Source organism: Heterodontus francisci, chromosome 15 (genome assembly GCF_036365525.1).
Source record: "Heterodontus francisci isolate sHetFra1 chromosome 15, sHetFra1.hap1, whole genome shotgun sequence".
NCBI lineage: Eukaryota > Metazoa > Chordata > Chondrichthyes > Heterodontiformes > Heterodontidae > Heterodontus > Heterodontus francisci.
This window is the reverse complement of record NC_090385.1, coordinates 63,238,882-63,310,970: the sequence shown is the minus strand read 5'-3', so window position 1 is coordinate 63,310,970 and position 72,089 is coordinate 63,238,882. Positions and strand designations below refer to the sequence as shown.

Here is a 72,089-nt window from a genome sequence, read left to right as displayed (position 1 = left end):
TTTGTGGCTCTGAGTTTGGACGTGGTGTCTTTGCTGAGTCCAGCCTGGGTCACTGCTGAGCGCTCCTCGCTCTCTCTCTGGGATGACTGCAAACAAACCACGGCTGGATGGTATTGTGAGTCCGTTCTCCAGACAGGTAAGGGTTAGCATATAAAAACATAAAACTAATCGCAGGAGGATTTTTTAAAAGTCTAACGGTTGCCACAATTACACGTTAAAAATTGAGCTCGGCATTTAGAATTTAGAAAACAGTGCCTTTTTACTTGTATTTGATTTAAGATTGGAACGAGTTTTGTTTTTAGAGAAATTGGCTTCTTCACCCCCATCCTGTTTTTGTTACAGAAACTTTCAGGGACAAACATTTCTTACAGTAATTGCTCCGCGTCAGTGCGTTATTCTCATTGCTTTGAGACAAGTTTTCAAGCTGAAGTGTAATAATCTCTTTAAGAAGTTTTTTTGTTTTTGTGAAGCAAACAGAAGGTGAGGTTGGAGGATAGTTGACTGACTGAGGGTGAAGTTTTTTCTTTGTTGGGTAGAACTCAAGCAGCAATGGGGAGGGGGAGGGGAGCAGAGACAGAACTTCGAAAACATGGAAACGGGTAAACCAGGTCGGTATGGAAGGAAACAAAAACGTAAGTCCTTTTAAGGGATAAAAGTTTTCAGTTGAGTGGGAAACATAAAAAAAAGGTCATTGGCTAACTTCATTGTGTTTTACTGTGTGGCACGTTCGTGAAGCTGACTTAAAAACATTCTTTTGAAAGAAAAGTTGATAAATTTTGGATATAATCCCCTTGAAGGAGAAAGGCTGAAACCCCAAAACAAAATTGTCTGTTTGAGGGGAGTGCAAGATTATTGTTCAAAATATGCATTTCTAAGACAGAGTGAACTGACAGCTGCTAGTAACTAATTAATATCAACTTTCAGCTAACTGAAATAATATGGTATGAGGTAATGATTCTAAAAACTACTCTGCCTTGAAGTGACTTTTTTTAGTGCTCATTAAATTCTGTCACCAGGCATATTTGGCATGTTAGTAGCAATCCACTATACTCAAGCTAATATGCTTTAACATTATGTGACATGATACTTGTGTGATACTCTGAAAAAGCATCACAATTAACCTTTTTCCACATGAACCTCCTGTGACAAACATATGACTAAGTACTTCACCCTAACGTTCTATGAAAATCCAGTAGACACTGCCTAAATTTAATTGTTGGATGTTTTTCACAGTTCAAGGAAACTGCATACAAAAAATTCACTCACCACTGTTATCCTGGTGATAACTGGGTTTTGTTTTACATTTACTCAATAGCCAATATATGTTGTGGCTGTTTTTTTCTTACTACTTTTTGACGTTCTGTTCCTCTCTTTGGTGAGATATGGTTTAATCACTTCCAGTTGTTGCTTAGTATCTTCATCCAACTTCCAATATTTATGCATGTGCTTTGACATCAAATATTGGCAGGCCATAAGAATCATAAGTAGGGGCAGGAGTAGACCATTCGGCCCGTCGAACCTGCTCCACCATTCAATAAGATCATGGCTGCTCTGATTGTGGCCTTAACTCCAGTTTCCTTCCTGCCCCCCTGCAATAACCCTTAACTCCCTTATAGATCAAAAATCTGTCTATAACTCCGCTTAGGACCTTGGGAGTCAAACACAATTCTGTCCTTACGCAAGGTTTACACATTTCTAGCAGGGGTCATTGTATAGCAGTAAGAACTTGGAACCCTGGTATATTTTATAATACCCCTCCCTCCTTAACCCAGGGACACTGATGTCAATTAGAACTCCCTTGCCAAGGTCCCACCTGCTGGCTGAAATCTGTTAACACAGATCTGAGATCAAGTATGGGACCTTCCTGATCTGCATGGCTCAGCTACTCACTGTATCGCCCCACTGGGCAATATGAGGATCTGTCTTGAATTGATTTAAAGGAGAGGCTGGCGAGGGGAAGCTCCTATGACAGAATGATATGACACACAAATGATGCAAGGAAAAGCTGTTGTCAAATATTGCAACTGGTCTGACTCTGTCTGTTTACTGTGCCTCAGATATTCTTTGGGAGATAGTAGTGGCATTACTTACTGGCCCGGATGAGAAAAGAGGAGAATCAGCATGAGTTCCCAACAATGTAACTTTAAAGAAGTTGCGATTGACTTTTTCATTCTAGCTGTGGACCTTTCCATTCTCAGGGAAAGTCCATACAGGACATCAATATGAAAATCTGATGGTAACGAACGACATTTGTGGCCAGCAGGTCCTTCTACAAGTAGTCAACAACCAGCCTCCAAAGGAACGCAGGCCAGTTATTTTTCCAAATGGAGCTCAAATATGAAGGGGCCTTATAACACCATGTAGAAACGCATCATAAAGAATGGATGGGAGCAATATATCTGTTCTGATTACAAAATAAAGCTTAAGGTGTGAAAGTGGACCTTACCAGATCCATTTTTTTTTTAAATCTTGAAGACCATTGTTGGACTGCATGTCCCTTAAGTTTGTGCAAAGTTGTGACTTAAGGAGCAACCTTCAAACTTTTGCCTCCTTTACAGTTTCTTTTGATGGCAAGACTGCTTGAGAGGCAACCCTTCAGCATAAATGGCACTAATGCTGTCAAAAGCAGCAGCACCCAATTGCTCACTTATGCTGTATTCCACCTTACAATATAAATATGATTAAGCTAGCCAGAAACACTTTTTCATGTAACGGATAGTGGAAAGCTGGAACTTGCTCTCCAAAAGTCTGTGGCTGTTGGGTCAATTGAAATTTTCAAGTCTAAGATTGATAGATGTTTTAGTTAAGGGTACCAATGGATATGGAATAGAAGGTGGGCAAATAGCGTTGAGGTTCAAATTAGCCATGAACTAATTGAATGGCAGAACAGGCTCAAGAGGTTGAATGACCAACTCCTGTTCCTATGTTCCTAATGGGCCTGCCAGATAATAATGAACTGCTTCTGGTTGAAGAGGGACAAGCCATTTCCATGGTGCCCTACCCTTCAAGTCTGAACAGCTGCAAATTCCTCATACTCCAAAGCAGCAGCTGCTGTGAAAACCATAAAACCTATTAATGCTTCTGTTTCTGGGCTGTATGTGCTAATTTTGTCCTAGTTCTCAACTCCAAAACCATTATGAAACTTTGTATTCATAATTCTGTAAATTTATTTTTTTGCAAGCCCACACTTTGTATCCATGAACCCTGGCATTTTCTATGGATGTCATTTTAAAATGCTTCTAATCCTACACTTTTTAGGTGACACTGAGAAGAACATAGTCAAACGTCGCTTAGGACATGTGCTGGAAAAAATTCGAAAGTTGCACTCCTGAAATATGTTAATCCATCTTCTTTAATGATTTTGAATTAATCAGGCATTTTAATTGAAAGCTAGTGCATCTCTATGGATAGCAAGGCAGCTCATAAAAGTTAGTAATAATGTTAGGGTTGGACCTGAGAGAACGGAGTGCAGCAAGTTCAGAGGGAGATATGTTAGAGTGAGTGAGGGGAGCAGAGAAATTGAGACAGCCAATGTCCAGGTGGAGAGGGAATACTGGAGACAGGTAAAAGTGGGGCCAAAGAGGTGGGCGTGGAGGGAAAGGCAACAGAAGAGGTCAACATCATGCCAAGCTTGAAATTCATTGGGGTGGGGATGTAAGGGGATAAAGCTGAGTCCATTGCTGAGGACAGATCGTTCAGGGTCGGAGAGGGGAAGGTCGGAAGGTATCATGAATATATGGCAAGAGGTGAGGTTAGAAGAAGGGATGTGGTCAGAGGAAAGTGAAGGGGAAGATCGAACTGGAGGGTATTAGTACCCATGGGTTGATGGAGCTTGCGATCCTCAACACAGAGGAAGAGAAAAAGTTTTTTGTTAAGGCATCGGATAAGATGAAGGATGAAATGAAACTGCAGAGCAGGACAGTTTTGAGATAGAGTGAGTCAGTGCTGCTGGAGAGAGAGATCAAGAGTGTGTATGTGGTGACACATGGCACTGTGTGTGGATCTTAGGATGCGGCGAGAACAGTGGTTCAAGGAACGTTGAATGTCTCGGAGATACCTGTAATTGTGGGTAGATCTGAAACCTGAAGGGTAGAATTTTAGTTGGAATCCACATGGAATAAGTTGGAGCTAGAGTCAGTTACTGACGAAGGAGATGTGGCTGTGAAAGCAAGTTTTGGTGGATACCTGATCAAATACGAGAAGGGAAATAGAAAGCAATGAAGGTGGCAGTTAATTGGCCACTTAAGGGCCTTAATTGGCCTGGGGTAGACAGGCTGTTTGCTCATAAAATTGCAGCAGCGAACGGTATGCCCTGCCTCCTGCCTGCTCCTGCAGGGGGTATAAAATTCCAGCCATAACGTGCCAGTTTCAGGCTTCCTTAGTTATACAGATCTTAAACCTCTAGAACTTAATTTACATTTGATGCATCCAGTTATAGAACTGACTCTGCAAAAGAACTTTGAGAGATCTTAGTTACAGATCTGACTTAAGTGATAAATTTATTAACTGATCCTCAGGTGGGGAATCTGTGGGGTGGGTAGGGTGAGGGACGGGAGATAAGGTGGATGCCCAAGGCTAGGTTCCCTCTCCCCTGCCCCCCGCCCCACCATGTTACAATAGCCTGCTGACACTTACCATTTACATTTGGATGAAGGATGGCCATGCAAATGAGGTACTGGAATTGTAACTCAGTGTGAGATATCACTATCCAGAAAGGAAGGCAGGGGAATAGTCCAAGGCCAGATCTAAATGACAGCATATGTTTACTGACAGCTTTCTTAACAATATGACTCAATACTGCCAGCTCTGACAATCCTGAAATGGTTCTCCTGCTTGCATGATTTATAATCTATTAGTGCTGGTTAATTGCTGGATGATGTCATTTGTCACTCATGTGGGCTGGATGTTAGCCAGGAAGGAGGTTATTGTTACACATGTTCACTAAAGGGAGATGGATCTAAGGATGTACAATGGGGAGAATTTTTCAAAGAATGGAATGATCCATCTTTTCTGTTTGCTGCTTTCTCCTCTTCCCCCACCCGACAGTTAAAATTTAACCTAATATTGAATAGTTGAATTTGCAGTAGGGATTTGAACTGCAACTTAACTTCATTAAGTTCAGGTCTGTATGCCCTCAAAGATGACCCAGTTACTGCTGTACATTTTTAAAAATCCCTTCAATTTCTCTTCTCTTGAAAGCAGTGGTGTCCCATACTAGGTTTTGGTCCTATGATTACTGGCAGTCCGATAGAACCTTATCCATCTGTGCTCTTTAGGTGTGAACCTAGACAGTAAGTGTCAGGTTAGTTATTCAACTATGGAGATGTCACAACAGAGCCTGATTCTATTTCCATTGCTCACTCACTCACTATTCCAGCAGGGGTTACGAGATAGTGATTGAGAGCAGGTATTCCAATCCACCTGGGGAAACTGAACCTACAATGTGTTCTCCAAATAGATAAATGGGATCACAAAGGTTGGAAGAATACTTATATAATTTTCCAATCTGAGTGCCTTTTACACCCAGGGAAGAACAGGTAGAGCACTTGTAATCTTGTGGGGTTTAAGATACTATCACCTCCTTCTGACTGGGGAATAATTTCAGTAACTCCTTCAACTCCTTCAAGTTAATTACTCTGAGTCATCCACATTTGAGCTAGATCAATTGAAAAATGGCTCTAGTGCTCAGTATGTTCTACGAATAAGGTAAAATCATAGGAGATATTCCACTTAGATGCTCCCAGCACATCCCGGGAGCGCTGAAGCAGAAAATCCCCCTGCAGTGTTTCCCATTGCTGACTTCTGATTTTAAAAAATAAACTTGTTTGCAGCTGCTATGCCTTTTATTTTAACTGTCATTTCTTCCATTGCCTACAGACTGGCAGGTCGCTACACTAGTACTGCTGATTGCCGGAGGATCTATCACTCTAATTGCATTCCTTTTTGCTGTGGTCTCACTGTGCAAGGGTGCTGACAAACGCTGCTACAGGACAATTGCTGTTATGCTGTTCATTTCAGGTGAGTGGGTGTATGTGATCCCCTATGTAGTTTTGGCAGGGAGAGGGTAGGAGAAATTGCAGTGCATTTCAGTTGCTTTTCATACATTGTGGGAATAATGCTCGAAAATTACATATGGATTGTCAGTTAGGGTCTTTTTATTAAAAAAACTTCAGTTTTCTCCCACCTATCCAAAGGCAGCAACTAATTTCTAGGACATAGTTTCATGGCGATCAGCTGCACTTTGGCACCTTGCTGGAGGAGTCATTTTTCAGTTGCGAATCTAAATTATTTGAAGGTGGTGAGGCAGCACACCATGTCTGATCTTGTTCATACGTACTTTCCAACAGAAATCACTGCCGTGATTAACCCTGGCTCCATTTTTCTGTCCCCTCTTCTGCGCCACCACCTCCATCCTCAACTTTGTAATCGATAGGTGCTGGGATTTCCCTGATCTGTATGACTGAGTACCATATTTGGGCAGTGTATTTTACAACTAAACACCTCGAGTAACATTTGGATTGGCTCACAAGCAGATGTTTTCCACTAGTTAACACTGACACTAGTTCTGGAGACATATGTGATGCAGATGATTTCCAACCAAACATTCATACCTCCAATCTGGAGCAGATCAGCTCATAATGGGAATATAATGCAGCAAATCTCCCTACTTGGAATGGAATAGGAGTCTTTTGATTTTTTTTTAAAAGCAGGAAATGACGTTTCTGAATACTGCTGTACACAGCCACATTTGGTATCAACCACTTCACTGCTATTGGCCAGAATCCATACAATGATATGAGTATTAAGCAATGTGTATTCTTCAAAATTTTCAGCCTATTCTTAAAACTGAACACCTGAATAGTAAATGTTAGCAATCAAGAAATACCTATACTTATAGGGAATAACCCCCCCTCCCCCACCCATACACTATGGCAACGCCTCCCAGTGATTGGCAGATTACTGTAAAGAATGACCCCTATCCCATCCATGTTGTGTGGCACTACCACCGTGCTAGATTAGATTAGAAGATTAGAACATTACAGCGCAGTACAGGCCCTTCGGCCCTCGATGTTGCGCCGACCTGTGAAACCATCTGACCTACACTATTCCATTTTCATCCATATGTCTATCCAATGACCACTTAAATGCCCTTAAAGTTGGCAAGTCTACTACTGTTGCAGGCAGGGCGTTCCACGCCCCTACTACTCTCTGAGTAAAGAAACTACCTCTGACATCTGTCCTATATCTATCACCCCTCAACTTAAAGCTATGTCCCCTCGTGTTTGCCATCACCATCCGAGGAAAAAGACTCTCACTATCCACCCTATCTAACCCTCTGATTATCTTATATGTCTCTATTAAGTCACCTCTCCTCCTCCTTCTCTCCAACGAAAACAACCTCAAGTCCCTCAGCCTTTCCTCGTAAGACCTTCCCTTCATACCAGGCAACATCCTAGTAAATCTCCTCTGCACCCTTTCCAAAGCTTCCACATCCTTCCTATAATGCGGTGTCCAGAATTGCACGCAATACTCCAGGTGCGGTCTCACCAGAGTTTTGTACAGCTGCAGCATGACCTCGTGGCTCCGAAACTCGATCCCCCTACTAATAAAAGCTAACACACCATATGCCTTCTTAACAGCCCTATTAACCTGGGTAGCAACTTTCAGGGATTTATGTACCTGGACACCAAGATCTCTCTGTTCATCTACACTACCAAGAATCTTCCCATTAGCCCAGTACTCTGCATTCCTGTTACTCCTTCCAAAGTGAATCACCTCACACTTTTCCGCATTAAACTCCATTTGCCATCTCTCAGCCCAGCTCTGCAGCCTATCTATGTCCCTCTGTACCCTACAACATCCTTCGGCACTATCCACAACTCCACCGACCTTCGTGTCATCCGCAAATTTACTAACCCACCCTTCTACACCCTCTTCCAGGTCATTTATAAAAATGACAAACAGCAGTGGCCCCAAAACAGATCCTTGCGGTACACCACTAGTAACTAAACTCCAGGATGAACATTTGCCATCAACCACCACCCTCTGTCTTCTTTCAGCTAGCCAATTTCTGATCCAAAGCTCTAAATCACCTTCAACCCCATACTTCCGTATTTTCTGCAATAGCCTACCGTGGGGAACCTTATCAAACGCCTTACTGAAATCCACATACACCACATCCACTGCTTTACCCTCATCCACCTGTTTGGTCACCTTCTCGAAAAACTCAATAAGGTTTGTGAGGCACGACCTACCCTTCACAAAACCGTGCTGACTATCGCTAATGAACTTATTCTTTTCAAGATGATTATAAATCCTGTCTCTTATAACCTTTTCCAACATTTTACCCACAACCGAAGTAAGGCTCACAGGTCTATAATTACCAGGGCTGTCTCTACTCCCCTTCTTGAACAAGGGGACAACATTTGCTATCCTCCAGTCTTCCGGCACTATTCCTGTCGACAATGCCGACATAAAGATCAAGGACAAAGGCTCTGCAGTCTCCTCCCTGGCTTCCCAGAGAATCCTAGGATAAATCCCATCTGGCCCAGGGGACTTATCTATTTTCACACTTTCCAAAATTGCTAACACCTCCTCCTTGTGAACCTCAATCCCATCTAGCCTAGTAGTCTGAATCTCAGTATTCTCCTCGACAACATTTTCTTTCTCTACTGTAAATACGGACGAAAAATATTCATTTAACGCTTCCCCTATCTCCTCTGATTCCACACTCAACTTCCCACTACTATCCTTAATTGGCCCTAATCTAACTCTAGTCATTCTTTTATTCCTGATATACCTATAGAAAGCCTTAGGGTTTTCCTTGATCCTATCCGCCAATGACTTCTCGTGTCCTCTCCTTGCTCTTCTTAGCTCTCCCTTTAGATCCTTCCTGGCTAGCTTGTAACTCTCAAGCGCCCTAACTGAGCCTTCACGTCTCATCCTAACATAAGCCTTCTTCTTCCTCTTGACAAGCGCTTCAACTTCTTTAGTAAACCACGGCTCCCTCGCTCGACAACTTCCTCCCTGCCTCACAGGTACATACTTATCAAGGACACGCAGTAGCTGCTCCTTGAATAAGCTGCACATTTCGATTGTGCCCATCCCCTGCAGTTTCCTTCCCCACCCTACGCATCCTAAATCTTGCCTAATCGCATCATAATTTCCTTTCCCCCAGCTATAATTCTTGCCCTGCGGTATATACCTGTCCCTGCCCATCGCTAAGGTAAACCTAACCGAATTGTGATCACTGTTACCAAAGTGCTCACCTACATCTAAATCTAACACCTGGCCGGGTTCATTACCCAGTACCAAATCCAATGTGGCATCGCCCCTGGTTGGCCTGTCTACATACTGTGTCAGAAAACCCTCCTGCACACACTGGACAAAAACTGACCCATCTAAAGTACTCGAACTATCGTATTTCCAGTCAATATTTGGAAAGTTAAAGTCCCCCATAACAACTACCCTGTTACTCTCGCTCCTGTCGAGAATCATCTTCGCTATCCTTTCCTCTACATCTCTCGAACTATTCGGAGGTCTATAGAAGACTCCAAACAGGGTGACCTCTCCTCTCCTGTTTCTAACCTCGGCCCATACTACCTCAGTAGAAGAGTCCTCAAACGTCCTTTCTGCTGCTGTAATACTCTCCTTGATTAACAATGCCACACCCCCCCCCTCTTTTACCATCTTCTCTATTCTTACTGAAACATCTAAATCCCGGAACCTGCAACATCCATTCCTGCCCCTGCTCTACCCATGTCTCCGAAATGGCCACAACATCGAGATCCCAGGTACCAACCCATGCTGCAAGCTCACCCACCTTATTCCGGATGCTCCTGGCGTTGAAGTAGACACACTTTAAACCAAGTTCTTGCTTGCCAGTGCCCTCTTGCGTCCTTGTAACCTTATCCCTGACCTCACTACTCTCAACATCCTGTACACTGGAACTACAATTTAGGTTCCCATTCCCCAGCTGAATTAGTTTAAACCCCCCCGAAGAGCACTAGCAAATCTCCCTCCCAGGATATTGGTACCCCTCTGGTTCGGGTGAAGACCCACCTACCCCAGAAAGAGCCCCAATTATCCAGGAAACCAAAACCCTCCCTCCTACACCATCCCTGCAGCCACGTGTTCAACTCCTCTCTCTCCCTATTCCTTGCTTCGCTATCACGTGGCACGGGCAACAACCCAGAGATAACAACTCTGTTTGTTCTCGCTCTAAGCGTCCACCCTAGCTCCCTGAATTTCTGCCTTAAATCCCCATCTCTCTTCCTACCTATGTCGTTGGTGCCTATGTGGACCACGACTTGGGGCTGCTCCCCCTCCCCCTTAAGGATCCGAAAAACACTATCCGAGACATCACAAACCCTGGCACCTGGGAGGCAACACACCAACCGTGAGTCTCTCTCGTTCCCACAGAACCTCCTATCTGTTCCCCTAACTATGGAGTCCCCAATGACTAATGCTCTGCTCCTCTTCCCCCTTCCCTTCTGAGCAACAGGGACAGACTCTGTGCCAGAGACCTGTACCCCATTGCTTACCCCTGGTAAGTCGTCCCCCGCAACAGTATCCAAAACGGTATACCTGTTGTTGAGGGAAACGGCCACAGGGGATCCCTGCACTGCCTGCTGGTTCCCTCTCCTTCCCCTGACGGTAACCCATCTACCTACTTCTTTTACCTGAGGTGTGACTACCTCCCCATAACTCCTCTCAATAACCCTCTCCGCCTCCCGCATGATCCGAAGTTTATCCAGCTCCAGCTCCAGTTCCCTAACGTGGTTCTCGAGGAGCTGGGGTTGGGTGCACTTCCCGCAGATGCAGTCAGCAGGGACACTCTTGGCGACCCTTACCTCCCACATTCTGCAGGAGGAACATACAACTGCCTTAACCTCCATTCCCACTATTCTAAATTCCCAACAAATCTACCGAAAAATCAAAAAAAAAGTCAAAACTAGTTAGCTTAGCAATCCGACGGACAGAACTTTTTAAATAAAAAGCTTACCTTATCAACACACCAGAGTCCTTTTTTTTTTGGTAAGAGGAGGAGAGTGGGTGTCTCGGGTACAGCCACCGCCCAAATATATAGTTTTTACTTACCCAGCAGTCCCCTGGTCCTCTGAGAACAAAAGGGAATTAACTTTTAACTTACACTGAAACTGACCTCCCAGCTGCAAGTTCGCTCCGCACCTTCGCTTCTGTCAAAGCTGCTGCAACCAAAACTAAAAGAAAGTGATTTTAAACCGCCCAGATGTATAGTTTTTACTTACCCAGCAGTCCCCTGGTCCTCCGAAAACAAAAGGGAATTAACTTTTAACTTACACTGTAACTGACCTCCCAGCTGCAAGTTCGCTCCGCACCTCCGCTTCTGTCAAAGCTGCTGCAACCAAAACTAGTGCTAACTGGGATAGATTTCGAACAGATGTATCAATGCAAAACTGGGCATCTATGAGGCGCTGTGGACTATCAGCAGCAGCAGAACATAAGAACTAAGAGCAGGAGTAGGCAATTCAGCCCCTCGAGCCTGCTCCACCATTCAATACGATCATGGCTGACTTCATCTTGGCCACAATTCCACTCTCCTGCCCATTCTCCATAACCCTTCAACCCATTACTAATTAAAGATCTGTCTATCTCCTCAAATTTACTGAATGTCCCGGCATCCACTGCACTCTTGGGTAGTGAATTCCACAGACTCACGATCCTTTGAGAAAAGTAATTTCTCCTCATCTCTGTTTTAAATCTGCTACCCCTTATCCTAAAACTATGACCTCTCGTTCTAGATTGCCCCTCCAGAGGAAACATCCTCTCTACGTCTACTTTGTCGATCCCCTTAATCATCTTATATACCTCAATTAGATCTCATCTCATTCTTCTAAAATCTAGAGAGTAAAGGCCAAAACTCTCAATCGCTCTTCATAAGACAAATGCCTCATCTCTGGAATCAATCTAGTGAACCTTCTCTGAACTGCCTCCAATGCAACTACATCCCTCCTCAAGTAAGGGGACCAAAACTGTACGCAATACTTCAGGTGCGGTCTCACTAATGCCTTGGACAGTTGCAGCAACACTTTCCTACTTTTATACTCTATTCCTTTAGCAATAAATGCCAAAATTCCATTTGCCTTCCTTATTACCTGCTGCACCTGCATACTAGTTTTCTGCGATTCATGCATGAGGACACCCAGATAGCACTGAAGCACTCTGAAGTTTCTCTCCATTTAGATAATTTGCCTTTCTATTCTTCCGACCAAAATGGATAGCCTCACACTTATCCACATTAAACTCCATCTGCCAGATTTTGGCCCATTCACCTAACCTATCCATATCCATTTGTAAATTTCTTATTTCTTTATTGCAACTTACTATCCCACCTATTTTAGTGTCATCTGCACTCAACCGCAATCTGTAACCTCATAGCCCAGCATATCCCCCACTTTACTATTACCATCAAGCCGGGAGACCAACCCTGGTTCAATGAAGAGTGCAGGAGGGCATGCCAGGGGCAGCACCAGGCATACCTCAAAATGAGGTGTCAACCTGGTGATGCTACAACCCAGGACTACTTGTGTGCCAAACAGCGTAAGCAGCATGCAATAGACAGAGCTAAGCGATCCCATAACCAACGGATCAGATCTAATCTCTGCAGTTGTGCCACATCAGTCGTGAATGGTGGTGGACAATTAAACAACTAACTGGAGGAGATGGCTCCACAAGTATCCCCATCCTCAATGATGGGGCAGCCCAGCACATCAGTGCAAAAAATAAGACTGAAGCATTTGCAACAATATTCAGCCAGAAGTGCTGAGTTGATGATCCATCTCAACCTCCTCCTGAAGTCCCCAGCATCACAGATCCCAGTCTTCAGCCAATTCGATTAACTCCGTGTGATATGAAGAATTGACTGAAAGCACTGGATACTGCAAATGCAATGGGCCCTGACAACATTCCGGCAATAGTAGTGAAGACCTGTGCTCCAGAACTTGTCGCACCCCTAGTCAAGCTGTTCCAGTACAACTATGACACTGGCAATGTGGAAAATTGCCCAGTTATGTCCTGTACACAAAAAGCAGTACAAGTTTAACCCAGCCAATAACCGCCCCATCAATCTACTCTCAATTATCAGTTAAGTGGTGGAAGGTGTCGTCGACAGTGCTATCAAGCGGCACTTGCATAGCAATAACCTGCTCAGTGGTGCTCAGTTTGGGTTCCGCCAGGGCCACTCAGCTCCTGACCTCATTACAGCCTTGGGTCAAACATGGACAAAAGAGCTGAACTCAAGAGGTGAGATGAGAGTGACTGACCTTGACATCAAGGTAGCATTTGGCCGAGTATGACATCAAGGGGCCCTAGCAAAATTGGAGCCAATGGGAATCAGGAGGAAATCTCCACTGGTTGGAGTCGTACCTAGCACAAAGGTTGTGGTTGCTGGAGGTCAATCATCTCAGCTCCAGGACATCACTGCAGGAATTCCTCAGGGTAGTGTCCTAGGCCCAACCATCTACAACTGCTTCATCAATGACCTTCCTTCAGTCATAAGGTCAGAAATGGGGATGTTCGCTGATGATTGGGCAATGTTCAGCACCATTCGTGACTCCTCAGATACTGAAGCAGTTCATCTAGAAATGCAGCAAGACCTGGACAATATCAAAGCTTGGGCTGACAAATAATATTCATGCCTCACAAGTGCCTAGCAATAACCATCTCCAACAAGAGATAATCTAACCATCTCCCCTTGATAGGTGGGAAAATACTTGTGAAGAGGACATAAGGGGGCTACAAAGGGATATAGATAGGTTAAGTGAGCGGGCAAAGACCTGGCAAATGTTGTATAATGTGGGAAAGTGTGAAATTGTCCACTTTGACAGGAAGAATTAAAAAAAGCATATTTTCTAAATGGTGAGAGATTGGAGAGCTCTGAGATGCAGAGAGATCTGGGTGTCCTAGTGCATAAATCACAAAGGGTTAATATGCAGGTACAGCACATAATTAGGAAAGCTAATATAATATCGTTTATCGTGAGGGGATTTGAATACAAAAGTAGGGAGGTAATGCTTCAGCTATACAGGGCATTGGTGACTCCACATCTGGATTAATGTGTACAGTACTGGCCTCCTTATTTAAGGAAGGATCCAAATACTTTGGAGGCAGTACAGAGAAGGTTTACTAGAGTAATATGGACGAGCTGACTTATGAGGAAAGATTGGACAGGCTAGGCTTGTATCTGCTGGAATTTAGAAGAGTAAGAGGCGACTTGTTTGAAGCATATAAAATCCTGAGGGTTCTTGACCGGGTGGATGTGGAAAGGCTGTTTTCCCTTGTGGGAGAATCTAAAACTAGAGGTCACTGTTTAAAAATAAGGGGTTGCCCATTTCAGACAGAGATGAGGAGAATTTTTTTTCTCTGAGGGTTGCGAGACTTTGGAATTCTCTTCCTCAAAAGGCGGTGGAAGCAGAGTCTTTGAATATTTTTAAGGCAGAGGTAGATAGATTCTTGATAAGCAAGGGGGTAGAAGGTTATTGGGGGTAGGTGGAAATGTGGAGTGATCAGTTCAGCCACGAACTTATTGAATAGCGGAGCAGGCTCGACAGGCCAAGTGGCCTACTCCTGCTCCTAATTTGTATGTTCATATTCAATGGCATTACGATCGCTGAATCCCTCACGATAAACATCTTTGGGGTTACTATTGACTAGAAACTGAACTGGAGTAGCCATATAAATACCATGGCTACAAGAGCAGGTCAGAGACTAGGAATCCTGAGGCGAGTAACTCACCTCCTGACTCCCCAAAGCCTGTCCACCATCTACAAGGCACGAGCCAGAAGTGTGATGGAATACTCTCCACTTGCCTGGATGGGTGCAGCTCCAACAACACTCAAGAAGCTCGACACCATCCAGGACAAAGCAGCCCGCTTGATTGACACCCCATCCACAAACATTCACTCCCTCCACTACCACTGTACAGTGGCAGCAGTGTGCAGCAACTCACCAAGACTCCTTCGACAGCACCTTTGAAACCTGCAACCTCTACCACCGAGAAGGACAAGGGCAGCAGATGCATGGGAACACCACCACCTGCAAGCCACACACCATCCTGACTTGGAACTATATCGCCATTCCTTCACTGTCTCCGGGTCAAAATCCTGGAACTCCCTTCCTAACAGCGCTGTGGGTGTACCTACCCCACATGGACTGCAGCAGTTCAAGAGGGCAGCTCACCACCACCTTCTCGAGGGCAATTAGGGATGGACAATAAATGCTGACTAAGCCAGCAAAGCCCGCATCCCATAAATGAATAAAAAAGAATACTAACTGTTGGCTTACCTCATTTCCTTGCACCCAACCCTCCCCCATCACCGCCACCACCACTACCCCCCCTCCCCCCGCCCCGCCACCATGCCACAGCTCTGCACTCAGAAATGTTACTTTAGAGAATACATCCATCCTACATTCAGTCCTGCGCAGATCAACAGGTTGCTGTAGACAGTCTCTCTCTCAGACCCATACTATGCAACAGCCCCATAATGACTAGCATGCAAATATAGCCATTACTCCACTCCCTGACGGATTGGGAAATGTTACTTAAAGGGATGATGGTGGATAGGCAATGGCAAACATTTAAAGAACGCATGGATGAACTGCAACAATTGTTTATCCCTGTCTGGCGTAAAAGTAAAACGGGAAAGGTAGCCAAACCATGGCTTACAAGGGAAATTAGAGATAGCATTAGATCCAGGGAAGAGGCGTATAAATTCACCAGGAAAAACAACAGACCTGAGGATTGGGAGCAGTTCAGAATTCAGCAAAGGAGGACCAAGGGATTGATTAAGAAGGGGAAAATAGAGTACGAGAGCAAGCTTGCAGGGAACATAAAAACTGACTGTAAATGTTTCTATAGGAATGTGAAGAGAAAAAGATTGATGAAGACAAATGTAGGTCCCTTACGGTCAGAAACAGGGGAATTTATTATGGGGAATAAAGAAATGGCTGACCAACTAAATGCATACTTTGGTTCTATCTTCACAAAGGAGGACACAAATATCATACCCGAAATGTTGGGGAACACAGGGCTTAGTGAGAGAGAGGAACTGAAAGAAATCAATATTAGTAGAGAAATGGTGTTGGGGAAATTGATGGGATTGAAGGCCGATAAATCCCGAAGGCCTGATGGTATGCATCCCAGAGTAATTAAGGAAGTGGCCCTAGAAATAGTGGATGCATTGGTGGTCATCTTCCAAGATTCTATAGACTCTGGAACAGTTCCTACAGGGTAGCTAGTGTAACCCCACTATTTAAAAAGGGAGGTAGAGAGAAAGCAGGGAATTATAGACCAGTCAGCCTGATGTTGGGGAAAATTCTAGAGTCCGTTATCAAAGATTTTATAGCAGAGCACTTGGAGAACAGTGGTAGAATCGGACAGAGTCAGCATGGATTTACGAAAGGAAAATCATGCTTGACAAATTAGAATTAGAATCTACTCGAATTCTTCGAAGATGTAACTAGTAGAGTTGATGAGGGGGAGCCAGTGGATGTGGTTTATTTGGACTTTCAGAAGGCTTTCGACAAAGTCCCACATAAGAGATTAGCGTGTAAAATTAAAGCGCATGGGATTGGGGTGAGTGTATTGCGATGGATAGAAAATTGGTTGGCGGACAGGAAACAAAGAGTAGGGATAAATGGGTCTTTTCCGAATGGCAGGCAGTGACTAGTGGGGTACCGCAGGGAACGATGCTAGGACCCCAGCTATTCACAATATAGATTAATGATTTAGATGAGGGAACTAAATGTAATATCTCCAAATTTGCAGATGACACAAAATTGAGTGGGAGGGTGAGTTGTGAGGAGGATGCAGAGAGGCTTCAGGGTGATTTGGACAAGTTGAGTGAGTGGGCTAATGCATGGCAGATGCAGTATAATGTGGATAAATGTGAGGTTATCAACTTTGGTAGCAAAAACAGGAAGGCAGATTATTATCTGAACAGCTATAAACTGAGAGAGGGGAATCTACAGCGAGACCTGGGTGTTCTCGTACACCAGTCGCTGCAGGTAAGCATGCAGGTGCAACAGGCAGTAAAAAAGGCAAATGGTAAGTTGGCCTTCATAGCGAGCGGATTCGAGTACAGAAGCAGGGATGTCTTGCTGCAATTATACAGGGCCTTGGTGAGGCCACAACTGGAATATTGTGTGCAGTTTTGGTCTCCTTATCGGAGGAAGGATGTTCTTGCTATAGAGGGAGTGCAGTGAAGGTTTACCAGTCTGATTCCTGGGATGGCGGGACTGACGAATGAGGAGAGATTGAGTCGGTTAGGATTATATTCGCTGGAGTTCAGAAGAGTGAGGGGGGGATCTCCTAGAAACCTATAAAATTCTAACAGGACTTGACAGGGTAGATGCAGGAAGGATGTTCCCGATGGTGGGGGAGTCCAGAACCAAGGGTCTAAGGATACAGGGTAAACCTTTCAGCACTGAGATGAGGAGAAATTTCTTCACCCAGAGAGTGGTGAGCCTGTGGAATTTGCTACCACAGAAAGCAGTTGAGGCCAAAACATTGTATGTTTTCAAAAAGGAGTTAGATATAGCTCTTGGGTCTAAAGGGATCAAAGGCTCAAAGCCGGAACAGGCTACTGAGTTGGATGATCAGCAGCCATGATCATAATGAATGGCAGAGGAGGCTCGAAGGGCCAAATGGCCTACTCATGCTCCTATTTTCTATGTTTCCCCTGCTCTGCACTGCTTGGCGCATTACTGCAGAATGTTACCTTACTGTCAACCTTGTGTGAATCAATGTGTTTCTTTCAGTTGTCTTGCAGGTTTGTGCCCTGGTTTTGTACCCTATCAAATTCATTGATGCCAATAGACTGAGGACGTACCATGAGTTCAACTGGGGTTATGGCATTGCCTGGGGTGGCACTATCTTCATGCTTGGAGGAGCCATACTCTACTGCCTGAATACAGACACCTATGAGGGAGAGTATTATTAGTCCCCTTTTAATAATATTAAAGCTTAAGAAAACTATTAGATGTAATTGGTGGGGCGACGATTTGCTGCTCAAAGATCACTGTTAAAAAAAAATATATGAATTTGGGGAGAAAGATTCAACAGGAAGATAATGAAGTGCAGGCATTCCATGAGAGAACTCTGAGCACAGCTTTCTGGACTGACTTGAGATCCAAGTAAGAAAGGAAGGCTCCTGTTGTAAGGAATGGCTCATAACTGTTTTGTGCAATCTTTATGCATAGTTTGCTTTTCAGTTTTGTTATTTCGAAGAGAAATCACTGGCCTTTCCTGTGCGTACATTGCATCTCACTGAAGCACTGTACCAGCCAGGCAATGCTTGCTTATTGCTAGTGTATGCACTATTTTATTCTGGAAGGTGGGAGATAATTTTATATCACTTTTTTTTAAGCTATTTTTTTTACTTTATTGTCTATTTGGCTTATTTCTTTCTCATAATAAATGGTAGGCTTACTCCACATTGGACTTGTGTCTGGTAAGCTTATTAATGCCATTGGGCATGTTGATTCTGTACATTTTGAACTCCAGCAGCTGCAAATTCAGCACAAATATACGTGCTGTACATACATTTATTGTAACCTTTGTTGAGTACTGTAGAATGTTTTATTTTTCCAGGAACAGCATGAACTCCATTGTTCTGAACATTTCTGAGATTGACCCTTTCAGTTAAGTTTGACTGTTTTAAGGACGTGTGTGTGAATTTTGGGAGCAGCAAAACTCATTCAACATTCAAAAGGATTAATTGTAAAATCTGCCCAAGGGAAAACAGAAAATCTTTACTGGAATGGGGCCAGGGTGGGGGGAGGAATGATGGAATATCACCCTTTACAACTGAGCAACTGTCACTTCCCCAGTCTGAATTTTCCCACCTATTAAAACAAGGCTGCATTTGCTGACAACACAACCATTAGGTGGCACAGTACTGGCACATGTGCAAATGCAGCCTCATCCACTGAAACGTCACTGTCTGTGATGTCTCAGGCAGCTGCCAGTAATAAAGATGGTGCTGCTCAATTTGTCACAAACAACAAATTAAACCCAAACCCCTTCAATGGCTGTGATCGCCACCTCCATTCCACCCTCATCAGTATCCCGCCCACTCCTGCCATCGCGCTTCTCTTCACGGCTCCCTCCCATTCTTGTCTACTCAGCCACTCGCTCCTGCTCTCACCGCTTCCTCTTCCACCCCCCCCCCCCCCACCAAAACCTGGCCCTCGCTCACTGCCTTGCCACTCACTCCCTGCATCCCCCCCACACCCCCGGCCGCTTGCTCCAGGCCTTGCCACTTCCCAGCACCACCCCGCCCCCCCCCACTCCCCCCCTGGCTACTCGCTCCTGCGTCGCCCCGATACCCCTCAGTTGCTTGCTCCCCGCCTTGCCACTTCAGCGGCTTGTGCCCTGCTCCCCTCACCACCCCCCCAGCTTTTCTGGGCGGTGCAGTGGGGAGTGATCGATCAACGGGGGGGAAGTGGCGAGGGCAGGTACGAGCGGCTGGGGGAGAAGCGGCAAGACAGAAAGTGAGTGGCCCGGGGGGGTGGGGAGGGGAGGGGGGCAAGGCGAGAAGTGAGCGGCTGAGGGGAGAAGCGGCAAGGGCGGGAGCAAGTGGCTGAGGGGGGAGCGATGAGAGAGGGATGGATTGACTGAGGGAAGACAGCAGTGTGATGGGGAGTGAGCGGCCCGGGGGGGGGGGGAGAAGCTGCGAGACGGGATGGAGCGGCAAGTCGTCGGGAGCAGGAAATTGAAAGCAGCAATTGAAGCGAGGATGGAGGGAGGGAACGGGGTATTGTTGGGGGGAATGGAGGCAATGATCGCGACTTTTGAGGGGTAAGAACGTCATTGAGTGGTGACGTCAGCGCATGCATACGCACATTCATACTGGCAAGCTGGCAAATGTTCGCACGGACTGATGACATCCACGATCACTCTATGCATGCTCTGCGTTGTCAGGAATCGCTCAGTTAAAACAATTCACTGATAAAACTCTGGTACTGGAATTAACGAACAGACCTTGCTTTATTTCTATCTGACAGGTATTAACCATTGAACATTAATCCTGACCCCTGCCTGCTCCCTGTTAATTCCTAAAATATCTTATTTGTATTGTATTTAATTTGAGGAATTTTAAAAATACAGATTGAACTAAAGTTGTTTCGCACGTGCAAATTGAGATTGGCTCATCATGATTTTTATCCAGTCTTTGAACGTAAATATGCTCAAGAACAGTATGTACTTTTTAAAAAGAAAGATTTCATCTCACAATTTCGATCTGGGTTTGGGAGAATCTTGTATTTTCAAAAAGGTATGGGTCCATTATCAGTGTCTTGTTCCTGTTTCCCGATCGATATGGATTCCCATAAACAACTCCTTAGACATATCAGATAAAAATATTTCAGTAGTTATGAAACTGATATTTACAACCTTTCATGTTATTCCAAATGAATGAATCAGAGGTTCTTAATTTATAATAATAAAGCGAAAATTAAACTACCATTTTGTGTTCCATAATTATCAAGCCAAGTTGTGTATACATGTTTCAACCTACAATCTAGAAATATTTCCTCAACTTTCTCCCTTCCTCTCCTGGTGGTAACATGGCTGTGGTTCCAAGGGTGCAAATAGTTCTCCAAACCCTCTCACATGGCTGCTTTTTGTAAGTCTGGAAGGTGACTGTCAACAGGCTATTTGACATGGATTTTAACAACAATTTGCATTTATCTTGCTCTCATTCTCCATAAACTTTGGTTCATCCAAAACTCTGCTGTCAGTATCCTGCCCTTTACCAAGTCACATTCGCCCATGATCCCTGTCCATGGTAACTTATTTGGGACCCAGAACTCTGCTACCTCAGATTTAAAATTTTTCGCCTTGCATTTTAAATCCCTCTATGATCTCACTCCTCAACTTTGTCGTCTTCTCTAGCATACTTTCTGTGCTTTTCTACCACACTCCTTCACCTACCATTGGCAGCTGTGCCTTTAGGTGCCTCGGTTCCATGCTCTGGAATTCCCTCCCCAAATCTCTCCACCTCCCTCTTCTTTTAAAACACTTCTTAAAAACCCACTTCTTCTAACCAGTATTGGTCACTCCTCCTGGTCCCACCTCTCCATAATTTTAAACACCTCTATCAAATAATCCCATTATCTTTTCTCTTTCAGTGAACAGCCCCAGTATTACAAGGGGAAATGCTCTCTAGGTAATCAGCAATTTATTTTTGCTGCATTATAGTCTGATGGCATCCAAGATCGAAGAGTGGGGAAATATATCCTGATTGAATTTTGTTACAATCCTGGTGGAGATCAACAAACAAAAAGAACCGAATTTACCAACCAGCCCTAATAATAAAAAAAGGGACAAGATTTCACTTTTTATACCTTTTACTCCCAACAATCAAACCAAAAATAAACATAAACTGAACATGAAATAACATAAATCCCAGTCTATATATAGTTTACAGGTTACACGTTAATTATCAGATGCAACAAAGACAGATCTCATGGATTTACTGGTGGTCCTCTTGGCAAAGATGGCACCGAATATCCACAAAGTTCCTCAAAACTATGAACTATGATCTTCAGGTAGATTTCCAACTCCTGTCCTCTAAGATGCAGATACTGATATAATGTCTTCTTGTCGATAGTGAGCGCTGCAGTCTTCTCTTCAATGTTTCGGTCTTGTTGCCTCTTGAATGCCCTCAGCCCTGCTCATAACTGTCTTGATGGCATAGTTCCACCAATAACTCTTTAAGGCACCAAAAACAGCTGCTGCAACTCTTATTTGCCAATGGCCAGCTCCCAGAATCAGGTTTCTCTCTCTGCTGCTACCCTGCCAACTAGCCTGTAGCCTGCTTGAACTCGGCAGTCTTCAAATCTGAGCTTGGATAGCTCGAGTTGCATGCCTTTGATCAAATGACTCTGTCTTATCTGATTCCCACCTGTTTCAATTTCCCATGAAACTTGAAGTTTTTAGTTTCACTTTCAAGTTAGGGTCTGTCAAAAAAAAAACTTTGAATCCACAGTTAGTGCACTTAATGGAATGCAACAAGTCACCAGTTCAAAAACAGTAGGCACACGCTCTTCCACTGGTCTCACATAGCGGACTCCATCACAATATACAAATTTAATTAGTCTAATTTTTTGTATGGAACCATTGCAGTCTGTAGCAGTCACATTCCTCAGACATAGACATGTGCAGTTATTGGTTATTGTATGAATAGCAGCGAAACCAACCTCTCCACAGGAACCAACCAGAGGGACTCATTGCCTCTTAAAAGCTCAGACTAAGGGTACAGACAAATGATACAGAGGACTGTAAGCATGAATCTCGGTCTCATCATTCACCGGATAACCGGTCAGTAATATGATAAGCTGCCATGTGATTTGAGACTTGTATTTTCAGAATGTTCTTTGAATGACTCTATACACAATATGAAAGAACACAGAGAGAGAATCACTTGGAAGATCGGAACAATTTTGGAACTGCTAACTTTGGGCCTGATTTTTACCTAAGTGAAAGAGTTTTGAGTGAGTTAAATCGGGCCCTGTGCATATTTTTAATGTAGCCATAAAAATAATAAAGAATCAATAAATGTTAATGCCGCACTACAATTAGATGAAATTCCATAAAGGACAGAAACAGTACATATTATTCTTCTCAGTTTTTAAAAAGTTCAGCTTAGGTTGGAATATTGCAACTTTTAGCCTAGCTTCAAATGTCCAGAAACAAACATTGCAGAGCTTCTCAAAATAGCTTTAGATATCCAAGCTGGTTTTAATCATTACATATCTCAACCATGACACTAACTTTTGAAGCACATCCAAATAATAGCAGAGGATGGTAAAGAACAACACAGGCTATTCTAGGGTAACACTGGATCAGGCAAATGGCAGGCTCATGTCTAACGTCATGCATATAGGAAGTTAGCAATCTCAGACATTGCAATTTGGGTGATCCGGACAAAAGTCACAAAGAAGAATCAGAGGGTCTGTCATCATGCTAGCCAGACCGTGCAGATCTAGTAGCTGGTTTCAGGGAAGGTGGTAGGAGGCCACCAACTTGCCTGCTCTTTTCATTACAGATTGTGCTGGCAGACCTAAGAATAGGGAGGGGAAAAATACTGTGAAGATTCAGATCTTCAAAAAAAAGCTGTGACGTGCTGTTAAAAACAAAAACCATATGATACAGGTAGGCAACAGTTTAGAGTTTAGAGATACAGTACTGAAACAGGCCCTTCGGCCCACCAAGTCTGTGCCAACCATCAACCACACATTTTGTACTAATCCTACACTAATTCCATATTCCTACCACATCCCCACCTGTCCCTATATTTCCCCTCCCACCTCCCTCTACTAGGGGCAATTGCTAATGGCCAATTTACCTATCACCCTGCAAGTCTTTGGCATGTGGGAGGAAACCGGAGCACCCGGAGGAAACCCACGCAGACACAGGGAGAACTTGCAAACTCCACACAGGCAGTACCCAGAATTGAACCCGGGTTGCTGGAGCTGTGAGGCTGCGGTGCTAACCACTGCGCCACTGTGCCGGCCACAGTGTTGGTCTAAGAAGACAATAAAATGGAGAAAAATGAAGCTGCAGTGTTAATAATTTGTTCTCTTCTGGTTTCTCCCCTTTTATCATTTTGCAACTAATATGGTGATGTAGGTGACTTTCCCCCCTAAGTCTCTCAGCACGCTGCTGTTGAACTGGTTCCTTAAAGGTATGAAAGAACTACATTGGAGGTCTTGCTCTATTTCCTATCTCTTCATCTGAAGATGCACCTTGTCTTTGCACCCAACTGACTGACCCAAGATGGGAAACTTGTCATTTCAGGAACATAGGAACAGGAGTAGGCTATAAAGCCCCTTGAGTGTGTTCCACCATTCAATGAGATCATGATTGGTCTGTGATTTAACTCCATACGCTTGCCTTTGCCTCATACCACTTAATAACCCTGGCTAAGAGAAATCTATCAATCTCAAAATTAAAATTAACAATTGAAACCAGCATCAACTGCAGTTTTCAGAAGAGAATTTCAAACTTCGACCATGTTTTGCATTGTTATGACCGAGATGGGAGGAGTGTACTGTCTTCCTAGAATAAAATACACCAACCAGGTTTCTTTAATAAACAACAAAATTATCAGTTTATTATAAAACAAGAGCTAACCAATAACGAAGCAAAGCATTAACACACAGATTGAAATATGTAAGTTCCCTTTTTACCTTAGCCCCTCACGCACACACACACACCAGTTAACTGAAAAACAGAGATTTTCTCTTTAGAGTTCTGTTACAAAAAAAGATAAAAGAAGAATACTTTAGCTAAATACTTGCTAATTCTTGAAGGAAAAAGAGAAGATATGGAAATATGTCCATTGTCCTTTTTTGGTTTGGCATCCCAGCTATGGGGATCTTTCTAGAACAGTTCTTTTCAGGTGACGTTGAAGATCATTTTGGCAGGCTTTCCAGGAGAAATGCAGCAACAGGGATTTCTGGCAGACCTTTCAGGAGGAATGCAGCATCAATTTCTCTATTTATTACACTTTTTAAGAGCTTCTCAAAGAGATGACAAAGGCTGAACTGGGGTTTTGTCCATGGCAGGCTAATTTAAAAGTCCTTTCAAAACACTCGACACCCCAACTCACTGTCCAAAGCGAAACCAAAAACAATATCTCAAGAGTCAATCCTCCTGACCCCTATAAAACTTGACCTGTCACTTCTCTGTAAACATCTTGCCCAGGTCAAAAAGCCCCTGCTGGGTAATTATCTAAAGGCAGGTGATTTCCAGTAAGGGTTGTTTACAAACCAAGTCCAAAAGAGCTTCCGACCTCAATGAAAAAAAAATCCATGGAATCCTTTGCAGTTTTCCCAAATAAAACAACGTCCATAATTCTAAAGTACATGAGTCCTCAAAATAAACTTAACAGAAAATATAGAAGCACTTTTACAACAGCATGTAGAAGTGTTTCCTGACTTCATCCTTGAAAGGCCTGGCTTTAATTTTTACGTGAATCCCCAGTCCTAAATTCCTCAATAAGCAGTAATAGTTTCTCTCTATCTGCCTGTTGCTCTTATCTTGAAAAGTTTGATCAAATCACCCTTTAATCTTCTAAATTCCAAGGAATACAACCCTAGTTTGAGTAATCTCTCCTTGTAACTTAACCCTTGGCGTCCAGATATCATTCTAGTAAATCTATGCTGCAGTCCCTCCAAGGCCAATATATCCTTCCTAAGGTGTGCTGCCCAAAAACCTTTGACTCTGTCAACCACAAAGGCTTACGTAGCATCCTGCTCAAAGTTGGCTGCTCTCAGAAGTTTGTCACCATCCTCCGTCTACACCACGATGACATGCAAGCCGTGATCCTCACCAACAGAACCACCACAGACCCTATCTCAATCAAAACAGGGGTCAAACAAGGCTGTGTCATTGCACCAAACCTCCTCCATTTTCCTCACTGCAATGCTACACCTCACCTCCAGTAAACGCCACAGGCTGGAGATAATCTACAGGACAGGAAACTGTTCAACCTATGCTGCCTTCAATCCAAAACCAAAATCACTCCAACCTCAGTTGTGGAGCATCAGGATGCGGATGATGCTTGCATGTGCTCTCACTTTGAAACTGAGCTCCAGATCATTGTCAACTCCTTCTCCAAAGCATATGAAAAAATGGGTCTTCCACTAAACACTCAAAAAATGAAGGTCCTCTTTCGACCAGCTCTCACAGCACAACATGTCCCCCTGTCAATCAAGATCAATGGTGAGATACTGTAAAATGTGGACCATTTTCCATATCTTAGGAGCCTTCTCTTGGCAAAGGCAGACATAGACGACGAGGTTCATCATTGCCTACAATGTGCCAGCTCAGCCTTTTGCCGACTGAGGAAGAGAGTATTTGAGGATCAGGATCTCAAACCCAAGACTAAGATCATGGTTTACTGGGCAGCAGTGACCCGGTGTTCCTATATACTAAGGAGACTTGGACAACCTATAGCAGGCACCTCAAAGCACTGGGGAAGTACCACCATAGGTGCCATCACAAGATCGTCCAAATCCAGTGACAGGAAAGGTGGTCCAACAGCAGCACCCTCTCCCAAGCCAAACTGCCCAGCGTCAGGGCGCTAATCACCCAAATCCAGTTCCGCTGGGCAGGACATGTCATTCGCATGCCTGACACTAGACTCCCGAAGCAGCTGTTCTACTCAGAACTTGGTCGTGGCAGGTGAGTCCCAGGAGGACAGCGGAAACACTTTACCGATGTTCTCAAAGCATTACTAAAGAGATCAGACATTCCTGTTGACTTGTGGAAGTCCCTGGCTCATGACCATCCTAGATGGAAAAGGTTCATTCAGGAAGGTATTGTACACCTTGAGGGACTTCATCAGGAACGTGTGGAGGCCACGTTGAGGCGTTGGAGGGAGCACAAAAACCTCCAAACTACTCATTTACCTGTCCCTCATGTGGCAGAATCTGCGGATCACATGTTGGACTTATCAGCCATCTCAAAACCCAGCACAGTGGTGCAGTTGCAGTGGTTAGCACCGCAGCCTCATAGCTCCAGTGACCTGGGTTCAAATCCGGGTACTGCCTGTGCGGAGTTTGCAAGTTTTCCCTGTGTCTGCGTGGGTTTCCTCCGGGTGCTCCGGTTTCCTCCCACATGCCAAAGACTTGCAGGTTGATAGGTGAATTGGCCATTATAAATTGTCACTAGTATAGGTAGGTGGTAGGGAAATATAGGGACAGGTGGGGATGTGGTTGGAATATGGAATTAGTGTAGGATTAGTACAAATGGGTGGTTGATGGTCGGCACAGACTCGGTGGGCCGAAGGGCCTGTTTCAGTGCTGTATCTCTAAAACTAAAACTAAAACTAAAACTAAAAAAAAACTAAAAACCATCAAACTGGAGTGGAAGCAAGTCATCCTCGATCTCGAAGGGCTGCTTAAAAGAGAGGTGCCCAGAAATGAACACAGTAGTCCAGGTGTGGTCTAACCAGGGTTTTGCTTCGCTGCAACATGACTTCCAACCCCCTTGTATTCTAAAACTCTAGATATAAAGGCCAGCATTTTATTAGACCTTTTCATTATTTTTTGTGCTTATCCATGACATTTTAATGTTCTATGTACATGGACCCCTAAGTCTCTTTGGATCGCCACTGCTTCTAGCTTTTCACCACGTAGAAAATACTCTGATCTATCCTTTTTCTCTAATGTAGATGACCTCTCGCTTGCCTATATTGAAATCTATACACCATAGTTTTTCCCATTCTCTTAACCTAATTTTATGCTTCTGTCTACACTGCTTATGATGCTGCCCATCTTTGTATCATCAAACCTGGATGTGTGGCTCTCTATTCTATCATCTAAGTTGTCAATAAATACAGTGAATAGTTGAGGCCCCAAAATAGATCCCTGTGGGATGCCACTAGTCACATCCTGCCAATTAGAGTACCTGCGCATTATCCCTTCTCTCGTCTCCTGTTGTTCAGCCAATCTACTAATCAGGTCAATAATTTGCCTTGAGCTTCAACTTTAGCTCCCTCTTATGACGGACATTACCAAATGCCTTCTGAAAGTCCACATAAATAAAATCCAGACATTTGTCTGTCTACTGCTTTAGTCACCTCTTCAAAAAATACAATCAGCTTCGTGAGGCATGACCTACCCTTTATATATCCATGCTGGCTCTCTCTATGATCAGCCGAAAATTTGCAAGGTGGTCAGTCACTCTATTCTTAATTATAGACATATCATTATAATTATATAATTATAGTTCCCAACAACAGATGTGAGGCTAACTTGGCCTATAATTCCTGGTCTCCATCTCTCAAATAGCAAAGCGGTGTGCACTTTTCCAATCTAAAGGAATGGTTACTGAGTCAAGAGACCTTTGGAAGATTATAGTTAGGGCATCTGCAATGTTCCCACCTTCTTTCTTTAAAACCCTGGGATGAAAACCATCTGGTCCTGGGGCTTTATCATGCCAGAGAACTGTGGTTGTTGGTTATATTTAAGATGGAGATGGTTAGATTTTTGGACACTAAAAGGAAACAAGGGATGTGGGAATAGTGCGGGAAGGTGGAGTTAAGGTGAAAGATCAGCCATGATCTTATTGAACGGTGCAGCAGGCTTGAGGGTCGGATGGCCTACTCCTGCCCCTATGTCTCATGTTTTTATCTTATGTTGTGTGGTGCCATTATTTTCATTACTGTTAATTTTCTTAATTATGGTCAGCCCCCATTCCTGATTCAATATTATTTTCTTTAGCATATCTGGCACACTATTCTCTTCCTCTTCTATAAAAACTGACGTAATTATTTAGTATGTCCATTTCCTTATTTTCATTTATATCACTTTCAGTTTTCAAGGGGCCCACATTGCTTTTAACCACCCTCTTTTTCCTAATATAATTGTAAAAGTTTTGTGCGTTGATTTTGATTCCCTTGCAAGATTCTTTTCATATTCACTTTTTGTAGCCCTTACCATCTGTTTTGTCACTCTTTGATGTTCTTTTGTATCTCTCCCATTTGTCAGGATCTATGCTAGTTTTTGCACTTTTGTGTGCTTTATCTTTTAGTTTTATTTTGTTCCTTACTTCTTTAGTCCTCCATGGCCCTTTTTTGACAAATAGAGCTCTTGCTCTTTAGGGATATTAACTGGTTCTGTATCAGATTAAATTATTTTTGAACACCTGTCACTGATCTTCTGGCATTTTACCCATTAACAGTTGACTGGGGACAGTCTCTGTCGCATCGTGATGAAAATGGCCTTACCTAAATCTAGAATCTTAGGAATTATTTTGCGTTTTACTCTTTCAAACACAACATTGAATTCGATCACATTATGATCACTATTAGAGAAATGTTCACGCACTGTTAGGTTGTTCACTAAATATGGCTCATTATTCATTACAAAATCTAATATGGCATGCCCCCTTATTGGTTCTAAGACATATTGTCGCAGTAAGTTATCATCCTGGACCCACTCAAAAAATTTGCTACCTTTTTGATATTAGCTCATCTGCTTATCCCAATCTGTATGGAAGTTAAAATTCCCCATTAAAACAATTCTGCCTTTACAATATGCTTGTCTAATCTTTGCGTTAATACATTCTACCACTTTACAGCTGCTACGAGGGGGCCTATACACACCTCCTGTACCAGATTCCCTATCATGGCGCCACTACAGTGTCACGGACCTGTAATTATTTTTTCTCCTCGGATTAAAAACAGTGTGTGTCTCTTTAAGACTTTGTTAAAAACAGTGCACATTTAAGGGAGAGAAGATTCTGGAATTCCTGAGACAGTGTGCACGGCTGCATTTTTGTTGCCCTGGGCAACAGCAGGAGAGGTCACATGGTGCAATGTGTCCACTTGGCTGTGCGTGGAACTGGCAGAAACTGGCTGAAATCAGTTAGTTCTGAGAGACTTTCCGGCAAGGCATGCTGAAAAGAAGCTGTCTATTTCTCTCTCAGCAAAAATTCTGCAAGAAGCTACAAGCCAAATTAATTCCCTAAGTAAAGAAAAGCCTTTTTTTTCAAGACACCGTTTATATTGCTGTGCTCATTGTTCAAAGGGCTGTTTACGTAGAAAATAGGAGCAGGAGTAGGCCATTTGGCCCTTCAAGCCTGCTCCGCCATTCATTATGATCATGGCTCATTATCCAACTCAGTAAACAGTTCCTGCTTTCCCCCCATATCCTTTGATCCCTTTCGCCCCAAGAGCTAAATCTAACTCCTTCTTGCAAACATACAATGTATTGGTCTCAACTGTTTTCTGTGGTAGCGAATTCCACAGGCTCACCACTCTCTGGGTGAAGTAATTTCTCCTCATCTCAGTCCTGAAAGGTTTACCGTGTATCCTTAGACTATGACCCCTGGTTCTGGACTCCCCCACCATTGGGAACATCCTTCCTGCAACTACCCTGTCAAGTCCTGTAAGAATTTTATAGGTTTCTATGAGATCCCCCCTCACTCTTCTTAGCGAATGTAATCCTAACCGACTCAATCTCTCCTCATACGTCAGTCCCGCCATCCCAGGAATCAGTCTGGTAAACCTTCGCTGCACTCCCTCCATAGCAAGAACATCCTTCCTCAGATAAGGAGACCAAAACTGCACACAATATTCCAGGTGTGGCCTCACCAAGGCCCTGTATAATTGCAGCAAGACATCTCTGCTCCTGTACTCGAATCCTCGCGCTATGAAGGCCAACATACCATTTGCCTTTTTTACCCCCTGTTGCACCTGCACACTTTAATGCCTGCTGCAGCCGAAGAGTTGAATGCCTATCTTCTGAAGGACAATTTTCATCAAATCTGGATGAAGACTACGAGTGACCTTTGATTATTTTCACATTAGAAGACCGCATCCATTAGGAACGTAACCTACAAAAACTTACTAATTTTATTTATTCTTAAGAGATAGCTAATTTTTAAAAACGGTTAACAGTTTTTTTGAGTGTATGTGTGTGAATGCAGGAGTTAGGTTAAAATAAGAAATTATAAGGTCTTTAGACATAGTGTTAATAGTCTTAATAGTGTTTAAGATTTAGTTTTTTTAATAAATAATGAATTTGTTGTTGTCTAAAGATACCTAGTTTGGTCTGTTTTATTCTGAGGTTACTTGAGTGTTTAATTCGGCTGTTTTCCGATTGAGTGTGAAAGCTTAATAATATGCTGCGACCTGCGGAATGACGGGACTGAACTGACAAAGCGTTGCTCCCGCCGCGGTCGTAACAACAGACTTACCTTGATTCCCCGGGGACAAGCAGCGCCGCAGGCTGCCACCTGTGCAGATTTCCTCATTGATATCAATGATGCTGCACAGCGGTTCACAAACAAGTTTCTCCCCTAAATGTTAAGACTAAATTTTAGGCTGACTTACTCAACCACTACTTACCAAATTCTAAACTTCCTACTCTGTTTACGATGCACTCTGTTAACATTGCAATCCATGGTCATGCTCTGTGCTAGTGCTGCAAAGCAATTTCATTGGTGTAATAATGCACATTTGCAATTGAATTAAGATACTCGTGGTACTAATGCCTCAACCGAGATGAGGTAACTCAGAATAGACCTGCCGATCAAACTTGCGGTCTTCCTGCTCTGTGTGGTTCGATATCACAGAGTCAACAGTTACCCATTAATGTAGGGGAACGTTTACAAATATTTTTTGTAGTTTTTCATTGCATAAAACCAAGACCAACAGTAAGTTTTAAAAATTGATTAAACTATAAATCAAGTATACAATGCAGGAATGGTGTTTAACTGCATACTATTTATTTTGGCATATTCCACCAACAAATCAAAATTTGAAAAAAAGTACAACTTGCAGTGGTTTTTCACTGGATGAAAAATAATGGTATACCAAAGTCATTTTTATAGGAGGGAAAGGATTTAAAAAAAAGTCATTTCTGAATTATGCATGCGCTTCTTTGCAGCCAGTGAACATAATACTGCTGGAGGCCTGTCAGCACGTTCCATTCTTTGTTCCGATAGGTCTGGGGCTGCAGAAACCAGGAGAAAGGGTTCAATTTCTTACCAAAAATATGGTTTTACTGAAACTGAAAATAAATACATTTTACTTTTTTCCTTCAACCATGATGATGTGATAGCCAAATTTGGTTTTGACAGGGGGGTCAGTGTAAATGGGTTTGTCTGTTGTGCTGTTGGACAGAGCAAAAGCAGCTTCCTGGAAGGGTCCCACCATTGAACCTCTGGTCATCCATCCCAGATCGCCCTAATAGGGAAAGAGTCATTTTTACATATGCAGTTTGTTTGAATAGAAAGAAAACATTCATATACAGTTTGAAAATTGTGTTTAAGTTTTGCATGCAGCAAATTTGCACAAATAGCCTGCCTACAACTTTTAACAGTGAACTGTACTGGTTGGCCTAATAGTACACAGAACATTAAATCATGGACAGGGCTGGAAAAAATTGGTTTGAATAGGGCTTCACAACCTGGTACTGTTCTTATTTGGGATTATGTCAGCTTTCACAAGAGATTTTGAATATGGCAATAGAGGGCTATTGCCTTTGTTCAACCAGTTTAAGGCACTATCGTAACAGAATGACACCATTGGAAATTGGAAAAATGTGATAGCACAGTCTATCCTGGCACATTTGTAGGATAAACTTAAGTGGTAATATTTCAACAAACAAACCCAGTCAAGTAAAAGCATTCTTCAGTTCTTCAGTGACAGAATGTGAATTTTGTTTACCTGATCAAAAGCAGTTCAACATGGAATACAGTGACTGCATAACTCCTGATAAACTAACCCTAAAGCAGTTTGTAGTGAATACATATCAGTGGCCGTGTGAATACTGCCAACCTAACCCAAGGTAATTATGTAGTGTATCCAGATGACTTTACTTCAATACATAAATCAATGCTGAAGTGTTCACAAAGTAATTTTACAGTGAAATCATATAGGTTCAGCGAAATGCCTGAGTAAACAGTGTCAACCAGATAAAGATTGCAGCCATATTGCATTTAGCAAGAAGTCAGAATGCAGAAGGATTTACAGTTTAACAATTCCACTAAGTATAAGCACTGGGAATCAGATGCATCATGGTACAAACTTCCACATAGTTTCAATTACTACTTACTCCTTGTCTGGCTTTGTCTTCACTATATTGGCTAGCCACTTCATTAAATTTCATGCCAGATTTCAACTTCTCCATAGCTTCCATGATTTTACTGTGTTTTTCACAGAGAATGTGCCTCACCTGCAACACAAGAATTCAGGATTAATGCTGTCAAATAGATCTTGCTCATCAGGACTTTTGAAACATGCTATGAATTTTTAAACAAGAAAATGAAACCAAAACTTCCTTGATGGGATATTGGGTAAACACATCACTTGATGTGGTACTGAGGCCCATAGAACAGGAAGGTTGAGGTTTGAAGTTTGATTTGTACTGAGTTAGCTTATCTCCTCCAGGGCAGTCAGAAGAGTGCCCTAATTGTCCTCAGTGCCCCCAGTTTGAGTAGATAAAAATATTAGCCAGGGTTCCTGTATCTGATCACTATCCCATAACCTGTAGCACTAAGTACATGTGTGGGGATATTGGATGAGAACAGAATCAGCTGGACTGTGATGCCTCAACCATTGAATAGTAAATACACCGTTTCAAGCACACACATTAAGAATAGTCACTTGGGTGAGCCACTGAGATCTCCGGGTACCTGTACCCCTGCAACAGTCAATATCTTCAAGGAAGCAGAGCAGAAAATGGTAATATAGTTGAAAAAACGGAACCAAATGTCTTAAAGATGTAATGTTCCTTTAGAAAATGGAGCAGGGCATCAGAGCACTAAGAATTAGGGTCTAAAGAAAGAAAGACTTGCATTTATACAGTGCCTTTCATGACCACTGGAGGTACCAAAGCGCTTTACAGCCAATGAAGTACTTTTGAAGTGTAGGTACTGTTGTAATGTAGGAAACACGGAAGCCAATTTGCAAACAGCGAGCTCCCACAAACAGCAATGTGATAATGACCAGATAATCTGTTTTTTTGTGATGTTGATTGAGGGATAAATATTGCCCAGGACGCCGGGGATAACCTCCCTGCTCTTCTTTGAAAAAGTACTATGGGATCTTTTATGCCCACATGAGCGGGCAAGCAGAGCCTCAGTTTAATGCCTCATCCGAAAGATGGAACCTCTGACTGTGCAGTACTCCCTCAGTACTACACTGAAATGACAGCCGAGATTGTTGTGCTCCAGTCCTGGAGTGGAACTTGAACCCAGAAAGGGTGAGGCAGTAGCATAGAGGTATTCTCACTGGATTAGTAACCCAGAAACCCAAGGTATTGCACTGGTGTAATGGGTTTGAAACCCACCATGGAAAAAGGTGGAATTTGAATTCAATTAATAAAAAAAATCTGGAATTAAAAAGCTAGTCTAATGATGGCCATGATACCATTGTCGATTGTTGTAAAAACCCATCTGATTCACTAATGCGATTCAAAAAATGAAATCTGCTTTCCTTACCTGGTCTGGCCTACATGTAACTCCAGACCCACAGCAAGGTGGCTGACTCTTACACGCCCTCTGAAATGGCCTAGCAAGCTACTAAGTTGTATCGTACCGCTACTAAGTTAATAAGGAATGAAACTGGACAGACCACTTGGCATCGACCTAAGCACTGGAAACAACAATGGCAAACCCAGCCCTGTCGACCCTGCAAAATCCTCCTTACTAACATCTGGGCGCTTGTACCAAAGTTGGGAGAGCTGTCCCACAGACTAGTCAAGGAACAGCTTGATATAGTCACACTCACCGAATCATACCTTACGGACAATCACCGCGATCTCCATCCCCGGGTATATCCGATCCCACTGGCAGGACAGACCCAGCAGAGGTGGCGGCACAGTGGTATACAATCGAGAGGGACTTGCCCTGGGAGTCCTCAACATGGCATCAGGTCAAACAGGGGCAAAGAAATCTCCTGCTGACTACCACCTACCACCTCCCCCCCACCCCGCCACCCCCCAGCTGATGAATCAGTATTCCTCCATGTTGAACAGCACTTGGAGGAAGCATGCAGGGTGGCAAGGGTGCAGAACGTACTCTGGGTGGGGGACTTCAATGTCCATCACCAAGAGTGGCTTGGTAGCACCACTGCTGGACGAGTCCTAAAGCACATAGCTGCTAGACTGGGTTTGCGGCAGGTGGTGAGGGAACCAACAAAAGAGAAAAATATACTTGACCTCATCCTCACCAATTTGCCTGTCTCAGATGCATCTGTCCATGACAGTATTAGTAGGAGTAACCACCACACAGTCCTTATGGAGATGAAGTCCCGTCTTCACCTTGAGGATACCCTCCATCGTCTTGTGTGGCACAACCACTGTGCTAAATGGGATAGATTTCGAACAGATCTAACAAAGCAAAACTGGGCATTCATGAGGCACTGTGGGCCATCAGCAGCAGAATTGTACTCAACCACAATCTGTAACCTCATGGCCTGGCATATCCCCCACTCTACCATTACCATGAAGCTGGGGGACCAACCCTGGTTCAATGAAAAGTACAGGAGAGCATGCCAGGAGCAGCACCAGGCATTCCTCAAAATAAGGTGTCAACCTGTTGAAGATACAAGCCAGGACTACTTGCGCGCCAAATTGAATAAGCAACATGCGATAGACATAGCTAAGCGATCCCATAACCAACGGATCAGATCTAAGCTCTGCAATCCGACTACATTCAGCCGTGAATGGTGGTGGAAAATTAAAAATTAACTGGAGGAAGTGGCTGCACAAATATTCCCATCCTCAATGATGGGGGAGCCCAGCACATCAGTGCGAAAGATAAGGCTAAAGCATTTACAACAATTTTCAGCCAGAAGTGCCGATTGGATGATCCATCTCGGCCTCCTCCTGAAGTCCCCAGCATCACAGATGCCAATCTTCAGCCAATTCGATTCACTCCGTGAGATATCAAGAAACGACTGAAAGCACTGGATACTGTAAAGGCTATGGGCCCTGACAACATTCTGGCAATAGTACTGAAGACCTGTGCTCCAGCACTTGCCGCGCCCCTAGCCAAGCTGTTCCAGTATTGGCATCTACCCAGCAATGTGGAAAAATTGCCCAGTTATGTTCTATACATAAAAAGCAGGACAAGTCCAACCCAGCCAATTACCATCCCATCTGTCTATGCTCACTCATCAGTAAAATACTGGAAGGTGTCGTCAACAGTGCTATCAAGCGGCAGTTGCTCAGCAATAACCTGCTCACTGATACTCAGTTGGGTCTGCCAGGGCCACTCAGCTCCAGACCTCATTACAGCCTTGGTTCAAACATGGACAAAAGAGCTGAACTCAAGAGGTGAGGTGAGAGTGACTGCCTTTGACATCAAGGCAGCATTTGACCGAGTATGGCATCAAGGAGCCCCAGCAAAACTGGAGTCAATGGGAATCAGGGGGAAAGCTCTGCGCTGGCTGGAATCATACCTAGCGCAAAGGAAGATGGTTGTGGTTGTTGGACGTCAATCATCTCAGCTCCAGGAAATCACTGCAGGAGCTCCTCAGGGTAGTGTCCTAGGCCCAACCATCTTCAAATACTTCATCAATGACCTTCCTTCAATCATAAGGTCAGAAGTGGGGATGTTCGCTGTTCAGCACCATTCGTGACTCCTCAGATACTGAAGCAGTCCGTGTAGAAATGCAGCAAGACCTGGACAATATCCAGGTTTGGGCTGATAAGATTAGATTTTTTAGATTAGATTAGATATACAGCACTGAAACAGGCCCTTCGGCCCACCGAGTCTGTGCCGAACATCAACCACCCATTTATACTAATCCTACACTAATCCCACATTCCTACCAAACATCCCCACCTGTCCCTATATTTCCCTACCACCTACCTATACTAGTGACAATTTATAATGGCCAATTTGCCTATCAACCTGCAAGTCTTTTGGCTTGTGGGAGGAAACCAGAGCACCCGGAGAAAACCCACGCAGACACAGGGAGAACTTGCAAACTCCACACAGGCAGTACCCGGAATCGAACCCTGGTCCCTGGAGCTGTGAGGCTGCGGTGCTAACCACTGCGCCACTGTGCCGCCCTAAGTGGCAAGTAACATTCATGACACGCAAGTGTCAGGCAATGACCACCTCCAACAAGAGAGAATCTAACCATCTCTCCTTGACATTCAATGGCATTACCATCACTGAATCCCCCACTATCAACATGCTAGGTGTTACCATTGACCAGAAACTGAACTGGAGTAGCCATATAAATACCGTGGCTACAAGAGCAGGTCAGAGGCTAGGAATCCTGCGGCAAGTAACTCACCTCCTGACTCCCCAAAGCCTGTCCGCCATCTACAAGGCACAAGTCAGGAGTGTGATGGAATACTCTCCACTTGCCTGGTTGGGTGCAGCGATACCATCCAGGACAAAGCTTGACTGGCACCTCATCCACCACCTTCAACATTCACTCCCTCCACCACCGACACACAGTGGCAGCAATGTGTACCTTCTACAAGATGCACTGTTGCAACGCACCAAGGTTCCTTACACAGCACCTTCCAAACCCACAATCTCTACCACCTAGAAGGACAAGGGCAGCAGATGCATGGGAACACCACCACCTGCAAGTTCCCCTCCAAGCCACACACCATCCTGACTTGAAACTATATTGCCGTTCCTTCACTGTCGCTGGGCCAAAATCCTGGAACTCCCTTCCTAACAGCAATGTACCTACCCCACATGGACTGCAGCCGTTCAAGAAGGCTCACCACCGCCTTTTCAAGGGCAATTAGGGATGGGCAATAAATGTCGGCCTAGCCAGTGATGCCCACATCCCAGGAACGAATAAAAAAAACTTAGCACTCAAGAGGTGAGAGTGCTACCAACTGAGCTACATATGACTATGAGATCGGATCTAACAAAACTTTGATTGGCAAGATGCAGAAAAATATGTAGTAATCTTCTCCACCTCATTTCCCATTGTGACCACTCTAGGATATATACTTTCTGTGACCAATAAATCACACAAGTACCTTGCTTCCTGTGGGTTTTGTTCAGTAACTACTTGTAGCAGCATAGCTATTCTAATTAACTGGTATTAAAGAATTTAAATCACAAATCCATTGCACAGTAGTTGTACACTAATTCACTGCACGATTAAATACATTAATATAATCTACTCTTGATCTTTCAAAGTTGTGTTTGTTCTTGAAATTTTGAATGATCTAATAATTTGAACTAAGCAACATAAATAACACAGTAAAGTGGGACAAAAACAAAAAAGTGCTGGAAAAACTCAGCAGGTTTGGCAGCTTCTGTGGAGAGAGAAGCAGAATTAACAGTGAACATCAATATAAGCTTGAGGAGCAGCTCCTGATCTTTCAATTAGGCAAGAACAGCCTTGTGGACTGAACATTGAGTTCAATACCTTCAGAGTATGATTGGCCTTTTTTTAATATTTTATTTTTTAACTAGGTGCCTGCTTTTTATGCAGTCAGAGCCGCTCATTATTCTGCTATTAAGAGTCTCTCTGGACTAATGCTTTGTCTTTCACCACAAGCATTAACAAACACTTTGCCTTTGTCCCAGGACAGCTTTGTTATTTAATCACACTCTGCCCTATCAAACACCTTCCCTTTTGTTCTCTCCTCCATCCACCTCCCTTTTTCTTGCTTAAAACTTAATTCTTTTCTAACCTTTGCCAATTCTGATGAAATGTCACAGACCTGAAATGCTAACTTTGCTTCTCTCTCCACAGTGCTGAGTTTTTCCAGCACTTTTTGTTTTTGTTTCAGATCTGCAGTATTTTGCTTTTATTACAGTAAAGTGGGAATTTAGTGCTCCCAAATTGAAATTATCAGATATTTGAATTAAAAGCAGATTGTATTATCGGGTAGCAGGATCATCGAGACCTCGGGGTTGGTCGTCCCTGCCTTTTAGCGAATTGCCACAGGTGCATGTAAGGGTCCCATGCTCTGGGCTACATGGCACGGCCAATGGCGAAACCAGCAAATTTTTGGTGGTGATGTTGGAAGAGCAAGAACCTGCTTACAGGCGGAGGATCCTTTGGAAGAGGACTTGTTTTTCTTTACAAGCACACATGAGGAAGGCAACGGGAAACCACCTCACGTACTTTTTCCCTAGTCATATTGCTCATTTGTCATGGAAGTTAAGAAAAAGGGAGGCTCTTATAAGCAACTGAAGAAAGTGCAGGACCGTGAGGCGAGGAGAAATGAGCAGAGGACCTGCCCTTGGGCAGATCACCACTACTATTTTATTACACCAATAATGTAAGATAATGCTTGTACTTATATAATAGCTTCCACATCAAAGGATTTTACAGAATACATAAATTACTTTCTGAAAAACTGTTTTTTAGTCAAACAGAGGAATCATTCTGTCAAAAACACCCATGTTATTGCTTTTTAAGTGGTATTGGTTGAGAGAATAATGTTCTTCAGGTGTCAGGGCAGCTTTCTGCTCTTCTTCAAATTTTTTAATTGAATCTTCAACATTCACCTGAACCACCATGAAGATCAGGTTTGATTTTAATGTCTGATTCAATCTCTCTTGATGCAGAAATCCCTGCACTGGAGTATTAGCCGAGATTATATGATAAATTTTGATGTGACTCTTGAACCAATAACCTCTGATTGCGAGGTAAGGGTATTCGCAAAGAAACCAACTGACTCTGCAGGATCTGATCTCTTACCTTCACTGCATTACCTCCTTTGGATCCTTTATCTTTCTTTTCAGTATCACCACCAGCTGCACCACCTTAAATATACAAAAATTGAATATGTTTCTTTGTCTTCAAAGCAAATGTTTTAGTAACTCACAATTCACAGGAATTCACCCAGAGGTGGCACAATCCAGAGCTACAGCTATATTGTTTTTGGAGTTTTTAACTGTTAATGAGCTAAGCTTTGATTCCCTAAAGACTAAACAATAATTTATGAGTCTATCTCAAGAATTGATAAAACACCTCATACCCATCACGTCCCTGGACCTAAGCACTTTGCACAGGGCTTCCTTTTGCATTGTGAGCACAGAAATAAAAAGTTAGAGGCACATTCAGGTCTTCAAACAGAAAGAAACTAAACTAAACTAAGGGCAAGACTTCACAAGGCTCAGAAGGAGAATTAGGAGTTATTTTACCGAAGCTGATGTAGGGAAGCATAGCATGTTCCGTTCTTTTGATTGTTACATGAAGACCAGTAGTACTGACTGAATTAAGTGAATCCAAGCATAACTGTTGTGCTGTATGTTCTCTTGATGTGAAATAAAGCAGCTTAATAATTTGTATCTGGCAAGATGCTTCCCGAATCTACCTTCAAAAAGACTGGACAGCCAAGTGAGGACGTGTAAAATACATGAATATTCAGTTCAAATCAGAAAGGAGTTACAATCCTGAATTACACTATCACATAAGTAGATTTTGGAGTGTATGGGTTTAATCCAGCACTAAAGGGACATGAGATCCACTTACAGGAGTGACTAACGCCACTGTACCTGAGAAAATAGCTTTGATACTGGGGTACAGTTCTGTGGATGTTGGCAGTCCTTTGATATATTCTTTGAATGGTGATTCTTCATATGTGAGCCCAAACAGCGAGTGCGATCAGGCAACTTCTCTGTGAGGGGCCACAAAGTTGAAGCACCTTTTCACCCAATATCTGCATGTGCATTTTCTCACAGCGAGTGATCAGAAAACTTCTAAGTCCAAGGGCACTTGAGGTAATCATATCACCCACACCAATGCAAAATCAGCACAGGCCAAGGAAGAAACATGGGGCTTTCTGACATATATAGCTTGGTAGCACACCATATTGTGTACCACTAAAAAGTCATCTGGTACATACTCATTTTAAAATACAAAATACAAATGTACTGCAACAAGGGCTACACTGTTCAGACCCTAAAATAAGATCCACCAATTTTTAAAGTAACTATTTACATTGTGTGTGTGGATTAACGAAATGTGTTGTTTAGAATGCGACACACAATTTCTCCTCCATTGCTGTTCTGCTGAAAATCAGAAACCTGTAGCAATCATGCTGTCACAACGGAATAAGAACCCTGGACCAACTTTTTAAAATCAGCCCTTGTGCTCACAGCCAACAATAATTACATAACTGTCACTTAACATTCCTTAACATCAGCACGCAACGTTTCACCTGGGCCCACGGTAAGCCCAACCTCAATTGCAACCTATAAAATCCCCTTAAAAATGTTTTTTCATTATGCTTTCCTCCCTACATTCCTTCCTTTTATTGCTCAATATCCACCCCTCCCTACGTGAGGAGCACTATATGAATACAAGCTATATTCTGTCGGAGTGAGAGTGTATAACAACAAATGAGATATATAACATTTATGAATTTCCTCCTCATATATATTTGCACAACAACGTTTAAACTTCAATCCGAGTACTGATACAACTAGACAATGTTTATACCCAACACACCTTTCCCACCCTTTGACTTCCCTTTAGGTGGCATCATGCACAAGACCCAGGCCACAGAAAGACCCAGATACCAGCCGCCTGACCTAGTGCCTGCAGAACACGAGCTGCCAAACAACCAAACGGATTATTTAATTAACACGTAATAAGTTTACAGTGTCTAGGTTGTCATCTTGTGAGATTTATGTGGTGGGATGCTTTCTTAAAATGTTCAGTACAACCGAAAAGAAGTGGTTCTTGTCGTCATCAAGCAGCGCCCATGATAGGAAGGACCCGTAGCTACAAAATAATCGTTCGCAGGGACTGAGCGCGAACATTGGACAATAATAGCAGAGGGGAGTAAGTAATGGAGTTTTTTTTGAAGCATAACTTTTGAAGTCTAATCACTGTTGCTATTTAGAAAAATACTGCAGACAATTTGCGTACAGAAAGACCCCACAAATAGTAAATGAGTGAGTGAACAATCAAATAATCTGTTTTTGGTGATGGCAGTTGAGGGAGGAATGTTGGCCAGCACCGTTTCCTGCTGTTTAAATATGACCACCTGATTAGGCAGCTAGAATCTTAGTTTAATGTTTCATCTGAAAAATACCATCTCTGATACTTGATAGTACACTTGAGTGTCAGTTGCGATCAAGCCTGTGGTGAGGTCTAAACCTACAATTTTTTCACAGTTGAGCCAAGGTGACAGGAAATAGAGAAGGAAAACTCGAGGTGAACAGGAGATGAGAGATAAAATTGAATTGAGAGACAGGTGAGGAAGGCGATTAGAGAGAAGTAGTAGAAAGAAGGTAACTGAGAAAAATCAGGAGAAAAACAAGTTATAAACAAGTGAAGAATAGACCATTGTCGAAGTTGAGCAATATGTATATCCTTAACTAGAAGGGCATAGTTTTTCATGGAACTTGTTATAAAAGTTGGTAAAACTAGATTGATCTAGGTTATAATAAAAGCAAAATACTGTGGATGCTGGAAATCTGAAACAAAAACAAGAAATGCTGGAATCACTCAGCAGGTCTGGCAGCATCTGTGGAAAGAGAAGCAGAATTAACGTTTCGGGTCAGTGACCCTTCTTCGGAACTGACAAATATTAGAAAAGTCACAGATTATAAGCAAGTGGGGTGGGGCAAGAGATAACAAAGGAGAAGGTGCAGATTAGACCAGGCCACATAGCTGACCAAAAGGTCACGGAGCAAAGGCAAACAATATGTTAATGGTGTGTTGAAAGACAAAGCATTGTACAGATTAGGTGTGAATACACTGAATATTGAACAGCAGCAAGTGCAAACCTGAAAGAAAACCTGAAAAAAACAGTGGGTAAGCAAACTGAACAAACTAAGATGAAATGACAAAAAAAATAGCAAAAAATGTAAAAAAGAATGTTAAAAAAAAAGGAAGAAAAAATAACTAAAAATGAAAGTAAAATGGGGGGCTGTCATGCTCTGAAATTATTGAACTCAATGTTCAGTCCGGCAGGCTGTAGTGTGCCTAATCGGTAGATGAGATGCTGTTCCTTGAGCTTGCGTTGATGTTCACTGGAACACTGCAGCAATCCCAGGACAGAGATGTGAGCAGGGGGGAGTGTTGAAATGGCAAGCAACCAGAAGCTCAGGGTCCTGCTTGCGGACTGAGCGGAGATGTTCCACAAAGCGGTCACCCAGTCTGCGCTTGGTCTCCCCAATGTAGAGGAGACCACACTGTGAGCAGTGAATACAGTACACTACATTGAAAGAAGTACAAGTAAATCGCTGCTTCACCTGAAAGGAGTGTTTGGGGCCTGGGATAGTGAGGAGAGAGGAGGTAAATGGGCAGGTATTACACCTCCTGCGATTGCAGGGGAAGGTGACGGGGACGAGGTGGTGGGGGTAATGGAGGAGTGGACCAGGGTGTCGCGGAGGGAACGATCCCTTCGGAATGCTGACGGGAAGGGAGGGGAAGATGCGACTGGTAGTGGCATCACGCTGGAGGTGGCGAAAATGGCGGAGGATGATCCTTTGGATATGGAGGCTGGTGGGATGAAAAGTGAGGACAAGGGGAACCCTGTCACGGTTCTGGGAGGGGAAGGGGTGAGGCTAGAGGTGCGGGGAATGGGTCGGACACGGTTGAGGGTCCTGTCAACCACAGTGGGGGGAAATCCTCGGTTGAGGAAGAAGGAGGTCATATCAGAAGCACCGTCATGGAAGGTAGCATCATCAGAGCAGATGTGTCGGAGACGGAGAAACTGGGAGAATGGAATGGAGTCCTTACAGGAGGTAGGGTGTGAAGAAGTGTAGTCGAGGTAGCTGTGGGAGTCGGTGGGCTTATAATGGATATTGGTAGACAACCTATCCCCAGAGATGGAGACAGAGAAGTCGAGGAAGGGAAGGGAAGTGTCAGAGATGGACCATGTAAAGGTGAGAGAAGGGTGGAAATTGGAAGCAAAGTTGATAAAGTTTTCTAGTTCGGGGCGGGAGCAGGGAACGGCACCGATACAGTCATCAATGTACCGGAAAAAGAGTTGGGGGAGGGGGCCTGAGTAGGACTGGAACAAAGAATGCTCGACATATCCCACAAAAAGACAGGCATAACTAGGACCCATGCGGGTACCCATAGCGACACCTTTTACTTGAAGGAAGTGCGTAGAGTTGAAGGAGAAGTTGTTCAATGTGAGAACAAGTTCAGCCAGGCGGAGGAGGGTGGTGGTGGATGGGGACTGGTTGGGCCTCTTCAAGGAAGAAGCGGAGAGCCCTCAAACCATCCTGGTGGGGGATGGAGGTGTAGAGCGATTGGACGTCCATAGTGAAGAGGAGGCGGTTGGGACCAGGAAACTGGAAATTGTCAAAATGACGTAGGGTGTCAGAAGAGTCACGGATGTAGGTGGGAAGAGACTGGACCAGCGGAGAAAGGATAGAGTCTAGATAGGAAGAAATAAGTTCAGTGGGGCAGGAGCAGGCTGACACAATGGGTCTGCCGGGACAGTCCCGTTTGTGGATTTTGGGAAGGAGGTAGAAGTGGGCTGTCCGGGGTTGTGGGACTATGAAGTTGGAAGCCGTAGAGGGAAGATCTCCAGAGGAGATGAGGTCAGTGACAGTCCTTTGGACGGTGGCTTGATGTTCGGTGGTGGGGTCATGGTCCAGAGGGAGGTAGGAAGAGGTGTCTGAGTTGGCGTTGAGCTTCTGCAAGGTAGAGGTCGGTACGCCATATACGCCATGATCTAGGTTATGTTTATTGTGAATGCCAACATGTGAGTGAACTGTATTGGAAATGTCTTAAGTTATGGTATACTTTTGCTATCAACAAAATTAGTTGTACCCACTTGTTCTATGATGCGTCCCATAACTGAATAGTCTGCTTAAACTTGCTGTCATGGAACATATTGAAGAGCTGACACAGAAGTAAGCCGTTGGACCCATTCATTGTGTCTTTGTTGGAGTAGCCAGTGTGATCAACTGCCTTGTTCTTTCCTCCGCCTTCGTTATCTTCAAATATTTAAGTTATTTTCCCATATAAGATGCATTGATTATCGCAATCACGACCAGTTAAAAACATCCGATGGTGATCTGGGTGAGTCATGGAAGTTGACTGGCACCTGTGGAAGAAGGCTTTGGGGAGGGAATGGAATGAAATGCGGGGCATTTGTTTCTCATCCAAAACAGGGGGCAGCATGCTTGGAGGCGATGCTATCAGTGCGCAAGCGTAAGCAGTGTCAGCCACGTCAGATTAGTGTTTACTTTAGTGCTTACCCGATGCAGATGAAAGTATGGTTGGCGTGCGCTGCGTCTCTTCTATAGGAGACAGATTCCCTTTAATCTGATTTGTTGTGTTCCTAATATTTTGAAGCGCAGCCGATTTGCTCGCGGCCTCGCACAGACGCACATTTTAGGCCTTGAGATATCTCGAGCCGCGTCCCACAGCAGCGAATAGAGGAGCTCTGTTTGCAGTGACCTTGACCTCAGATTGTTAAATTGTTCTATTTATATTCCATTTCAAGTTTAGGATATTTGCAGTTGTTCCAACACACACCTGAGACCACATCCCAGCCTTCGATTTAACCCTTACCTTATATGTGAACCAGAGAAAAAGTACAGCACAGAAGGGGCCATTCAGCCCATCGTGTCTGCGCCGGCCTAATAAACTAGCCTCCCAAAGTAAACCCACCTTCCAGCACCTGGTCTGTAACCCTGCAGGTTACAGCACTTCGGGTACATGTCCAGGTACCTTTTAAAAGAATTGATGGTCTCTGCCTCCACCACCATTCCTGGCAGTGAATTCCAGACACCCACCACCCTCTGAGTGAAAAAGTTTCCCCTCATGACCCCTCTAATCCTTTTACCAGTCACCTTAAATCTGTGTCCCCTGGTAACTGACCTCCCTGCCAGGGGAAACAGGTCCTTCCTGTCCACTCTATCTCGGCCCCTCATAATTTTGAACACCTCAATCAAGTCACCCCTCAGTTCCATGGAAAACAACCCTAGCCTATCCAATCTTCACAGCTGCAACCTTCAAGTCCTGGCAACATTCTTGTAAATCTCTTCTGCACTCTCTCCAGAGCAATTATGTTCTTTCTGTATTGTGGTGACCAGAACTGCACGCAATACTCCAGCTGTGGCCTAACCAGCATTTTATACAGTTCTAGCATCACATCCTTGCTTTTGTACTCTATATTTCAAAACGTATAAAACTTATATTTGTGTAGCCCCTTTCGGGATCTCAGACGTCCCAAAGAGCTTCAGAGCCAATCGAATGCTCTGAATGTATTCACTGTAATAAGAAATTTAGCAGCTGAGTTGAGCAAGAGACCAGATAATGTTGTTAGTGATGGTTGAGGGCTAATTGTTAGCCAGGACTTTGGGAGAACTCTCCTGCTCTTCATCCAGAAAACAGCACCTCCAACAGTGCAGCACTCTCAATACTATACTGAAGTGTCGGTTTAGATTTTGCTCAAGGCTTGATTTCACAGCCTTCTGATTCAAAGGTGAGATTACTTCCACTGACAGCTTTGAAAGAAAACAAGAGGGCAAGAGAAAAGCAGAGTCTTTAACATAGAGAAATGTCCCAAGGTGTTTCACAATTTGATGTCATTCCAGAGAAGGACCAGGAGGTGCAAGTCAAGAAAAACACAAATTTATTTTAAGGAATAATTTGAAGATGGGGCAAGACATAGAAAGGCAAATGAATTTAGGTAAGGAGACCCAGAATTTGTGGGTGAGATGACTGAAGGTCCTGACACCAATAGAATAGAGGGACAAAGGGGGAAATGCAGATGAAACCAATGTTGGCACAATGGGTATAGAAACAAGAATGCTCCTTTAATTTGTTGGTTTTTTTTTTTGCTTGCTTATGTGATTCATGTCCTTTTATTCATGGCGATAATCTAATGGCATTAGGGTAACTATTTTATACCAACTCTAGTATTAAACATGGGTCAGGCAAGGATGGGGTGGAACCATAACTTGAGTTGTGATATTCTTGAAAGTTAAAATGAAGTCTTCCATGTCATAAAATTAACTTGGAGGAATTAACTGGCTCCTATTTTGAAACTTCCAGTGTCTGGCTTCATCGACATTTTTAGGTTTTTTAAATGTACTGCCCAAAACCAAATGGTTAGCAACCCTAAATATATCATTGTATGTTTACTGTGAAATTATCAATAATTGTTGTAAAATTTATATCCATAACTAAAAAAGGATAGATTTGAGCATTTTTAAAATGGTGAAAAGAAGAGAACAGTGGAGTTCCAAAGAGATAAGCAGTCCATGTACATAGATCATTAAAATGTAGTCGTCAGGTACAAAAAAATAATTAAAAAGGCTAATGGAATGTTAGCCTTTATATCTCGAGGACTGGAATACAAAGGGGAGGAAGTTTTGCTATGATTGTATTAAGCTCTGGATGTACCACATCTAGAGTACTGTATACAGTTCTGGGCAGCACACCTGAGGGAGGATATATTGGCCTTGAAAGGAGTGCAACACTGATTCATCAGAATGTTACCAGTGTTCCAAGTGTTAGATTATGAGGAGGCTTGTATTCCCTAGAATATCAAAGGATTTGATTGAGGGTTTTAGGATTTTGAAAGTAATTGATAGGGTAGTTAGAGGGAAACTTTTTTTCTTCTATGGGGGGTGGTGTGGTGGTGTCTAGGATCATGGGCCATAACCTTAAAATCAGAGGCTATTCAGGAGAGATGTTAGAAAACGCTTCTTCACACAAAAGGTGGTAAAAGTGTGAAATTCTTTCCCACAAAAAGCAGTAGATGCTGGCTCAATTAATTTCAAATCTGAGATTGATAGGTTTTTGCTAGCAAAGAATATTAAGGGATTATGGAGTCAGGGCAGGTGAATGGAGTTAGACCATGATCTCAGTGAATGGCGGAACAGGCTTGAGAGGCTGGAAGTTCTGCTCCTTCTCCTATGTTCATACTCTCCATCTACGATGCATTATCAGTAATTGTGGTATCTCAGACAGATGGTGCGCAGAATGGTCTTTGTATCATTTCTATCTTGAAGCAATTTTCCAGTCCCTGATCTGTTAAGCTCTGTTGGGACATTATATAAGTTTAATTACAGGTATTACAATGAAGAATTCAACTTGTGTTTTAGATATACAGTGAGTAGATTGTTTAATTTTTATTTCCTGCCCTGGGAATTGCTGTGATCTGTATTGTGCTTTTCCAAAATTACCTATACTTCTAGAATGGATAAAATATTTGCTTTGCCATTCAGCTTCAAAGTCTTTCGGTTGCTTCTGTTATGAACTAAGTAGGAATTTGTGGTTGCAAAGTTTGAACTTTGAATTTAAAAGAATATATTTTGGATAAATTTTCATTTCATAGGCACTCAAAGTTGCCTTTTTCCCCCATTCTAGTTCTACAAGAATGCGACAGATGTGACCCTTCCATCCAGTTTGGCTTGCTGTTCTCATCCATGTGACCAGCAGTGATGTTTATTCAGCATGACAGTCCTGAAGTAGTTGCCAAAGCAATAAATATCTGCAACAACAGTCAAAAGTTTAGTAACCGAAGTCTTACCACACTAAAATACCCTGACGCTGATGTCACTTGCTGAGCATTTTTAAATTTTGCTATGTGATGCCAACGAATGTAGTTTATATTGTATTGTGAAAAGAAGTGTATTACAGCTGGAAACCTGAAGTGAAAAAGTGGTTCACTGCAGAGTTTTCCTTGAGCATGTATTTGCTGGTCTGTGTGATTGTGGGAATTATTTTAAGGAGTCGTGAATGCCGCTCAGAAGACACAATCTACAGAGATTGGCAGGGGACGCTGAAAACAATTCGAAATGGAATTCATAAAATCGACACATATCTGAATGCAGCACTGGATTTACTAGGTGGAGAGGATGGGATCTGCAAATACAAATGCAATGATGGTGAGTAATATGCTCAATAATGAGTTTTGCTGTTCAGTAAATGTGTGGACCGTTTTGTAAAGGTTAAGATGCTGATTAGCTGGCTCGGTGCTCTCTCATTTGTCCTATAGGCTGATCTTTTATTATTTTTTTCCCTACAGCCTTTGTGAAACATTTTTATGCCGTTGTCTCTTCTGCATAATGTAATGACTCGGTGCAGTTCTAGAGTGCTGATAGCTATTTTATACCTCACCTAAGGGACTAATTTTCATGGCTTTAGTTAGTAAATGTTAACAGATATTTGTCCAAGCTTGATGCTTGATTCTGTGAACACACAGAATTCCTTGCTAGAAAATGTGCCTGAGAGATGATTTAAAAGCAGGAACCCCGGTTGTTTTTTTTTTCTCCTCCCTGGACCAGGATCTTTGTAGCACATTACAGTGCCTTGGCTGTGATCAACTAATTCCATACAGACTAAGTACTGAGCGTGTGACTTTCTTGCTCAATACAACTCATTGCCACATCATGCAGTGTATTTACTGAGCTGTTGGCCCAGTTGTGCGCGCTGCCTATTAATACAGAATTTTGAAATGGGTTGGCCTGAATTTTTTTTAATGACTGCTAACAGCTCTGAATTCTGGACTGATAAGTGCTATTATTTATTGTGCTGATCTAAACAGGGTTCTCTAATGAAGATAGGATTCAGTGGCACATGTTTGTAGCTTTGTTATACTATATATTGTCCCATGTGGGCAGGTATTCATCTTATGATAGCTTACATAATTCTGTTTTTCATTGGATTGCATATTTATGAATTTGTCCCAAACTATAATGAAAACTACATCAGACCAACTGTCATTTTGTTAGCTTTCATATGGACCCCTTAGAATTTTTGTACTGTAGGATGCTGCCATCTGTTCTTAAAGAAATACCATTCCCCATTTTGCACTGTGGACAACTTACCACTGGTATTGTGAATAGAATGCATCCATGTTCCAAAAGCAATTATCTTAAAGTTACTCACCCTACTTGTCAATGGTTAAAAATCCTGCTAAAAGATACAGGTGTAGTTGATGAGTATATGAGGCTCATAGAAGTGATCAGTGAGCATTGTGAAATTTGTAGGAAGCAGCCATGTCCTGCTGTAAGTTTTCCATTGGCACGTGACTTTAATAAGATAATTGCCATGGATCGAAAGATATGGGACAAAGACAGAAATATCTTCATCCTACTTGTATTGATCTGCTACCACATTTAGTATTTCTACTCTAATAAATAGTAAGGAAAGAGGGTTATTATAGACAAAATTATGGAGAAATGGACAGGACGTAGGATACCAGCAAAGTTTCTGACTGATAATGGAGGTGAATTTGCTAACGATGATTTGAAGCATGTCTGAAAGCATAAATATCGTTGCCATGAATACAGCATCTGAGAATCCTTTTAGCAATGGTCTTTGTGAAAGGAATCATGTGGTGATCGATGAAATGGTGCATAAAATTTTAACTCATCAGCCAGATTGTAAGTTGTTAAACACCCTTGTATGTGCAGTTCATGCAAAGAATTCTCTTGAGATGGTTGGAGAATATAGTCCTTATCAATTAGTCTATGGCGAAATCCCAAATTGCCTTCTGTTCTTTGAGGTAATCCTGCTGCTCGAGAGGTATTAGTTAGCTCCATTTTTTTCTGAACATTTGAATGCTTTGCATGAAGGGAGATGGGCTTTTTTAATCAAAGCTGAGGTCTCAAAGAAAACACATAGAGTACTGAGGCATCGTATTAGACCATCTGAGACAGGTCAATTCAGGAGATTTGGTATGCTATAAAAGAGAGTGTCATAGGGACTGGAAAGGTCCTGGTAAGGTAATAAATAGGTCGTGACAGTAAGATGGTATTTATCAGACATGGCAATCAAACTGTTAAGGTTCAATCCTCACAATTAAAATTAATTACAAAATCTTAGGCTAGATAGAAATAAGGCTGTGTTTGCTGACAACACAACCACCAGGTGGCGCAGTACTTGCACATGCGCAAATGCAGGCATTTCAACTGGAACGTCAGTGTCTGCGACGTTCAGGCAGCTGCCAGGATTAAAGATGGCGCTGCTTAATTTATCACAGGAAATGCTTATGGCTAGATCGATGTAGCAAACTAACCTTGCGTTAAGTTGAAAGGAAGCCCAGTAATATGCTATGTAGTTATAGGACACTAACAGTAACGCTCAGATCCATTTAATATTCCAGCAATCCTATTAAATACAAAAGGAATTTTAAGATTGAATTTCCATTGAAAGATAGTGAATTGGCACCCCGATCGATGGAAAAGAAAATCGGGCAGAGTATAAAATGTGCTGTGAATTTGTTATGTGATTTGTTTATATGACTGACCAGGACTGATTTCACCCTAATGCAGCTACTAACTCCCGCCCCACTGGCTGCTCTCCTCCCTCGGCAACTTGCTCCAGACCTCGCTGCTCACCCCCACTTCCCTGGCCAATTGTTCCCCGCTTGCGCCACCCCGCTCTCTGGTCACTCACTCGTTCCCCACGGCCCCACCACCACCCCCCCCCCCCCCCCCCAGCCGCTAGTTATAGGCCGCACCACATCCCTCCTTTCGGCCACTCGCTCCCGCGTTTGATCGTTCTCCACGCGCCGTCCGAAGAAGCAAGGCGGGCCGCAAGGGGCGACGGGTGACATTGGAGCGAGTGGCCAAGAGTGGCAGCACGGCCTAGAGCTAGCAGCTGGAGGGGGGCAGGGAAGTAGGGAGCGAGTGACCTGAGAGCAGGGTGGCAGGGGGAGCGGGAGTGAGGGGCCGGAGAGCGGGGTAGCGGGGAGTGGGGGAACAATTGGCCATGGGGGTGGGGGGGAAGCAGCGAGGTCTGGAGTGAGCGGCTGAAATGAGGAAGCATTGAGGCCTGGAGCGAGTTGCCAAGGGGGGCGAGCTCCAGCCTCAAAATCTCCCATTCAGTTGGTTCCTCCAGCCGAGTGGGGGGCTGGATACCCGATGACGTTTTATCGCGCATGCGCGAAAAAGGGCCAGGCGCAGATATGCGATGATGTTGCCATTGTGCGGTGACGTCATCCCGCTCATGCGCCACTTAGTCCTGGCCAGATGTAGGCTGCGCATGTGCACAGCTAGAGGGCTCTGATGAGATCAGCGGACTGCTGCGTTGTCAGGAGTCGCTTTGTAGAAATAAATGAGGCATTTTGTACCTCAAATGCTCATGTGTTTTGAGATGAGGGTACTGAGGAACAGAGTACGGTACGCCATGGGTGGATGGTGGTAATATGTGTTGTCATGACACACAGGACAGAGCTATCACACCCATAGGACAATTACCTAGACTGGTGCTCGGGGCATGTATGTTCTGGAAGGGTCCAAGGAATGGACGGAAATGACCATTGTGGGATGTGCAGGAAAAGCTACTGGTAAGTTTAAATATTGGTTGAATGTTTAGGATGAAGGCCAAAAAGTGAGGTCAGTGGACTGGCAGAATGGGAGACAGAGTGGAAAGTAAGAAAGCACGGTACAATTAGTGAGTCTGAAAGTGACTTTTGTGTCAGAAAATGATCACAAACTGGAGAGAGAACCTCTAATCGTGTAAGAGGGAGATCTCTCAGTAGTCGTCCCTACAGTCATAAGAGTGGAAGTAGAGGCGATAGCTTGAATAGATTAGACCATAAAATAAAGGCCGCAGAATAGTCACGTAACAGAACTAGAAGTAGAAATCCTCATGATCGTGAAGTTTTGGTGGCTGCCAATAAACTTGAGGATTAACTAATAAGAGAGGCAAAACAAAGGATGTTAGATAGTTCGAGTGAGCTTGAAGTTTATTCTGGTACCAAACAACAAAGCTGAGACAGCCTTATATCGGTGGTTTTGTACTGAACAAGTCCTTGCAGGTGGGACTTATAGGATGATACTGTGGAATTTGAGAAATGTGTTAATAAGGTTAAAGTAGAATTTAAAATTGGGAGTCAGGCTTTTAAATGTATTGGTTTAGATACTAAGCAAAGTAGATCTGGTATAAGTTTGAAACAACAATCCTGTTTTGAATATTACTCCTATCCCAGTTACTAGGTCGTCATAAAAAGATGAAATTGTATCTAAAGAAGACACAGCAAATGCAAAGCCTGATTGGTCAGTTGAACTGGTTTTGTACTCAGACTAGACCAGATGCTGGTTTTGATTTGTTGGAATTAAGTATTGCAATGAAACATCCTAAAGTAGAGAAAGTTTTAAGGGCAAATAAAACATTAAGACAATTAAATCTGGAAGAGCATATTTAAGTTCCCAACTTTAGGTGACCGAAGAACATGAAGCTAGTCATTTTTAACTGCTTCACGTGCTGATCGTCCTGATGGGTATTGTCGTGCAGCTGGTTTCATATTGCCTTTGGGTGAGAATGGGAAATGGCCTTTAGCTTGGGAAACTAAGAAAATAAAAAGGGTTGTTCGAAGTACATTGGCTGCTGAACCACTGGCTCTTGTGGAGGCAGTGGATATGGGATGATATTTGGCGACTACTTTAGGTATATTCCGTACAGTGGGTGTACTGAAGACAGTGTACCCACTGAATTTTATGTAGATAATCGTTCATTGTGGGATAATGTACATGCTTTGGAAAAGTGAGTGAGAAAAGGTTATGGATTGACCTTTCTTGCTTGAAATAAATGCTGGAGAGAAAAAATCTCTAAAATTAAATGGGTGGATTCAAACCATCTGTCAGATTGTTTCACTAAAAAGTGCATGTATGAAGAAATTGTTAGGAGTCCTAGAGGAGGGCCATCTCACCAAGGTAATGCTTTTGTACAGAATATGGAAGTTTTTGATTAAAAAAAAATTGTAGTATGTATAAAGTTTATTTAAAGTGAGAGAAGGGAATCTTATTTGTATATTGAGTGTTTTAATCGTGTAGAGGTGGTGGGCATTAATTGGGATTCACTTGTGCTCATATGTATAGGAGTGGACTGAAACTGTGGTTTTTGGGTATGAAGGTAAATGTAATGTGTGTCTCTCTAGATAAAAGCTTGTAAATGTGTAAAGATCAGGCTGGTTTTATCCTTTACTACTGTTCTGCTTCAGATAGCCAGGTAAAGGCTAAGATTCTGATTGGTCAGCATACAACAAACACATTATTGTCATAACAACTAATTCCAGCATTTTTTGATGCAGTGATCAGTTGCAGTTCTGTAAACTGTCTCACTCCTACCCTATAAGTTGTTTCAAAATCATGTCTTCAGCCAAACTGGTCACGGTAACACAGAATACGACCTGGACAAGTGTAGAATAATTAACTGAGATAAACATAAACATAACACATGGCTTGCAATATTTTTATGTTGCCTCTTATCTCTTTAGCTGTCTATTTTGGCAATTAGAACTCCTGCCTTTAGAGGTATAAACTGGTGCTTTATCACAGATTTTTTTTTGAACACCTTCCATTGATGATCTGTTATTTTACCCATTAGAAGATTTGCCCAGTTTACTATGGACAGTCTCTGTCTCATCCCATTGAAGTCAGCCTTCCCTAAATCTAGAATCTTATTCATGTTTCTCCTTTTCAAATACTGTTGAACTCCGAATAGAATTGCATTATAGAATGGCCTCCTTCTGTGCTACAACCATTCAGCCTGTCATGTACCTGCTGTCTCTCTGCTAGTCCCACTTTCCTGCCCTTTCCACATGGCCCAGCAATTTTTTTCTCTTAAGGTGCTTATTTAGTTCCCTTTTGAAAACTACAATTGAATCTGCCTCCGTCACACTCAGTGCATGCCAGATCCTAACTACTTGCTGCATAAAAAAAGTTTTTCCTCGTATCGCTTTTGGTTCTTTTGCCATTCACCTTTTAAATTGGTGTCCCTGGTTCTTGACCCTTGAACACCTCTATCAAATCTCCTCTCAACCGTCGTCGTCTTTAAAAAGAACAACCCCATATTCGGCTGTCTGTCCACGTAATTTGAAGCTTCCCTGGAACCGTCTTGTAAACCTTTTCTGCACCCTCTCTAAAGCCTTTACATCCTTCCTAAACTGCATTGCCCAAAATTGGATGCAATACTCCAGTTGAGGCCCAACCAGTTTTCGTAAAGCTTCATCATAATTTTCATGCTTTTATATTCTGTTTATAAATAAAGCCCAGGATTCATTCCATGTCCTTTTTTAACCACTTTCAACCTGCCCTGCCACCTTCAACAATTTGTGCACGTATACCCCCAGCTATCTCTGTTCCTGCACCCGCTTTAGAATTGTATCCTTTAGATTGCCTCTCATCATTCTTCCTATCAAAACATATCACTTCACACTTCTGAGTTTAAATTTCGTCTGCCATGTGTATGCACATTCCACCAGCCTGTCTATGTCCTCTTGAAGTCTATCACTATCCTCCTCACAGTCCACAATACTTCCAAGTTTTATGTCATGTGCAAATTTTGAAATTGTGCTCTGTCCACCCAAGTTAAGGTCATTAATATACATCAAAAAAGCAGTTATCCTAGTACTGATCCCTGAAGAACCCCACTGTGTATACTTTCCTCCAGTCTGAAAAACAACCATTCACCACTTTTCTGTTATTCAGACAACTTTGTATCCATGCTGCCACTGTCCCTTTTATTCCATGGGCTTCAACTTTGCTGACAACCCTGTTATGTGGCTCTCTATTAAACACCTTTTGATATCTAGCGCATCAACCACACTACCCTCATCAACCCTCGCTGTTACCTCATCAAAAATTCAATTGTTAAACATGATTTGCCTATAACAAATGATTGCTGATTTTCCTTAATTAATCCACACTTGTCCAAGTTGACAGTTAATTTTGTCCCGGATTATCATATTTAAAAGCTTTCCTACCATTGAGGTTAAACTGACTGGCCTGTAGTTGCTGGGTTTATCCTCACCCTTTTTTGAACAAGGGTGTAACATTTGAAATTCTCCAGTCCTCTGGCATAACCCCCGTATCTAAGGAGTGGGTGATTTATGGCCAGTACCTCCGCAATTTCCGCTCTTGCTTCCTACAGCATCCTCGGAAGCATCCTATCTGGCCCTGGTGACTTTTAATTTTAAGTACAGCTAGCCTTTCTAATATCCCCTCTTGATCAATTGTTAACCCATCCAGTATCTCAACTAAGGTTTCTTTTACATAAGAACATAATAAATGGAGTAGGCCATTCGGCCCTCAAGCCTGTTCAGCCATTCAATACGATTATGGCTGATATGATCTTGACCTCAACTCCACCTTTCTGCCTGTTCCCCAAACACCTATAGTTCAGAAATCTGCCTAACTTGGCCTTGGATATATTCAGTGTGATTTAGGACTATCTAGTACTATGACTTCAGTATCTTCTGCCTTGGGAAAGACAGATGCAAAGTACTCATTTAGTATCTCAGTCATGTCCTTTTCCTCCATGCATATTTCTTTTTGCTCCCTAATTTGGCCCCACCCCTCCTCTTACTACCTTTTCATTATTTATTTGCTTATAGAAGAATGTTGTATTTCCTTTTATGTTAGCTGCCAGTCTCCTCTTCTACTCCCTCTTTGCAACTCATTTTCTCTTTTGCTTCCTCTCTCAACTTTCTGTATTTAGCCTGATTCTCATTTGCATTATCAGCCTGACATCTATCATATGCCCCTTTTTTTTTTCTCTTACATATTGCTCTCTTTCTTTCATCTAGGGAACTCTGGTTTTGGTTGCTCTACCTGTCCCCCTCCTGGGAACGTAAATCAACTGTACATGAACCATGTTCTCTTTAAAGGCACCCCATTGTTGCGTTACCGTTTTGCCTGCCAATCTTTGATTACAATTTACTCAGGGCAGATCTGTTCTCACCCCATTGAAATTGGGCCTCCTCCTCTTAAATGAATACCTCTTCTGTATTTACAGTGGAGAAGGTCATGAAAGCTAGTGCGTTCAAGGGAGGGGTAGCGATATCCTGGAGCATATCAACATTACAAAGGAGGAGGTGGTGAAGGTTTTGAAGCACATTAAGGTGGATAAATCCCCAGGGCCTGACCAGATGTGTCCTAGGATGCTATGGGAAGCAAGGGAGGAGATTGCTGGGGCCCTGGCAGAGATTTTTGTATCATCGTTAGCCACGGGTGAGGTACCGGAAGATTAAAGGATAGCTAATGTTCCATTTACCCACTAATTCTTTCTCCAATTATTTTAAATTTGCGATCTCTGGTTACCAACCCATCTGTTAGAGGAAATAGTTTCTTCCTACTTGCTCCATCGTAGTTTTGGATATCTGTATTAGGTCTCCTCTTAACCTCCTCTTCTTTAAGAAGAAAAATCCCAGCTTTTCTAATCTGTCCACCAGACTGAAGTTCCTCATCCCTGGTATCATCCTGATAAACCTATGTACCCTCACCAGGGCCTTGGCATCTTTCCTAAAGTGTGGTGCTCAGAATTGTACACAATATTCCAGCTGAGGCCTAACCAGTGATTTGCAAAGGTTTGGTATTACTTCCTTGTTTTTTGTATTCAGTGCCCCTATTTACAAAGCCAAGTATTCCATATATTTTCTTCATCTTCTCAGCTTGCCTTGCCACCTTTAAAGATTTGTGAATATCCACCCCCCAGGTCCCTCTGCTTTTGTACCAGCTTAAAATAGTACCATTTAGATTATACTGCCTGTGCATCACTTCACACTTATCGGCATTAAATTGCATCTGTCCAACCAGTTCCGTCTATGCCCACCTGAAGTCTGCTGTTACCCTGCACACTACTACATTGCCAAGTTTTGTATTGTTTGCAGACTTTAAAATTGCACTTCCTATACCCAAGTCCAGGTCATTTATGTATTTAAAAAAAAAAGTCAGGCTTTGGTCCCAATACTGACCCTTGGGGGAGCCCACTGCATACCTCTTCAGTCAGAAAAAACATCTGCTATTCACTACTTTCTGCCTGCTATCCCTTAACCAATTATGTATCCAAGTTACCACTGTCCCTTCAATACCATGTGCTTCTATTTTCCAATAAGTCTGTTATGTGGTACAAATGCCTTTTTAAAAGTCCATATATACACCATCTACTGTATTATCCTCATCAGCCATCTCTGTTACCTCAAAGAACTTGAGCTTAGTCAGACAAAATTTGTACTGGACATTCCTTTATTAACCCATGCTTCTCCAAGTGAGAATTAATTTTGTCCTTGACAAAGTTTTTCCACCACTGATGCCAGACTGACTGACTGACTGACTTGTGGTTACCAGTTTATCCCTTTTCCCCTTCTAGGTTCTGATGAAAGGTCAGAGACCTGAAACATAAACTCTGCTTCTCTCTCCAAAGATGCTGCCTGACCTGTTGAGTATTTCCAGCACTTGCTGTTTTTATCCCTTTCCCCTTTTTTGAATAGGGATGTAACATTTGCAATCTTCCAGTTCTCTGGCACCATTCCTATAACTAAGGAGTTATAGTTGTCAACAAGGAAAGGCACAGAAATTTTGCAGTGGAAGCTGATGTTGGCTGACTGGAAAGGAACTGAACACATTAACCCTTTATTTTTCATTGCAGGATCCAAGCCAGTTCCTCGTTCTGATTATAAGCCTCCACCACCTAATGGATGTGGCTCTCCTATGTTTGGAGTTCAAGTAAGGAATGCTGTGTCTGTCAAAGATTTGCATATTGTCTGACCAGGTTCATTAAAGCTCAGTAACATTGAAAGAAGTGCTATTGTAGTTTCATTAATAAACAATATAAATTTGCTGAACAGAATGTTCCCTTAATTATGCCCATGTGAGGCGTAACTGTTGCATAACTACAAAATGAATACAGTTTTATGTCTTGGTTGAAAATTAAAGATCAGTACAGAATTTAATTTTACGAAAGTCATAAATGCAATTTTAATTTGTCTCCTGAGCCCCTCTTCCTCAGTATTACTGGCAGTCATCACCTATTGCACATACTAAATATGTGGAGTTTTTTTGTTTGCTGTACTTGAATTAAAGCAAGGGAAGAATAAATTTGTCTTTTAAGGGTGAGGCAGCTGGGAATAAAAGTAAATTAGTTTGAGATTTCAAGTTTCTTACAAACTCCAGCATTGTGCCATCATTAAAGTGAATTTTAAAAATTATTTTTGCTGTTCATGCTTTGACTAAATGAAAATATCAGATTTACCTCAAACCAACACATCTTCATTGTCAGTTTTTTTTTTTTTTACAAACTGCTACTGAACCCTTGATCTGTGTTTTTGTGATGTAGGGCTCATATTGAATATCTGGCCCCTAGCTTAGCCCATATCCCTACTGCTCATGTGCTGTCACACTTGCCTGTCACTCTGTCTCTACTCTGTCAAGAAGCTCGACACCATCCAGAACAAAGCAGCCCGCTTGATTGGCACACCATCCACAAACATTCACTCCCTCCACCACTGACGCACAGTGGCAGCAGTGTGTACCATCTACAAGATGCACTGCAGTAATGCACCAAGGCTCCTCAGACAGCACCTTCCAAACCCGTGACCTCTATCACCTCGAAGGACAAGAGCAGCAGATGCATGGGAACACCACCACCTGCAAGTTCCCCTCCAAGTCACACATCATCCTGACTTGGAACTATATCGCCGTTCCTTCACTGTCGCTGAGTCAAAATTCTGGAACTCCCTTCCTAACAGCACTGTGGGTGTACCTACCTCACATGGACTGCAGCGGTTCAAGAAGGCAGCTCACCACCACCTTCTCGAGGGCAATTAGGGATGGGCAATAAATGCTGGCCTGGCCAGTGACGCCCACATCCCATGAATGAATTTAAAAAAAAAACTTTGCTCCACTGGCTCCCTGTTTCCCAGTGCATCAAAGTTTAAAATTTTTATACTCCTATTTGAACTGTTCCATGGCCTTCCCTCAGCTTCCTCTAGTCCTACGGCCCATTGCATGCCCTGTGGTCATCCATCTCTAGCCCTTTAACATCCTGTAGATCACCCCTCCATCATCCCATCTTTACTTGGTGACATAACTTTTCAGTTGTCTTGGTCCTTCCCTTTGACGCTCCCTCACTAAATCTCTTTGCCTACTATTTTCTTGACCATTAAAAGCTGCCACAAATTTATCTTTCTGTGCTTTTGGTCAACTTTCCTAATTCTTCTGTTCCTGCTGTCATGTAAAGAGCCCTGGTTATTTTACTGTGTTAAAGGCGCTATATAAATGCAAGTTGTTGTAAAGGAAAGTTCAGAGACTTGGCCAAATTACCTGGGCAAACTGCTCCCTCACAGGAAACAAGGTAAATGGGGGAAGAAGGCTACAAAATGTTTGAAGTAGAGACCAGGGAGAAATTGCCTACTTATTTTGGGTGGGGGAAAAACGAAACTCTGACATGGGGAAAGGGGTGAGAAAGAATAGTAAGGTATTAAAGGTAAGCTGTGAGCTAAGAACAAGATCAATTGAAGGAACACTCCCAAGAAAAGGATAACACCAAAATTATGTCTGACATTTCCTTAAATAAAATATGAAGGGAAGTTCCTGTAAAAAGCACCATCCTGAGCCATTCAGATCAGAAGGTGCCAGTCTTAAGTTTCTGTTGATTTTGCTACAGTTGAACTTGAAGTTTCTGGAGCAAGAAGTTTGGAGGGGGGAAGGGAAATTCAGCCAGGGTGTCTGTTCCTGATTGCTGGTTAGTAACTCCTGCTCAAAAATGGGGAGGATAGGATTGGAGATTCAGCTTAGCTGTCATTCCTCCATGGTTGAAATACAAGGCTCACACATGAGCACTGGCTGCTTGAGCAACGTGCTGAAGCATTCCTGGTGCTATTGGAACTAGATCCCAACAAGACATTACAGTGATGGGGGGGTGGAGAAAATTGTCACATCTCTCTATCTACATCCATCTACTTCTGCCCCTCTGTGGCCCATTCACTTATGGCCTCTTATTGATCAGATTGGGCTGTTGTGACCATGCTCTCATTCCTCTTCTAGCAAATTGGTTGTTCTATGGCAGCCATGTAACATGTACGAGATGAAGACTCTGAATTTCTTCTATTCCACTAATTGGGTTTTGCGTCGCGCCAACCTGGGCTGCAAATGTTAATATTGGGCTATTCTTATTCTTTTTGACATCCCTGTAGTTCTTGGTTCCAGGGATCTCGTGCAAGTTCTAAAGGCTGAGAGGTCTGTCCTGCTTCTCGCTGCCCAGCTAGTTTTATACCACCCAGCCCCCAGCTAGATTGGTATCTCTCTCCTTTCCAGGAGACTCTTGGCCTCAGCCTTCTATTCCCACCCAGAGTAGGTTGGGTTGGCTTTCAATCCAGCTTTGTACTTTCAAAGTGCTCTAGCTACCTTCCAGGACATGTGGGCACACTGCCCACCCCAGTGGTGCAAGGAGTGAGTGGTCTAGGCCCAAGGCTGGAGCAGAAGTTGAGAGGGTGTGAGGTTAAATAAAGACTGAATCTAAATTTGTGCGTGCTACTTTCTTACTTTACAACAACTGTCAGGCATGTCTAGAGCTTGTAACAATTAGGCATTGCTTATGCTCAGCTTTTGGAGCATCATGGCACCAGAACATAATGAGGGCCAATATTCTCCAACTTTAGTGTTGACTGCAGATTTTATCATGAGATTACTACCCAGCTCTCATGCACATTTATGTATATTTTTGTAAATAGCTGGACGTGGGAATCCCTTCCATGACTAAGTGCTGCAATCAGCATGATCGTTGTTATGATACTTGCGGGAATGCTAAACAAGACTGTGATGAAGTGTTTCAGCGCTGTCTGTCTGTAATCTGCAGAAATGTACAGAAAACATTAGGAATGGATTCGACTGTACAAGGTAAGTGCAGGTAAATCATTTGATCACTGCTTTCAGCTAGAAAGTTGTTACTACGTATGAAGTGTTGACACCGTCCATAAGGAATTATGAGACTGTATATGCTTTGGTACTGTAGGTTGGAGCATCAACTGCAGTCTTATGGAACAATGGTTTGCGTCTGCTGTCCCCCTCCATCCAATACTGGCAACTTTCTGACTTGAGCTGGGACTCATTCCGTGCTCCTCCTGAACTTTATATTTACATATCAGCATGAGGATTGACATCCAAGGTGATTCCATGGTTTTGGCTCTGATACTTTGAAGAATTTCCAGATGTCAGTCTGAAAATTACCTTTTAACTAGTCTGAACATGTGGCCTTCCCCTGCCCCGCCCCCAATCAGCCTTATGGCATTTCTCTGCATTGATACCAGTGTTTGAATCCCTCTTGTTTCTTGCAAACCGAACTGAATTCAGTATTCAAGGTGTGCTCTGACCAGAACACTCTAATTACAGTCGGTGTTTTCCAACCACGACAACCAACATGACAGCTTTTTGCGGTTGCATGTTGCAACACAAAATAGAAAATATATTATTAGGTAGGCGATCTTTCTGCCAATTCTTTACAGTGCACCTGGGGAGAGTTCCCCAGATTGAAATCCCACTCCACAGGCTATTGTGCTTTAATATCACCCCTCTATGATTTAATTGTCAGTAATCGGTTTTGTAAGTGAAAAGACTGTGTAACTTAATTTCTTGAACCTGAGTGATATCTGATGCTCTCTTCATTAATGTAAGAAGTCACTAAATAATAATGAACTTGCATTTATATAGAGCCTTTCATATCAAGACCTCCCAAACTACTACACAGCCAATGAAGTACTTTTTTTAAGTATAGTCATCTTTTTAATGTAGCCAAACTTGGCAGCCAATTTGCATACCGCAAAGTCCTACAAACAGCAATGAGATAAATTACTGGATATTGTTTGAAGAATAAATGTTGGCTGGGACATTAGGAGACCTCCATTGCTGCTCTTCAAATAGTGATCTTTTGAGCCCATCTGCAAGCACAGACAGGGCCACGATTTTAACATCTCATTAAAAAAACACAGCACCTTTGTGATGGTCTTGCGCTCCCTCAGTACTGTACTGAAATGTCAGCCTAGATCAGATATCACAAGTGGAACTTCCACAACCTCTGATTTGGAGGCGAGATTGCTACCACCTAGCCGAGGCTGATGCTTTTGCTGACTTTCACTTGAACTTTTGTCCTGTACACTTGCATCTCTATCTGTAAGTGCTTTGAGTATGAAGTAAAGAATTTGGCTTGAGAGCTTCCTGTAGTTTAGATACTGCAAAACAAAATTGATGTATATGTGTCCCAACAGTTTCAAAATAATGTAACTTTAAGTAAAATAGTCCTGAAGTTGCAGTACTTCTGGATGTAATGCTATGACAACAATTGAGCTAACATATGCAGCAGGTGAGAATGGTATTGCTGTGGATCAGGGAAAAAAGGTAAAGAAACTGAATAAATGAAGATTTCCAAGACGAGTTTCTCCTTTGATAGAATTAACTAATTCCCTTTTGTCCCCCACCTTTGGTATGAGGGGGAGAGTGATAAACTTTTGGAGCATATACACTTTGTTTAGAAACTCTAAAATACACCTTAGTAACAGTAACATTCCCTGGGGACACTGGTTTGCCCCTGTAATTCCATGTACTGTGTTCCTAATCTCTGTTTGATCTCTGGATTTTAGGAGGGAGGAACATTGAAGGGCGGGTTGACTCTGTCCTTTGTCACTTTTGTTCTAGTGATTGGTTACAGGGTGACATTGACCATGGATTTCTTCATGAATTCCATTCTCAGGAGGATGCCTTGCCCTTTTTGATAATGGAATTCATAAAGAAGGGGGAGCATAATTTAGAATAGGTCTTGAGTCATCTTTGAACTGTTTAACTAGGGATGGGGATGGAAAAGTTTGCAAGCTCACACACAAGCATATGGCTGAGTAAGGTTTGCCAAAGCCTATGTATGCTGCATTTTACATTTGTATCGGGCTACGACAGCAGTGGTCGTTGAATTTTAATTTATGGGGACAGGCCCAGGTTTCAGCTAGAGATGCGGTTATCATGAGAGTAACCAGTCGCTCCAGGGAGGGGCCAAATTCAAAGAATTGTTATCTTTGATATTTGAATTAATTTAGTTTTGTGGGGAGATGAAAAATTATTTTCAAAAGTGGGGGCGTGGGTCAAGAATATCATGACTTTTGGTTCAAGTGCTTTGCGGTAGCAAAGAGAGCAATATAGTCATTTCAAAGTGGAAAAAGTGAAAGAGCATTGTTTTCATTCTGACATGACAATATACAGCACAATGTTTTCTGATCAAGTTATATTACTGCACTGATAATTTGGAAAGCTGTGCCAAGAACCTTCCAGTGTGAAAGTTGTCCTTTTCTAAAGTAAAATCTCATTGTATTCAAGTTGATCCTCATATTGTCCACATGAGAACTTTGAGATGTAACTAGATATATTATTTAAAATACCAATCATATAATGACATTCAAAATTCACTATTTTCATTTAAAAGTTTTAAAATAAATTTAGTTGCTTCTAAGGAATAAACCTAACTTTATTTTTCTATTTTTATGTAGCTTGTGATCGTGCTGTAGAATTGCTTTTCAATGCAGTGATGCATTTGGGATGCAAACCCTACCTGGATAGTCAGCGGGCCTCGTGTAAGTGTGCATATGAGGAAAAAATTGACCTCTAATGTGAAGATCGAGGAAAAAATGTTTTATAGAAGAACAGTCCTTTCCCTATTGAAAATTTCTTGTTTTCTCAGCAGACTTTTAATTATGAAGTAATAGATAATATATATAAATTTTCTAACAGATTCTGTTGTTTTGAAAATTTTCACACAATGTTTTATGTTCTTCCTGTTAACTATTTACTTAAATTAAGATATGAATTATTGCACATTGTCTGGCATGGTGTGTTTTAAGCCCCTGTGCACTATGGTGTGCTGTTGCAAGTTTTAGGCTCATGCTACTACACTAAATTCTACCTTTTCTTCTGAGATGGAGCTCAGCAAAGGTGGTAACGTTCTCTTTTGTTTCTCCCTCCTGCCCCACCCCATGCCAAGCCATGAAGGAAGAAAAATCCAAAGATGAGTTAATGGGGCATGCTCATGCACCACCTACTGGCAGGTTATTGAGTGACACTTTCACAAGATCAATTGGAAATGATGGTGGGCTTTGCTGGCCAAAGTAAAGTCGTGCAGAAATTACAAATAGATTGATTTAATTAATTTTAAATGGGAACTTAAATCAAGATTAACTGGGTCTGAATTAAATGTGCCTTACGTCATACAAGTAGAACTGGGTTACCAGATTAACAAACAACATAAATGGCTTGTTACTGCAGGTACTGGAAATCTGGAATTAAAACAGAAAATGTTGAAGACACTCAGCAGGTCAAGCCGCATCTGTGGAGATAGAAAAGCAAAGTTCATGTTCAGGTTGTTGACCTGACAATAGGCCAATGACCTGAATCATTAACTTTGTTTTTCTCTTTCCATTGATGCTGCTTAACCTGCTGAGTGTCTCTGGTTTAATTCCAGATTTCCAGTACCTGCAGTAACAAGCCATTTATGTTGTTTATTAGCCTGGTAACCCAGTTCTACTTGCGTTTTAAAGGAAACGATATCTGAATTTAATGTTTGCATATCTAGTGCAGGATTACAACTACTTTGCTAACAGTTCCCATGTTCCTTTCCCCTAGATAGTAATTGCAACTTTAAATTTCCTTTTAATAGATTGGGAAAGTTCAAACTTCTGTTCTTTTTTTAATGAAGCAGTTGTACTAAATAAAGATCTTCATATAGCACCTTTCAAATTCTCAGGACATCCCAAAATATTTCACAACCTATTAATTATTTTGGAAGTACAATCACTTTTGATAGAGGCAAATATGAGAGCTACTTTCGCATGCAGTAATATCCCACAAATAGCAATGAGATAAATCACCAGTTCATCAGTTTTTGGTGTGTGAGGTATGAATTTTGGCCAGGACACTCTCAGAATTCCCTTGCTGTTCAAAAAGAACCATGGAATCTTTACGCTCATATGAACAGGTAGAAGGGTCTTGGCTTAACATCTCAACTGAAAGACAGCACCTGGAACAATGCTGCGGTACTCAATGCTACACTGAAGTGCCAGCCTGGACTGTGTGCTTAATTCCTAGAGTTGAATTAACCCACAGTTTGCACTACTTTTATACTTTTTTCACAAATTTACACTTGTAACAGATTGCATGTTTTCTAATTGACCTTTTTTAAAAAGTCAAACCTTGAGATGATGCACTGTTAATTTTTGAATATTGAGCTGTACAGTATTTAAAGAACCGCACTTCCTCTCAAACCAGATGTCACATACATAAAAATGACTTTCTTTTCCACGAGGAATATGTTCTCGCCCCTTTGCTGTTTAAAGTTAGCTGGGAGTTACAGTTGCCAATCTCCATAGAAAATTAATCAGTTTTAAAAATGTGCCTTGTTACTTCAATAGATATTTCAACTTGCCATTTTCCAATGCAGCATGAAATATTACTTTACTGAAGTTACCCCTCCACCACCACTCCCAAGTCATGTCTTTACAGCAGTATCTGTGATAAGATAGGTAATGACCACAGATAGCTGGAAAGAGGTTGCAGGTGGCCAAAATACTGGGACTCAGTTTTGATAGTTTACTCACCATTCTTTTACTTTTTGACCTTGGGTTTAAATCCAATGTAAACTGAAGGCATGAAAGTCAGCTAACTATAAGGATCCGATGTGACAGAAACGCTGGCAGTCTCAACCCAGTTTCTAGTGGGCATGAGTTTACAGCTCAAAACTATCCACAGTTTGACAACAATTTATACTAAACTGCTGATTCAACTTGGGCAACAAAGATAGCTGGTGTAATAAGTGGAAATATCACACTGTGCAGTAGAGAATGCTCTTCTGAGTTTGTGTAGAGATAACTTTACCCACTATCTAACCTGTGATATGAGAGAGCTGGGCGTGCGTGATGTTTTAGGGAGGTGGAGATGTGGCAGACTGGGATGATGGTGGGACAATTGGGGGGTGGCGGGTAAAAAGCACAACTGTTTCCTGGAAGATGTTGAAAGTCATGAAGAATGTACTAAATTTATTCATAAGCTTCTGTGTATTTGTTCTTTAATTATAATTTGAAATGGTGACATTAAGTCATTTCTATTTTGTGTATTAAATATTAACATTTATAAAGAAATAATTCAAAAAAATGCTTTGGTTTCTTTAATATCATGGGAGTTTTTAAGCAACCATTTTGTTATTCGGGTAACACTTCAAACCTGCTTCTTCCAATCCATTGCATAGATTATTTTCCTGCAGTGCCCCATTTCACAGGCAGACATTTGGGAGGGGATCCTGCTTTCTGATATGAAGAACCCTGACTGGTTTTTATCTTCATTGCTAAATGAGAGACACTGACGACAATTGTAGAAGGTCCTACATTGCCTGAACTGATTTTAGGTTACTCTGTACAGTTTGGCGATTGAATCTGATTGTTCCCGCAGTAAATGCCGCAGTATTAGAATGCAGCAAAGGAGAACCAAGAAACTGATAAAGGGAGAAAAGAATATGAATGTAAGCTAGCAAAAAATATAAAAAGGCACTGTAAAAGCTTCTACAGGTATGTAAAAAGGAAACGTTTGGTTAAGACAAATGTGGGTCTATTAGAGGTAGAGTCTGTATGTATGAGTTGGGAGAATTTATACTGGGGAACAGAGAAATGGCAGAGAAGCTAACTTTTATTTTTTATTTTATTATTTTTATTTAGAGATACAGCACTGAAACAGGCCCTTCGGCCCACCGAGTCTGTGCTGACCAACAACCACCCATTTATACTAATCCTACATTAACCCCATATTCTCTACCACATTATGGGCGGCGCAGTGGTTAGCACCGCAGCCTCACAGCTCCAGGGACCTGGGTTCGATTCTGGGTACTGCCTGTGCGGAGTTTGCAAGTTCTCCCTGTGTCTGCGTGGGTTTTCGCCGGGTGCTCCGGTTTCCTCCCACATCCAAAAGACTTGCAGGTGATAGGTAAATTGGCTGTTGTAAATTGCCCCTAGTATAGGTAGGTGATGGGGAATATGGGATTACTGTAGGGTTGGTATAAATGGGTGGTTGTTGGTCGGCACAGACTCGGTGGGCCGAAGGGCCTGTTTCAGTGCTGTATCTCTAAATTTAAAAAAATAAAAAATCCCCACCATTCTCCTACCACCTACCTACACTAGGGGCAATTTACAATGGCCAATTTACCCATCAACCCACAAGTCTTTGGAGGCGGGAGGAAACCGGAGCACCCGGCGGAAACCCATGCAGACACAGGGAGAACTTGCAAACTCCGCACAGACAGTACCCAGAACTGAACCCGGGTCGCTAGAGCTGTGAGGCTGCAGTGCTAACCACTGTGCCGCCCACAGACAGACTTTGTGTCTGTCTTCACTGAGGAAGATCCAAGGAATCTCCCAGGATTAGAGGGAATGAGGAATTGAAGGAAATTAGTATTGATAAGAAGGTTGTATTGGAGAAATTAATGGGGCTGAAGGTTGATAAGTCCCCAGGAACTGATATTCTACATCCAAGAGTGTTGAAAGAGGTCATTATGGAGATAGTGGATGCATTGGTGATCATCTTCCAAAATTCTATAGGTACTGGAGCAGTTCCTGCAGATTGGAAGGTTGCAAATGTCACCCCACTATTTAAGAAGGGAGGGTGAGAGAAAACAGGGAATTACAGACCTGTTAGCCTTACATCAGTCGTTGGGGAAAATGCTGGAATCTATTCTAAAGGATGTGATAAATGGACACTTGGATAATAATCTGATTGGGCATAGTCAACATGGATTTATGAATGGGAAATCATGTTTGACAAACCTGTTGGAGTTTTTTGAGGATGTTACTAACAATTGATAAAGGCGAGTCGGCAGATGTGGTATACTTGGATTTTCAGAAGGCTTCTGATAAAGTCCCCCACAGGAGATTGGTTAGCAAAATTCAAGCATATGGGATAGGAGGTAATATACTGGCGTGGATTAAGGATTGGTTAACAGGCAGAAAGCAGAGAGTAGGAATAAATGGGTAATTCTTGCATTAGCAGGCTGTGACTAGTGGGGTACAACAGAGATCAGTGCTTGGGGCCCCAGTTGTTCACAATATATATCAATGATTTGGATCTGGGGACCAAATGCAGTATTTCCAAGTTCGCGGACGGCACAAAACTAGTTGGGAATGTGTGCTGTGAGGAAGATGCAAAGCAGCTTCAAGGGGATTTGAACAGACTTGGTAAATGGGCAAGAACATGACAGATGGTATATAATGAGGAAAAATGTGAGGTTATCCACTTTGGTAGGAGGAACAGATGTGCAGAGATGTGGTGGTGCAGTGGTTAGCACCGCAGCCTCACAGCTCCAGCGACCCGGGTTCAATTCTGGGTACTGCCTGTGTGGAGTTTGCAAGTTCTCCCTGTGTCTGTGTGGGTTTGCTCCGGTTTCCTCCCACAAGCCAAATGACTTGCAGGTTGGTAGGTAAATTGGCCATTATAAATTGCCCCTAGTATAGGTAGGTGGTAGGGAAATATAGGGACAGGTGGGGATGTGGTAGGAATATGGGATTAGTGTAGGATTAGTATAAATGGGTGGTTGATGGTCGGCACAGACTTGGTGGGCCGAAGGGCCTGTTTCAGTGCTGTATCTCTAAACTAAACTAAATGGTGAGAAATTAGAAAGTAGATGTACAAAGGGACCTGGGTGTCCTTGTCTATAAGTCACTGAAAGCTAACATGCAGCAAGCAATTAAGAAGGCTAATGGTATGTTAGCCTTTATCGCAAGAGGATTTGAGTACAGGAGTAGTGAAGTCTTGCTTCAATTGTATGGAACCATGGTTAGACTGCACTTGGAGTACTGTGTGCAGTTTTGGTTCCCTTACCTTAGGAAGGATATTATTGCCATAGAGGGAGTGCAACAAAGGTTCACCAGACTTGTTCCTGGGATGGCAGGACTGTCCTAAGAAGAGAGATTGGGGAAACTGGGCCTGCATTCTGTTGAGTTTCAAAAAATGAGAGGTGATTTCATTGAAACCGACAAAATACTTAAAGGGATAGACGGTAAGATGTTTCTCCTGGTTGGGGAGTCTGGGAACACAATTTCAAAATAAGGGTGAAGCCACTTAGGACAGAGATGAGGAGAAATTTCTTTACTCAGAAGGTTGTGAATCTTTGGTTTCTCTAACCCAGAGGGCTGTGGAAAGTCAGTCATTGAGTATGTTTAAAGCAGAAATTGACAGATTTATAAATACAAATGACATAAGGGGATATGGGGATAGTGTGGGAAAAAGGCATTGAAGTGGATGATCAGCTATAATCATATTGAATGGCAGGGCAAGCTCGATGGGCTGAATGGCCTACTCCTGTTCCTATGTTCCATTGAAACATTGGTCCAGACGTTGCTAAAGTGAGACATCTTGTGGCGTGCCCCATTTGTTTCTTTTTTGCTGAGAAAATAGTTCCCCTGGCTAGTGAATTTAGAACACGGGGTCAAAATCTCAGAATAAGAGGTCAACCATTTAGGACTGACATGAGAAATTTCTTTGCTCAAAAGGTTGTGAATCTTTGGAATTCTCTACCACAGAGAGCTGTGGATGTTCACTTGTTCAGTATATTCAAACGGGTCGATAGATTTTTAGGTACTTAGGGAATTAAGGGATCTGGGGATAGTGTGGGAAGGTGGAGTTGAGGTAGATCATGAGCCATGATTTTATTGAAAAGTGGAGCAGGCTCAAAGGGCTGAATGGCCTATTCAAAATTTTGTACCCTGAAAATTGTGGAAGTGTGAGCTAATATGGTGCAGTAAGATCAATGGGGCATCTAGGACCATGGTGAGTGCTGGGACCAACAGTCTATCTCTTTAACCAGTGAGATTTAAGGATAGAGAAAGAAACAGGAGTGACAGAGAAGGAAATAGGGTGAATTAGAGTCAAATTATGGACATAAAGCCATGAAAAATGTTGGAAAAGAGAAGTGAGAAATAAAACTAAAATTTGAAAATCTCTAGGAATAATTTACGACCCCCTGCAGGAATGAGATGCTACAGTTTTGATTGTACCCTTTCTGGGCCGCTCAGGTTGAATGGAATTGCGCAAGCATAAATCTCTTCACTAAAAGGGTCTTTATGCCATTAAGTACCAGGCTTAAGTTTCTGCTGTGAGTTTAATTTAACAGTGCAGCATTGGTTGATGGTGAACTGCTGTTTTTGTGAGGCTAACTGTAGCGGTGCAAATCATCCAGCGATTTGTGGCGAGGCTGTCTAGCAATTTGTGGTGATTTGCAACACACAAGGTATCTCTGCCTCGCCACAAATTTCTGGGTTATTTACACACAAATAATGGCATGTGCATTAAACTTGCTGTTACATTCCCAGCAATTTCTTTCCCATCAAGTACTGTGCAGGAGACACACTAAAGGTAAGATTGGTTGCAGCACATTACCTGTTCCACTAAAATAGTTACAGAAGACTCTCCCTGAGCTCTGAAATTGAGTCTTAAAAACTAGTTCAGAATGGGAGGAAGCTGCATAGGAGGCATAAGTACACATCATTCGTTGTACACAACCCAATCATTTTGTTGTATTCCCCTTTCAGTTCTTTCGCTGTTATCAAGAACAGCATAACCCCTCGTTTACAAATTGTGTTTTTGTATGCTATCCTTCAGTAATAAAACCATCTTGTTTAAATATACTACATACCCATGTTTCCTCATGCAAAGTCCTATTGGCTAAGCCTGGTCTTGAGGCATGAAACACAGGTTTAAAACAAGGGGAAAAAAATCACCTTTTGGACCATTTCATTGACTATTAGTTCTCACCAAATTCTGATTTTGCTTATGTAAATACTGTTTTTGATTACATGAGTTTACCCACTAGGCAGCTTAGCAGAGAAGTGGTTCTTATTTACAGTATATGGGTGATTCATAAAATGTTTGAAGAGGAAATATCATATTCCAAAACCCTTTTATAAAAAATAGAGTAATTCAAAAATCAATTAGTTCCATAAATTTTGGTTGGTTGTGATTTAGAAGGCTTGTGTCAGCAAGTGTATTAATAGTTCTTAAAAGTGATCAAGTTAACATAAATCACCAGAATCTAAAGCAATAAAACATGATTTTCAGCTTATTGGTAGAATAGCATTGGCTGGACTCAATTTACCACAAAAGAGTTCTTGCTTTTGCCCTATGGGGAAACACCTATGGTGGATGGCAATGATTAGGAATGTAAATACAATGTGGGAGGTGGTTCACAAGATGCCAAATTGTGCAATTTTTAAAAATGAGTAAGAAGGCTACTACCCAGTAAATAAATGGACTGCTGGGTGTGATGCCGTTACGCATACCAAGAAGGCCCCCGGTTCAACCTGTAATCTAGGTTGAGATTGTGGAGTTCAGCTGGGGCACCAAAACAGAAGGATATAACCATCTACCTCAGTGTTCATGACATACAAGAATGGGGAAAAAAATAGCCATGATTGAACATCTTCAGGAAGGACATACAGGACTATCCCAGTATAAGTGACTGGTCAGGAAGAATGGGGGAGGATATAAGCTCTGGAATATACCTTTCAGTACTGTCTGGGTGTTATCAAGCTTAGTCAAAGGAATAGACCTCAAAATACAACATTCTTAAAAGGACAACCTAAGTGGCTTAATTACTTATGTTAGTATCAGGTGAGGAGGGGGCGCAAGGCTCTCCTCTTGCCCTTCCTCTTGTTTGACCGCAACAGGTTTTATTCCTGTTTAAACAGTGGATGGCCTTACCACTTCAGTGAGTGTTTTGAAAGAACCAATCGGACAGGTTTTCTTGAGTTTAATCATGAGAGAGGTGAGTTTATGATATTTAAAAATCTAAACCTGATCTAAATGAAAATAATAAAATTACGCTACACTTTCACGCATACACAAATAGATTAGAGAGTGATGA

At 42.5% G+C, this 72,089-nt stretch overlaps 3 protein-coding genes across 5 annotated transcripts in view; 2 read left to right on the top strand and 1 right to left on the bottom strand.

Moving 5' to 3' along the window:
• Nucleotides 1–19,680, top strand: part of LOC137377922 (transmembrane protein 47-like) — a 19,881-nt gene extending 201 nt beyond the window's left edge. The window contains exons 1-3 of the mRNA XM_068047994.1: nt 1–136; nt 5,878–6,018; nt 17,800–19,680. The exon at nt 1–136 is cut by the window's left edge and continues 201 nt beyond it. Of these exons, the coding sequence (XP_067904095.1) occupies nt 1–136; nt 5,878–6,018; nt 17,800–17,981 (459 nt within the window). The 3' untranslated portion in view covers nt 17,982–19,680. The remainder of the gene's footprint in view (nt 137–5,877; nt 6,019–17,799) is intronic.
• Nucleotides 19,681–31,263: 11,583 nt separating this feature from the next.
• On the bottom strand, nt 31,264–41,033 carry pin4 (protein (peptidylprolyl cis/trans isomerase) NIMA-interacting, 4 (parvulin)). 2 transcript variants are annotated; one of them, XM_068047992.1, is made up of 4 exons: nt 40,956–41,033; nt 39,201–39,265; nt 32,617–32,736; nt 31,264–31,745 (listed from the first exon to the last, which is right to left on the bottom strand). In XM_068047992.1, exons 1-4 carry the CDS (start codon nt 40,990–40,992, stop codon nt 31,587–31,589), a joined length of 381 nt encoding a protein of 126 aa, XP_067904093.1. In that variant the 5' UTR covers nt 40,993–41,033; the 3' UTR covers nt 31,264–31,586. The 2 variants fall into 2 exon arrangements, with proteins under 2 accessions (XP_067904093.1, XP_067904094.1); XM_068047993.1 differs by having other exon boundaries at nt 31,264–31,512.
• A 173-nt stretch (nt 41,034–41,206) lies between these two features.
• On the top strand, nt 41,207–66,306 carry pla2g12a (phospholipase A2, group XIIA). 2 transcript variants are annotated; one of them, XM_068047669.1, is made up of 5 exons: nt 41,207–41,291; nt 47,799–48,319; nt 57,810–57,886; nt 60,892–61,057; nt 63,688–66,306. In XM_068047669.1, the coding sequence occupies exons 2-5, from the start codon at nt 48,121–48,123 to the stop codon at nt 63,804–63,806; spliced, it is 561 nt and encodes a 186-aa protein (XP_067903770.1). In that variant the 5' UTR covers nt 41,207–41,291; nt 47,799–48,120; the 3' UTR covers nt 63,807–66,306. The 2 variants fall into 2 exon arrangements, with proteins under 2 accessions (XP_067903770.1, XP_067903771.1); XM_068047670.1 differs by having other exon boundaries at nt 60,892–61,067; nt 63,688–63,780.
• Nucleotides 66,307–72,089: the final 5,783 nt, after the last annotated feature.

Bases quoted from the DNA above. Each gene is read 5' to 3' on its own strand.
- pin4 (XM_068047992.1), bottom strand. From the start codon at position 40,992: ATGATGCCACCTAAAGGGAAGTCAAAGGGTGGGAAAG. The intron at 39,266-40,955 runs GTGTGTTGGGTA...TGTATATTTAAG, and splicing joins GAAGTCAAAGGGTGGGAAAG to GTGGTGCAGCTGGTGGTGAT. The intron at 32,737-39,200 runs GTAAGAGATCAG...CTTGTGTTGCAG, and splicing joins AAGGAGGTAATGCAGTGAAG to GTGAGGCACATTCTCTGTGA.
- pla2g12a (XM_068047669.1), top strand. From the start codon at position 48,121: ATGTATTTGCTGGTCTGTGTGATTGTGGGAATTATTTTAAGGAGTCGT. The intron at 57,887-60,891 runs GTAAGGAATGCT...TTTTGTAAATAG, and splicing joins CTCCTATGTTTGGAGTTCAA to CTGGACGTGGGAATCCCTTC. The intron at 61,058-63,687 runs GTAAGTGCAGGT...ATTTTTATGTAG, and splicing joins AATGGATTCGACTGTACAAG to CTTGTGATCGTGCTGTAGAA.